Source organism: Nipponia nippon, unplaced genomic scaffold, assembly GCF_047370975.1.
Source record: "Nipponia nippon isolate SJK-2023a ecotype South Korea unplaced genomic scaffold, ASM4737097v1 scaffold_10, whole genome shotgun sequence".
In the NCBI taxonomy this organism is placed as follows: Eukaryota; Metazoa; Chordata; class Aves; order Pelecaniformes; family Threskiornithidae; genus Nipponia; species Nipponia nippon.
In genome coordinates this window covers 18,050,720-18,113,290 of record NW_028262291.1, presented here as the reverse complement: position 1 = coordinate 18,113,290, position 62,571 = coordinate 18,050,720, and the positions used below count along the sequence as shown (strand labels likewise).

Sequence of the window (62,571 nt, the reverse complement as noted above, 5' to 3'; positions counted from 1 at the left end):
ACGGCGAGCCCCAAGCCCTGGGGGCGAGGGGGGGCAGCGGGAGGTTGCCGTGCCCGCCCCGCTGTCGGGGCTCGCTGGAGGTGCGCCCAGGGCACAGGTGTCGGCGCCGCCCGCCTCGCCCCGCGCCGGCCCCCAGACTGCTGGGAAGGGCTCCCGGCGAAGGCGCGGGCACCCAGGGGTGCCGGCCGCACGGCCCCCCGGGCGGGCAGCCTGCCCCGCAGCCCTGCCCCGTGCTACGCGCCCCAGTGCGGGCAGGCGAGCGCCCGCCGCAGCAGAAGCGAGCCCCCGCATCCACCCCTGCACATCCGTGTGGACAACATGGACGCTCCCCCTCCGCAGGGCAGCGGCACTCGGGTTTCGCACCCCGCAGAGCACCTTCCCGGAGCCGTTCCTGCTCGTTAGGTCGCCTCTGCTTCCCGCGGGCTTCTGCAAGCGAGCACAGTTGCCTTTAAGCCAAAGGGACTTTTCCCAGGCTTCGCCGTGCTGTACAGCAGCGCGCCGGCTGAACGCGCTCCCGCTGCTCCGCCGGTACTGCATGGCAGTCGCGTTGTGCTGCATCAAGCAAAACTCGCCTTCTCCCAAAGACCTGCCCTCCAAGTCTGCCCCGCCGGGGAAGCGGCTGCCCCAGGAGAAGGGACCCGGCTTGCTTTCCGCCAGCGGCCAAGGCAGCCCCGGCCAGCCCCCAGGTGCCCGCACCCTGACCACTGCCCAGGTCGGTGCCCCCTTCCAGGGGCGCGTAGTCCAGCGTGCGCCACGGGCACACACCCTCCTCGCCATAGGTAGTGGTGTGAAAGAGTAAGGATGCAGCAGCCCTCACCCCAACATGCAATAAAGAAAACTTTTTTCTCTCTTTTTTTCAAGTTTGCACTTTTTTCTTTCACGGACAGGGGGCTTGGTGCAGCTCTGAACAGTCGGGATTGCCCTCAACATGCCCAAGACAAGGTCAGCAGGACTGGTCCTTTCTCACTAGGCTTCGGACATCCTTCTCCTCCCCAGCATCCTTCTGTTCTCTGGGTTGTCCTCTGGGCTGCGCTTCTCTGGGCTGTGTCGCTGCGTATCCCACCCAGTGGACATGGTGACAGGGGCTGTGGGCTTCATCGAAACATCAGCACACCTGGGAGAGAGAGATGATGCTGAGAAAGCAGTTCTGTGCACACCAGGTTCAAAGACAGGCATCAAGTCTCAGCGCCTGCATCAATATTTAAGCATGTAAAGAAGTGGCCTGGCCGTCAAAGAGACTGAGCATCTGCTGGTATGTGTCAGGGCTCCAGACTTCTCCCCAAAAGAGGCATCTCCATCGATGCTTACCTTTGGCTTTAGGAGTTTCTTCTAGATGCCCAGGACTTAGTAAGTCCAAATCGTGGGTCCTTGCAAACCACTCAGCAGAACTGGTCTCCTTAACAAAGAGCAACCACCTTTCCTCGCTGCAAAAGAAAACCCCATCAAAGGAAAGGACCCAACCTTGGCAGGGGGGTAAGCAGGGCTGTAAGCTACTGTTAATAGCTGAAGGAGCCCAACTCCCTTCCCTTCCCCCAGCTCACCACAAGGACCTCCTGAGAGTAGACAAAAGAAAGCTTGGAGGGTTAATCTCCCTGAGAAAAACAAGTGATTTTCCAGTAAACAACTGCAATAGCAAACAATGGGGGTGAAAAATAGCGATCATAAAAAAGTCTGCTCGGAGGAAGAGGCGACCCAGTAAGAGAGGTGTCTCTCCGGCTGGGGGAAAAGCAAGGCAGCAGTTTGGTGCAGCTTCAGCAGCAGCAGCAGCAGCAAAATAAACCCCACAAGTTGCCACTAGATCTACTTGTGTTTGTGCCTTTTGATCTTTTAATTGCTTCTTAGTTATCCTTCAGTGCAAATAAATAGTGCATTGTGTCAAGAAAGAGGAGGGGGGCGGGGAAGGGAAGAAAGAGACACAAAAGAAAGAGCTGTCGCCCAGAAGAGAAAAGGAACAGGTTCTTTCCCCCCACCTTTAAAGGAGTGAATATATCTGTGTTTGGGGGGTGGAGAAGGGGGAGAAGGGGATAGGATTAAAAATCAAAGCGAAATTGGAGAGAAACATATTAAGCCTCGGGCATCCTTACAGTAGGAAGAAAAGAGGGAGGTGGTAAAACCCTCTGGGAGTTTATTCGGTGAGTTATGAGAGGATCCACGAGTGTAATATTGTTAAAGGTCAGCCTAAACCTAATTTAAACTAGGGATGTGTGACCTCCGCCCTTCATTTAATACAGTCGTAAGGAACATTTCACTGCAGATAGCTGGAACAATAGCTGCCTCCACCCCAAACTCCAGCCCCTGGCATTGCCTGCAAGGAGGGCCTGCAAAAGGAGAGCAGGAGGAGGACCAGTAAAGCCAAGGATGTGGCTAACCTGAGGATAGGGAGGCAGAAAGAGAGGAAGAGGAGGGCCTCTGGACCACAGCACTGACCACCAAGGGGCTGGCAAAAACCACAGCATCCCAGGAAGCATTTTGGTTTGAAAGTGGATGGGGCTGCAGCAAAGCATCATCTGAAACCATCGGAAATGCAATAAAAATGGCTCACAGCTTCTTGCATTTGTCTGACCTCCGTGGTCGTCAGCACGGTTCGGGAGAGAAATCATGGTCATGGGTCCCCGTTAAATTCACGGGGAGCAAGGACAGTGTTTGCAAAGCAAAGGCAGCCAAAGCGAGCTGAAACTAAATGCATCTCAAGCAGGAGCTGGAATAAAAGCAACATCTGAAAGGTGCCCTGAAATGGCCAGGGAATGCCCGGGACTCAGAGAGAAAACCTCTGCTGCTGCAGCAGCTGTGGAAGCGTCTGGGCAGGCTGCAAAGCCTCCTGACAGCGCTGCCCATCTGAGCTGATCAAAGCTGCTCGTGGGTGGCCACCAACATGTGGCAATGGGCCGGTAAGCTTTCCAGGGAAAGGGGGAAGAACAGGAAAGCTTGGGCCAGCCTGGACCTCGCAGGCAGGGATGTGAGCTTCAGCAAAGGCAGAGGAATGTAAATAGCTGCAGAAATGCAGTGGTCATGGGCCAGAGTGGATGTTAGTGATGCTGCCGGTGAGCTAAGCCAAGCAGACACCTTCAAGGAAGGGGACATTTACATGACTTTTCCTGTCCTTTCCACCTATAATCCAAAGAGGGGAGACGTCACCTAATCCCAGCCCAACGAAGACACCCTGTGATTTTCTTTTGGCTTATTTCACAATTATATCAAAAATGACAAGGTGAGCAGAATGGGGAGTTGAGGTGCATGGTTCAGGTGCTGTGCCTACAGCATTACAGAGGTACCCCAGTTTGTAAAGCACCTTATATTCTCATACGTCAAGAGCGAGGACAACCAGGAGAAATCAGACTGCTTTACTGACATGCTCAACAGATTTGGGCACCACAGGTTGAGATGTGCAAGACAAGACACAAGGAGGGTGAGCGTGGGCCATGGGTTTGGGTCTCCTGTCATTGAAGACTAGGAGAAAAAGTCATCCCTAGTGAGAATGCAGAGTGATTAGCCAGAGTCCTGTACACAGCTGTTTAATGGCAGAGGAATAATTGTACTTGGCCCAGAGCATTTTTCAGTGGCTTTAAGGAAGTGATACCTTTTGTTTTGTACAATCCAGGAACCTGGCAATAACACCGTGTCCTTGCATGCTGCTAAAATATATTGATCCTGGGGCACACTAAACTGTTGGAACAGGAGAGATTCATTGGTGAAAGGGGATGTGATATATGGGAAGGTCCCTGCATGAAACTGAAGTCAAAGAACTAAGAGTGGGAGAAATAATTCACCTGGGGACCCTGGTCAACAAGGAGCAAACAAAAGCAGAGCCTGGGCAGGTCTGCTCAGGGCTCCTGGCACCCCTGGGTGGGGGGAGCATTTTGGGGCCATGCTCTCAGCCCAGAGGGTTTCTGCTGCAGGATTGTTATATGGGCAGGGGAAAAGCGGGGTGCCCTTAGGCATCAGCAGAGGACATTTTTTTGGCGTGTTCTGAGTGAAAGAGGGACCCTTGTAGCAGCTGCTGCCCAGGTCTACTGATGCCTTGGAGCACTCGTTGGACTTAGGTGTTCAGGAGGGGTGTTGGCAGATGCATCCTGAGGACCTGGAGGGTGCTGAGCATAGCAAAAATGAAGTTATTCCATTCCAAGGGAAGTTATTGCACTGTGCCAAAGGAATTTGTGACAGCAGTAAAAGGCACAAGTGTTTTCACCGTGTTTATATGGAGGACAAACTATGCATTCTTTGTGGGCTGGACAGACTCAGTATTCCTGTAGCGTCTTTTAAAATTCAAGGGGTAGGGAGGTGTCACGGTGGCCAAGTGTGAGGTAAGAATTGAAAAAGCACAAGCAATGTTCAGCAAGTGAAACTCAGTGGGTCTGCTTGTTGGGATGCCGTCTGCAGTGTGGCCTGAAAGAAGGAGGCCAAAGGGTCCCAGGGTCAGATGATCCCAGAAAGGGAGAGAAGTGTCTCCTCTCTCCTCATCATCTATGGAACAGCAAACATCTCTTGGTCATCCGTGGTTGCCAAAGTAGACTCCGTCTCAGCTAACAGCTTCCCAAAAGGGATTTCCAAGAAGGGTGGAATAGGGTAGATAAGGAGAAATGCCTGCCCCCTCCCCAGCTTCTTTTCATTGCAGAGGGAGCCTGGAAGGCTCCAAGTTTTGTCTGATTATTTGTGTCAAAAATGTGCAACAAATACAGTAGCAGAGAAGGAAGATGGGTCTGTGCCTATATTAACAGCTAAGCACATCACCATTTCCTGTTTTCCTTGTTTATTTTTCCTTATTTATTTTTTTTAAAGCATTTCCATGAAAATACTCACTGGAATGTCACGAGGAAGAAGAAGTCCAAGCTCGTTTAAGGACCAATAAAAGCTCCAGCAGGTACTATTAGTTCTGCCAAGCACCAGGGGATGAAGTTGGCTCTTTATAGCGTTGTGCAAATATGGGTCTGTCTACGGAGCAAGCCCTGAGTCAAAACAGCTTGCGAATGAAACACATTGCGGAAGGCGGTGGGAAACCCTTTGGACTAGAAGCTCTTTGGGGCGAAGAGTGCACCCCATAGCTGTGTCACTGCAAGGATGGCCTGACGAGGATGCTCTGGAAAGGCAGCGCTAGTAGTGGGCATCCTCATGTCTCCCAGGGAGGAGCTGAGCAGCAAGAAGGTGGGCTGCAGGAATGCCACCCACCTCCGAGCAGGAGCACGCCGTGCCCCCTAAGGGTGTCATGTGTCTCACCCCCCAGCACGGCACCCTCAGACACACCACTTCACTCTGCCCTCACTTGGAAAACTCAGGGTTCACCCTTAAAAATGTTTTATCATGCCCCCAGGAGCATCAGTATGAACTGGTCAGTCCGGCTGCGTGTTGCTGGATTCATGAGCAAAAGTAGGTGAGCTCTTAATAAATTCTTTTTCCTCAAAAACAAGACAAAGCAGTTGTTTCTGAGGTCCTCTCCAGCAGCTTCAACAGAGCAGCCATCGCTGAGTGGCTGGTGGCAATGCCTGCGATGGGCCGTGCCGGATGCAGTCCTTGCACTGATTTTTCCTTGGTGCAGCTTCTTAGAGAGCTTCCCCTTGACCTTGTCAAGCAGTCAGCTCACTCAGCAAAGCTGCCCAGGTGAGCGGGGCGGTATTTCCAACCCTCTGCCATGTCCTCTGGCATTTGCTACTGATGCAGCTCACGTATTTCAGATGCGCCCTTTGGAAGCACATGCTTTCAGCGCCTGTTCAATACTCCGCAGAAAATCAGACACAGGAGCCAGCTGGATATATCACCCTGCTATGGGTTATTTTTCCAAGTACCTGAGAGAGGCAATGGCACCAAGCACAGAGGGTGATGCATTTTAGGGAATATACGCAGGGCCCTTATTTGCCGCAGAGAGGTGGAGTGGTGCAGATACGTCTCTGTTGTGTAATTAATGGCTTTGAAAAAAAAACCCTGAGCCTGTTGGCTAAGCCCGAATACCTCTGAGGGGTTCAGGAATCCCAGCTATGTATCTTTCAGGCGTTTCTTCCTCTGGTGTTTTTTTTTTTTTTCTTTTTGCATTGCTGCTGTGCTTCAGTGTGGGTCTTTGTTTGCAGCTCTCATTGTCTTTGGACAGAGGGTTGGGTGGCAGCATCTCCCCCAGGCCAGGGTTTCACCCCTTATCAGGGACCCCCATTTCCACCTCCAATTGCCAGCCCCGATGGGGGCCACCCCATCACTCCTTCAGGCCGGGGGCTTTTTGAGCAGTAGAAATGGGCTGCCGGGCCCAGCTGCTGGTGCCCTCGGGCCTGAGCTGAGCAGTGAAGATCCCAAAGGAGGACTTGGGGCAGGTGGCTATGGACATGGGGAGAAGGGGCAGCACAGGGCTCCCACACCCTGAGTGCAGCCTTCCTCTGCCACTGCATCTGCACATCACCTTGGGCAAGTCACTTAGTTTCCCTCTGGTTTGCATCACCATCCATCAGCTTGGGTCAGGAATAAATCTATCCCCCGTTGCCTCATTCCCTTAGGGGCTGGCACTTTTGATACCTACAGCTGGCAGCGGGTGTACAGGAGTTTGCAATAAGGTCCTCACTGCTTGCACCCTCCCCTCATTCCCATTCCTGAAGCAGGTGACACAGGGACACCCTGTGCCCACCTGTGCTACCAGCATCCCCTCCAGACCACGCTGCCCTTGCTGCAGGTGATGGACGCCCACAGGGAGGTAGGAGGTGCAGGCAATTTGTTTTCTCACTTAAACAAAGCACTCTCTCATAATCATAACGAAGTAGGGGAGGCAACAGTACTTGGCAAAGCAACTTACACTAAGTGCACTTCACTAGAAATGTTTATACTTCGCCACTGAAAAATCCACTGAGCGAGGCGATAGCGTGGCGCGGCGCTGCCAGAGCAGAGGCAGCCGAGGTGGGGATTGTGCCCCGAGCCAGGTCCCAGCCAGGGTGGGCTTGGGGATGTCACCAGCTTGTCCTGGCAGGAGGCTCCTAGGGTCTCTCACATGGGGACAGCGGGTGGAGGGATGGGGAAAAGTGCACGGAGACAGCTTTGGGCTTCCTGCGCATGGCTCCACCAGGGACCACGCACCCTCGAAAGCCTCATCTCTACTGTCTCCTGTTGGCTATCGGGGCTATTTAACTTTCAGGGACAGGTGTATAGATGGGGTTGGCATCTCCAAGTAGCATTGCAGGGCAAACAGGTATAATGCAATCCTGTGTGATGGGGGGGAAGCATTTTTGTTGTGCTCCAGAAAGGCTCTGGTGGGAAAAGTAAGGGGTTTGTAGAGATCCCAGTGCTCCTGGAGCAGGAGACCTCACAGGGTAGGACCCTTGGGACTGCTAAGCTAATTACTAATTACTAGGAAGGTAACCCCCGCCAAAAAATATACATGTAGCTTTTCAAAATAGCAGGTGGTATTCTTGCATAGCACGTGCAGGCGTGCGTGTGTGTGCACACATGTATTTTTGTGCTGAGGGGGAAGTGAGCGCTTGGCTAAGTAGGTAGAGCCAAATGGCAGGTGATTCAGATGCTACCCCCTATTTCTGGCACCACTTTGGCAGTGCCACTTGAGTTCCCATCTCTTCATCAGACAAAGATAACAGCCTCCAAAAAGGCCCTCCATGAAGCCCCAGTGCAAGCCCCGAAGTCAACAGGCAAAGGGTTAACCGAATTCCCAAGGCAGGTGGGAGCGCGAGTCAGACGGGGTGATATCGCAGACATGTTATTTGAAAAGCTAAGAAATTGTGGAATTCCTCACCTAATCCAACTTCCCCACAGTTTAAAGAAAACTGCAACGCAAGATATGGCTATGGCCAAGGGAGACCCCCCACGAACCTTTCCCTGCATAATCCATACGTGGATATACGCACCGTCAGCCACCTCCCATGGTGCTGGGCTTCTAACCCTGGGTGAGTTTGCTCCCAGGGAAGGTTGTGGGATGCAGCCCCTACGATCAGCCCCCTAATGCCTTGACCCATAGGAGCTGAAGGTGGCTCCTCCATCCCTGTGACATTGCTTGTGTGCAATGCATGGCCCTCCCTCACCCTGCAGTGGTCCCTCCACCTTTACCTGAGCTAAGGGCCAGGACATGCTGCTCACGCCACAGTAGCCAGTGAGTAGTTAAAACACCTGCATGAACAAATGTTCGATGAGACAACACAAAAATTAGTGGAAATAATGCTCTTGACTTCAGCAGTCCTCAGTTTAGGGCATCCCTAGTTATGAGAGGTGGCTGCAGTGAGCCTCTGTAGCTATGCAAATACCTGGACATGATTAATGATTAGCAAGCGTAATTACAGCAATGGAAATTGCATCCCTGGTTCAAATCTGCTTGCCGCTCCTCCCTTTATTTTTCCAGGTGGGTTTCTTGCTGAGCCATCTCAGTCCACCAAGTACCTCTTCATGCAGAAGAAGATTTTTTTTTTTGTCTGGAAGTAAATTGCATAGATTTTTGTTTAGATTTTTTTGCATTAAAGGCAACCATTTCAAATATGTACAGATCACAAGGATGTTTTTTAGTCAAAACAAGCACAGTAACCACAAGAGGTGCCAGACTGGAACAACCTCTTCTCCACTAACCTAACCTAATGGGGAAAAAAAGAAAAAGATGTTTTCCAGAGATAGAATGAATTCCTTTGTCTCTCCATGTGATATAAGGAGAGAGAAAAATCTAGCAATGGATAGGAGGCATCCCCTAAAAGGGACTTTTAGAGGAAAGTTGCTTTCTCTCCAAGAAACCTTAGTGCCAGAACTGGGGAACTATTTCAGACGAGACCTGCTGGGTCCCACTCCAGGGCTCCTGTCATCGGAGGCAATGAGTGCCTGCAACTGCTGTTTCTTACAGGCTGTTTTGGTATCCCTTTCTGGGTGAACCTCACTGTTTCCAGTGAGTCAGCTCAGGGGCTTCAGGCTCATTTGGGCAGGCTGAGTACTGCCCTCGGTCCCTAATTAACTTACATGAGCACCATCTCATATTTGCCCGAGTCACTGGGGTGTTTCAAGAGCTCCCATCCCAATCCCTTGTCAAGACCCCAATCATAGAGGGCTGCAGGTCCTGCCCCAAGACAGAACTGTCTTGGTGAGGGCAATATTTCTGGGGTTGCCTCACTGGTCCCCCCCCATGCAGCAATGCAGTCGGGGCACAAAACCCCTCTGATGGCTGATGCCTGTTTCACAGCCGCTTTCTCCCACCCACCACCACCCTCACCGTTCCCGGAGACCCACATGAAAGCAGTCATAGCACTGTCGGGGTATACAACACAAAAGATGACTCACTGCGAAGCCTTTGCTCCCACCTTCGGGAGGCAAACAGATAGGGAGCAATCTCCTGGGGAAGGGGGGTGGAATTTAAGTCAGACTGATTTTTTTTCTGAAAACCTTTCATTTAGTCTAAACAACTGGCTTGGGATGTTGGCACTTGGCTTTTAATTTAAGTATGCTTTTCTGGGCACAATTCTGCCAGGATAGCAGCAGCCAGAGCCAGGTTCTGGTCTTGGGAGTGAAAACAGCCCCAGGTCCATGCAATAAAATGGGAAACGAGCCCTTGAGCTTCAGTAATTGCTTTGGAGGGTCTGCTCTGGCTGATGGGTAATTCGCGGGGAGGCAAGAGCCAGGGAATGGAGCTAGTTTGCAAGCAGGCTGCATGATTTGCACGAGGCCACCACAGAAGGCTGGGGCAAAGGAAGTAGTTTCCACCGTGCTTGGAGGTTTCAGCGCTGGTTCCCACCTTCTGGGCTGCTCTTCTCCCTGCCACCAGCACGTGGCCTCCGATTACCAAATGTGCCAGCCCCTGCGACCTGCCTGTCTCTGCCCACTGGTTTCCAGCACCAGGACTGATCCTGTGATGCTTTTAAGAGACCATCTGCTAGGGGTGAGAGCACTGCGAGCTCTTAAGCACAGAGAGAGGATGGAGCTCCCTTGCAGGCAGCAGCATCCTTGCATCCCAAACCTGGCTGCCCCGGGCACAGGGACTCCCACAGCTGTGGGGTGGGAGGTGGAGGATACCCACGCAAGGCTGCAAGAGACACTCAGACTAGACACAATGGGCCGTGGGGTGTGAGCACTTCACTCGGTTTAACCTGGCCGCACTCCAACTGGCTTCAGCATTCGGCGCCTGGCTGGGAAGGCATCACTGCCACACGTTTACCCAAACAGCAGCTACTTCCTCACCTGCCTCTCCTCTGTCTTTGCCATGGCGCAGGCTGTGGGGAGCCAGCCTCCCAACCACAGCCTTTTTATTATCATACAAGCTGCTCTGGGATTCTCCAACAGAGAACTGCTTTCCCCTGGGGCTTCCTCCCAGGGGCTATTCTCGGGCTCTGCAGCCACCCTGCTGCAGTTTGCAACTTTGTCAGGGAGGGAAAGCAAAGCATGCAAGCTGCAAACCCAGACAGAGCAGGGAAGGACCTGCAGCCCTGGCGCTGCTGCTGCTGCGAGAGGTTTCCTGCAGGACCTTCGCTGGTGCGTTGAACCTGGCTGTGCCCTGGCGAGTGCCCAAACAGGGCGCATGTGCTGGTGCCCAAATCTCTGCTGGGCTGCCTGGAGGATACGTGGTTGGTGATCAGAAATAGTCAGATAAAATGGTTTCCAGCACGGGTTTTGTAACAGAGGCACGGTATGGTAGCCAAGGGAAAAGGCATTGCCCCAGAGCTCTCACCACCCTGAGGGGTAAGTCTTCTCTTGCTTCTGCACCGGGCATCGGGTGTTGTCAAAAAGGGAATTTGTATTAGCATGTGTGGAGAATATTATAGACTAAGACTGACGGAAATTGTAGAGGGCTGCTCATATCTAAAATGGATTTGCTGATAGCTTGGTTGTGCTTGCTGATTTGAAGCTAACCACAACAAAAGACCAAGGAAATCACTGCTTGAGCCATTTTGCACTGATTTTTTTTCCCTATTCCTTTACTGAACCCATCGCAGTTTTTGCCACCCCACCTTTCTGAAGGCCTGCCAGTCCGGGTTTGCTGTGAGCGAGACAGGCTCAGGATTTGAAGGAGTCACCCACATCACAAGCACGTGCTGGCTCTCCTCTTAGATTTTATTTTGAGTAGCTATAAACTGGAAATACCAGGCTGTCTTGAGTCAAGGCATTGCCACCTAAAAGCTAACAGCACACAACATAGTGAGAGAGAGAGTGTCTTCTGCTGCAGAGCTGCATGAGATTTCTCCTGACCCTGGAGGAAGATTAGTTGCAGAGCAAGTGCAGGGAGGAGGGAGCAAGGACCTGTCTTTTCCTTGTCAGGGATTTATTCTCCTTGTTTGATCCTGGCTTTGGGAAGGGAACAGTAACATCAGCAAGCTGCCTGGGCTGGTGGCAGGGTTCACTGACACCTCTTGGCCGTGAGGGGGTATGGGCTGCAAAGTGGGGTTGTTTTCCAGCAGAGATCTTCACTGCCCATGGCTCCACCCTCATCCATGTATTGCTTTGCCCTGCAGATGAGCCCCTTGCAGCAATAGTATCGCTCCCCGGTGGCTCCCACACCCCCTCTTTGTAGGGTGTACTCACTGACACCCCCACCTTCTTCTCAGGGGACGAAGCAGAATGAGGGGCAGTGGGTCTGAGGCAGCAGTGAGATCATCAGGCATATGGGAGGCCTCAGCCACAGGTTTTGAGTGGAGAAAGGGGTATTTTCTGCCTGCCATGGCCAGAGAGTTGTACCCAGCTGCTCCCAGAGCAAACACCTGAAGTTGGGGTGAGCAACCAGGTCCCATTGAACAAGTTTCATTTTCCATTGATTCAAGCGATGTAAATCTTTTGTGTCGACAGCTGAACTGTCCCACTGAGTGTTTGCCACTTGCCCACCAAACGCCACTCCAGTCCAGACGGGCTTAACTTCACCTTCCAGACATTAAATCTTGTAAGGCATTTGGCTGCTGTTCACCATGAGGACTCTTCTCACATCCACCGTCTCAGATGCAACCAAGTCTCTCTCAACCTTTTTCCAGATAAGTACAGTGAGCTTCCTTGCTTTCTGGTAGAAAGGCAGGTTTCAGGCAGGTCGGGTTGTTCCTGCTGCTCTTTTCTGCTTCTTCCCCCAGCTCTCTTTCATCCTTGATGTATTTAGCGGTGAAAATGTGGCCCATTGTCTTTTATCAGACTCGCAAGGGGTGTTAATCAGCCTGTGGTTGTGCTTACCATACGCAACATCTTCTTAACACTCAGCTCTCTGCTTTCCCTACATAACCTCACTCTGCAAGTGATTTAATGACATATTTATCTCATCCACATCAGGATCCCCTTGCGGGCTTGTCCTAACTCAATCCCAGAGACACCTGACTTAGTTACATTACTCTCTCTGGTTAGCGATCTGCATAGACACAAGTTGCAAAATTGCCCATTGGTGCTTGAAGAGCCTTCTTTTAAAAACCTGGGGGATCTGCACAGTTAGGAGGGGGCCGAGCATGAGTCTTTGATGATGTGCATTTGGGCAACTAATTATATTTCTCTTATTTTAGAGAGGTGATGGGAGAGCTCCCTCCACCACTGAGGCATTTCATGGAGAATAATTTAGACCCTTTTCCTAAGATGAGAGTCTGTTATAGATACTGCCAGATGTTAAGTCTTTAATTCACTAAAGTAATACAAATTAGCTGTGTGTTGCTCTGTTTGGCCTAAATTCAAATGAAGCTCTGCCTAAAATGCCTGAGCTTCCCGCAGCTCGCAGCCCACCTACTCTTTCCCAGCTCCAGCACCGACATGAGGCACAAGGACTGAGCCGGTGCTGGGATGGAGGCACGAATTGCTTTGGAAATAAGATGCTATAGGAACGATTCCTTAATAATTGAGTTGCAGCAATGACTTGAGTTGGAAAGCAATTGTAAGAGCCCAAACCTAGAACTGAATTAATGGGGGAATTTCACTTGACGGCTTGGAGCAGGTGCTGCAAAATGACCCAAGTCTAAGAGGCTTGAGCGTGTCCCTCCCTGGGGATCCTCATCTCTGGCTCAGCCGGTACCCGAGGTCTCCAGAGGAGTTCGTGGCAGATCCATTCCCCCATCCTCTCACAGCTCAGCATCAGCAGGCTGGTGGCTGAGCCAGGGCAAACCTTTGTTTCAGCGCCCTATCGCTCGGGCCAGGGTTTAATACATTTTCCTGGCGCTGCCCGAGCCGTCCCGGTGCGCGGCTGAAGCTCTGAGCGCTCCCTCTGCTGGCTACAGCATCATTTCATAACCCCTCGCCGGGGCCTCATCCCCGCCGGGAGGAGATGCTGGCGGGGGTAGTGGCTATCCCCAACAGCAGGACTGCTGATCAAAGCTGTGTCACGGCCGAGGAGGAGGACCACGATGCCATGAAATGCCTTGTGATCAGGCGGGAGTGAGGATTTGAGCACCAGCCCAGTGGTAATGCTGGGTGGGGAGACGTCCCAGCTTTGTTTGAAATATTAATATTTATACTCAGGATATATATCTATGCTCTGGCAGTCCTTCAGTGCCAGGGCCAGCCAGAAGAGCCCAGGGTTTTGTTACACAGCACAGGCTCTTTGAGGCAGGAGGTTATTGCAGACCTAAACCTAGGTCTGCTCAAAAGAGGATTTCTGGCTCAAAAACACATGCCCATCTGACTCAAACCACTCCATAGGTATGTATGTGCTGCATCTGAGGAAATACTGGGCAGGGAAAGTTTCCCCAGAGCATACAGAGAGAGGTGTGCTGCAGGGTGGCAAGTGAACTGGTGGTGAGGATGCTCCAGGGTGTGAGAGCCGGGCTGGCAGTCCCGGCTTCAAGAGCCTGGAAGTTCAGAAACACAACCAAAATCCTCCTTGGAGAAATGCCACCTTTAAACGAAGACCAGAGCAAGAGCAGTAGCAACACAACTTGTTGTCACTCCGGGTCGCTGGCCGTGCCGGTGAGGGCTGGCATCGCCATCAGGAGCAGCCTGTGGGTCGACTGGCAGGTTGCTCGCAGTGCTCCAGCCATCTCCTCGCTGCCCCAGCTCGGTGGTCCCATGGCCTTGGTGCAAAGTCTTACTCCAGCATCACATCTCCAGCGAGTTTTCCTCCAACACCTTGCATGGTCTGTAGTTGTTAATCTTTCTGCCCTGTTTTGGGGGGTCCCTGGTGCCCGTGCCACCTTGCCCTGCCCTAAACGGTGCTGCCAGGCAGTGGCAGACAGGGCTGCCCTATCCAGCTGTGGGCTGCCTTATCCAGCTGTGGGCTGCCCTGCGCTCCATCCCCTGGCAGCAGCTGGGACTGCAGGAGAAGGGAAAACCGTCGCAGGAATCTGGCTTTAACAGATTCCCGGCATTTTTGTGGTGCCCTATTTCGGTGACAGAGCCACGGATAATTGCTTTGCTCTGAACAGATATGTGAAACCTCAGGATCTTTTCCAGGTTGTGAGGACTGTGAAGCCCAAGAGGAGAGGATGAATTCTTCAGGAAAGGTTCCAGAAACTAAAGCTGCACATAGGCTAAAGGAAGAAATCAGGATGTAAAAAGCCTTTTTGGAGATGAAGGCGGCACAGTGATGTAAGGTTAGCAAGGGCCAAGGCAAATGGCTTGAAAGTTGCTCCCAGTCCTATGTTCTTAAATGTGATGCACAGCAAAATGGGGCAGTCAAAGCAACGGCTCTGCAGGGTGAAGATTAAGGGAAAGTATCTCAAGGATGACATTGGGGCTCTGTAGTCAAAACCATAAAGGAAAAGCGGGCATGACGTCAGTGCTCGGTGCCACTCGGTGTCCCTGGGGTGAAGTCAGCGATCTTGCAGGAGCAAAGAAGCTGCTGGAGGAGCACTTTCTGAGAGGGGCTTCAGCCTTTGGTGGTCCTCCTGCCTCCTTGGCACAAGCCAGGCTGAGCCAGATGCCCCCTCCCCACCCCGGCTGCATGAGCCGGAGGGTGACCTTGTCCCCTCCCCATCACCGCTTCCTCACCGCCAAGAAGCACCCGCACTTCGGTCTGCCAAAATGCACATGGGTGCACAGGGAGGCACTTTGGACATCTGCCTTGTAACACCTGCACTGGGACTAGGTCTGAAAAATAACCTGCCTACATTTTATCAGAATTTTGTGGGGCCAGTTTTTTCCCTTGTTTGGGGTTGGAATTCATTATTTCAGGACAACGTGTCAGCATTTGGAAAATGTGGCCAGGTTTACCTTGCAGACATTTGAAAAGTGACTGAAAAAGCAATTTCAGAGGTAGGAGAGGAGCATGCTGCCGTTTGCACCCTGGATGTGCTTTTACTAGGTGTGGGTCAGGTCTTGAGCTGTTTCACTGTGATTTCTCTCTCTCCACTGAAATCAGCAGAAGCCCAGGGGGCAAGACAGCATGTATTAGGGATAAGTTTTAAAAATCACCCCAAACATTCCCATACCAGGTAGGAAAAGCTGGAAACTTCAGTGTGCAACATCTGCCCACAGGCACATCTGCAGAGCCAGGACCCTGCTGGGTTCCAGCCTCCAAGGTGGAGGAGGTTTCTGATAAGTGGAAAGAAGGGTAGAAATTTTTTCCATTGAAACTTCCACAGAATGGTTTATCGTCAATGTAGGGTGAGTGGTGTCATTTATATTTGATTTTCCATTTTCTGATTAGAAAAGAGGAAGCGGCATTATTTTCCAACGAAAAGTTACATTTCAGAAGTTGGCAGTTCTGTAAAACACCCCCCCACCCCCAAAATCCAGCATTACAAAGCCCAAACAACAACAGCCTGGAAATCAAAAGCCAAATTTATTTCCATTATCCATTTTCTTCCAAAATCTGAAAACATTTTGTGGGAATTTTCACTGTGAGCAACGACGCGCATCCTGGAAATCCTGGCATTTACCAGGCAGAAAAAAAAAAGCCATATTTTGGCCAGCTCTTTCAGTAACAGAAAGGAGCTTGGAGGCGCCCAAATGTTTCGTTCACCTCCCACCGCCAGTCCTGAAGCCGGCTGGGGATGGAGGGAAAGGATTAAGGCTCGAATCATTTCCTTGTGCGCTCCTACGGGCTTGCTTCGCTTCTCGTTTTTGTCCCGGATCTGCTCCCGCCTGCTCTGCCCAACAGGACCGGGGGGATGCGAAAGCCAGCCTGGCATTGGGCTTGGAAAAAAACAGCCTCCTTCCTCCCCACTGCACACAGGAATAATTCACCCAGAAACAATGCGCTGGCAATGACTTTCCAGATCAATTTATAGCCTGACCTAAAGCTTTCTTCCTGCCCAGGGTGAAAGGAGAAGGAAGAAGGGCTATTTTTTGTTCAGAATAGGTGTGTTTGAGGTCGGTTTAAATCAGAGGGAATTCGGGGTGTTGACACTGAATCTGCTCAGTGCATGCTTTCTAACTCAACTCATCACTGCAAGTCAGTTATTAAGGAATAACGCTGCAGATAAGGAGAGAGGCTATAAGCAGGTTTAAAATTTCCTAAAAAGCTGATAAGATGGTTAAAAAAAAATAAATCCCAGGGTATAGTCTGGCTAGTTCTTATATAAAGTGAATCTGTGAGTTCCCAGGGTAATAGACAGCATTCTTCTATCTGTGGCTTCCCGGAAAAGGAAATAATACAGTCGGATTAGCTTCAGGAAAGTGGCAGCTTTCCCTTCCTCTCCAGATAAGCCGGAGCAGCGCAGCCCATCCAGCAACCCAGAGGACACAGGCTGTCACCCGGCCACCAGGGACCCCACCGGTCAGTGCCCCGCAGCGGCTCCCCTCCATTCCCGTTTCTATGCACATCGCTCCCCTTTCCTCAAAACTGGAGTGGAGCCCTTTTGGGTAAGGTTTTACGCACGCCGGAAACAGGGGCAACTTTGGTCCTTTCTTTTCTAGGCAGTGTTAACAACTCTGCAGCCCAAAGAATTTGTCTTGCAATCCCCTCTGCGGCTCAGCTTTCAATTCTCTATTCAAGCAGCATGAATGAACCGAAGCTTTTATTTGCATTCTCTTCAAATTGCCCTCCACCACTAGCATGAGACCTTTGGAAGTTTGTTGCAAGAGTAGCAGAGCCAAGATATTTTAGCTGGGCATGATGCCCCACCGCTACCGCAAAAATCACTTCAAAGCAACTGCTGAGTCAGAATAAAGGGGGCTGGATGCATTTGCTTCCCAAGGATCACAATGCAAAGCCGGGCAGAAGGAGGAGCAAGAAGGGAGGTCAATGGATGCATCATTCCCTGTCCCTGAGTCACTTCTCCTGCAGGAATTCATAAGATCTGGCATCTCCCAAGCACATATGAGAGCAGGGAATGGCCTGGGCCAGGGCACAGAGGTTTGAGAGGGGCTTCATAAAGAAATCCCATCCTGGACCACAGTTAAGGACACTGTTGCCCATCCGCAGGTTTGGGTGGGGTAGGGGGCTAAAGGTGCCCACCCTGCCACAGCGCAGGGTCAGCTAGTCAGCAGCACCACGTCTGCAAGCTGAGGAGCTGTGTGCTCCCATGTGGAAAGTGCACAGGGCTGCCTTCAGGCTTCTTTCCCTGGAGTCCCAGAAAAAAAGGGAAAAAGTACCTTTGTTCTCCTTTGGCCTTCACCTTGCTGCAGCTTTTAAAAAGTGAAGATCTGTCCCTTTATGTTATTTTCAGTTCTGGAAAGCAAAGTGTATTCATAAGGACTTTTTTTTTTAGGTTTTCTACAGCTTTTAAATTGATGCAGTATTTTCTCCTGCACCTCCCGGAGAGCAGCGTAGCTCACCGTATGCCGTACGCCTCCAGGACAGCTCTTGCTTTGGGGAGGAAGGTAGCAACAGCAGCTGCATGTGCTCTGCAGAGAGCTCAGACTGCCCGGGTCCCCAAAGTGAACGTGGGGCCATCCCTCCCTCCCAGACCCTAGGTGGTCACCTCTCCCTCCTCTTCCCTTCTCTATCAAGGGACCTGCTGACTCCTTTGTCCAGGAGGCACAAAGGCAGGGGAATGGTGGGGACTGTCCATCATGGCCCCTTTCTGCTCCTCATCCTTCTGTCCTCTGCTCCAGCCCCAAGTAATCACCAGCTGGGCCCCCAGTGTGTCCAGACCCCCATCTCATCTAACAACCAAACCTGCCGAGAAAATATTGGACTGCATCTTGAGCTGAGTAGGAGAGGATGGTCCTGCCCCATCTTAGGATTTCAAAATAATTCCCACTCTGCGTTTGCTGAAACCTCCTGGAATTTTTCAGCAGAAGGAGACGGGCCCACCCTGGGGTAGCCCAGAGCCTGGCGGTTAGCATGTGGTCTTGGGCAATCAGATGCAGAGGATGAAATCCCTGCTCTGATGCCTGCAGAGCGGTCACCTGAACCTCCCTCGTCCCTTCATCCCTTCGAATCCTGCCTTGCTAAAACCAGTCCGGTCCTGCGGGAAGTGCTGATTTTGATGAATCAACATTTTCCAGCAAAAAATGTGACATTTGCAATTTCCCAACCAGTCCTAATTGAGAGCATTCAGAAAAAGCAAACAAACAAACAAGCAAACAAAACAATGGCAGAGGGCAGGAAACGAGCTGGGCATCTCCGAAGAGCTGTCCTCGCCCGAGCATCGCTGCCAGGGCAGGAGTGCCAGCAGATAAACAGCTCCAGGGTGGATGCAGGAACCACCATGCTCCACTGCGGCAGCTTGACCTTGTTGCAAGTGACTGCTGGTCCCTTTGGTGCTGAACACTTATAGGCTATCTCTGTAATGCAAGATGCAGCTCTGATGATAGTATGAGTGAGGGCTCTAGACCGCTCTGGTCTGTGCCTGTCCTCGGCATGACCCATGTGCCCCATTCCTAGAGAAGCCAGAGGTATCTCCATAGACTTCATTATATCCCTCTTCTCCCAGCTGTTTCCATCACCACTGTGCAGCACTTGGAGAAGTGCTGGTACTAGTCTGGCAGTCAGGCACTCAAGGCTCCTCCTACACCATCTCTTTCTCTTCCAGTATTCATACTTCCAACCTTTCCTGTCAGCAGACCTGTACAATTTTGTCAGGTAGGTACAGATGGAAATCTCAGATTCTCACTAGAAAGTCTCAGTCTTGTCTCAGAAGAGCCTCTCTACTCACTTGCTTTCCATGGACCCCTGACACTGAATGCAGGATCTCGGTCCTAGGTGATGCAGGACAAGTCCAGGTGACTCCAGCAAGTCTTGGGTTTTCAGATGTGGAAGGGAGCACTTCTCTTGGATGTGCTTTCCCTCCAGACCATGCCTTTGGAACGATCTGCCTTTGGAAACAGCGTGGCATCTCCTTGGAGCGGATGAATGTATGGGATTGCTGGAACTCTGTTGCATGCCTGAATATGATGGTGGCCTTACCATGAGCTCTGGTAGTAGCTCTGCTACCTTTACTGCAATAGTACTAGTCCTGATCTCTTGGGGCACCAGGACAGGTAGGAGAATTGTTTCTAGGGAGTCCCCTTTAGAAACCACTGGAGATACGTGCTGTGAGGTTTGGTGGAAGCCAAGTAGCTCTGAAACAGCAAATGTCTTGCCATGCTTTCATAACCACAAGATTTTGGCCCAAGGCTGCCTGTCACAGCTGCAAGCTCTGCTGCTGGGAATACTCAGCAGGGCCCAGAGGAAGGGTCGATGGATGGAAGGGTGGTCGGGGGGAGCATCAGCATCAGAGCAGCACTGGTGTGGCGGCTGCAGGAGGGAGACCCTGTCATGGGCTCTTGGATGCATCAAGGGAGCCCATATGGAGGCTCACTGTGGGGAATCACTGATGCTTTCAGATTTCCTATTTTATGGCTGTGTCTTCTTCTCAGCAGCTCCTCTGGCTGCTCTTCCAGCCCTTCAGTTTGCAGTGGTTTTGCCAGTTCTGTGCTCATGACAGGAGCAGGAGCAATGCATCCTGGCAGGGATGAGATGGCAGTTTCCATCTGCACGGCTCCGACGGAGGCAGTCAGATCTGGTTTGGGAAAAGAGGCTGTTAAAACCACAGCCTCCTCTCAGACCAGCTTTCAAAATCTGCCACCAGCAAAATGCAGCCCTGGCCACTGCTACCACCTCTGCCAGGCTGCGCCCATCCCATGGGGACCTCCTGCATGGTTTCCACTACGCTGGCACAGGAGTTCCTCAGCAGAGGGGACATGACCCTTCCCCACACTCCCTGCCGCCTCGGCCAGCTGGCATTGCCATGGCAGCTTTTCCTCCCAGAAAGCGGCAATTTTGGGGCCAGATACTTGAAAGAGGTTTGCAGCGACCCTGAAATGCCCAGCTCTTGGCCAATACACTCAAAACTCCTTTTTGGATGAAATCTGCTTTCTGCACATGACTTGTCAAATACTTGTGAACGACAAGCGTGTTCCACAGCAGGGACTCTGCCTGGGCCTCCCACAAGCAGAAGGAGGAACTGGACACACTTTCTAAATTGGTCGTGGCGGTCATCCACGATTTTTCTGGGTACAATTAATAGGTGACTTAATTCTTTGCTTAATCTGAACTCTCCATTACGCAGCTGAGGAAGTTCGGTGTTCCAGCTGCCTCGCTATATTTGGGCTGTGAACTGCAGGAAGTTGATCAGCATGACATTGCCACAGATCTTGCCCTGTAACTTTTCCCTAGAAAGAGAAATCTCATTCAAACCTCTCTGCCCTGTCCTCCTTGCCCCCTGGGCACTGGGGATACCGGGTGCTCTGCCTACTGGCTCCAGTGCTGTGTAATCCTCCTCCCTCCCTCCCAGGGAGTTCATTTGGACAGTAGAAGGAGAGTACGATGTGATGGGTGGCTCCAGGACCCTGCCTTACTAGAGGACAATGACACCCTAAAGTAAACATCAGCGCCCCCTCCCTAAGATGTGGACACATGAACCAGCACAGTCCTTCAAATAGATCCACAACATTTATTCAATTGCTTTGAAGGTGCAGTAGCATAAGTGCGTGTTTCTGCCTGTGGCCTGCAGGCTCCCCGCCGCTGGCCTTGCCACTAGTTGCAGTAGTTTTCCAGTTGGTAGAGGGAGCACGTGTTGTGGCAGCATTGCTCAACGATCCCTCGCTTCACTTTCTCAAACTCCTCCTGCTGGAAGGGCAGCTCTCCTACCTCGCCATGCAAGGGACCGCTCACTGCCAGGGAAGAAAAAAATAAGCCATGGGATGTCACACAGCATCAGCCCTGGCTGTTGAGTGCCGCAGAGACCCCCTCTTTGCAGACACCAGATTTTTAAGCCAGAGTTGGCTGGAAAATGGTGAGGAAGTTGCAAGGGTTTCCCCGGTTTGATGCTGCTTGTAGCACCTTCAGGCTCTGTGTTTCCTCTCCAAAAATAATCCTATGGTGCTCAGAAGGAGCCAAGCTGAGTGGGTATCAGCAGTGTGAGGGACAAGGAAATACAGGGGCTTTATTGAGGTAGGCATGTGGAGGAGAAACCCTGCACTCTCCCTGGGGTGAGCAGCTAGTAAATAAGATGATAAAATAGGCTGGTCTGCTCCAGAGAGATGAGTTGTTTGGGACAGTTTGGCAGTTACCCACTCTTCTGTGAGCCTGGGCAAACAACTGGGATGTCCGAGGGATTGCAAGGACAGTCCAGTCCTGGGGCTGGATGCATTTCCCAGCTGGTCCTGAACAGCCTGCTCCTGTTGGCTGCCTGGATGTAGCCTCGAACCGATGGCAAAAGTGTTCATGTGTGTCCATGTTCACAGCTGGGGATGAGTTTTTAGAAGGAATGATAAATTGGCGTATTTGGATACAGACAAAACTCAACAGAACATCTCACTTGCTGGTGGGAACTGGAAAAATTGTGGACAGAACTGTTCAGGCTTTAGTTGCCCAATGAAAATACAGAAATTGGCAAATAAATCAGTGAATTTTTCCTGTAGGAAGAAAAGAGGCCCTAACAACAAAAAGAAAATGCCTGGAAAGCGACAATGAGATGAGGTTTCTAGGGTAATATGAAAGTACAGCACAAAATGCAAAATCCCCAAGCCCCCAAAGCATGATGCAATGAACAAGGCACAAGAGTAACAAGAAATCATTATGCTAGTGTGCTAGGAGGAAAATTTAGGAAAGGTTTAGTCTGACATTAAGTAGAAGAGGAAATAGCTAGTCAATGTTTTGTGATTTACTTGTCTTCATCCTTCAAGCCAGCTGTGAGCAGACTGTAAAACACAACCAGCTTATGTGACGAAGAGGTGGTGGCTCAGGCAAAAATCCTGGAACAAGAGGTAGCAAATCCTCAGATACTTTCAAACTGGTTGGCCCTGATGAAATTCTCAATACAGTATTTAGGGGATTGGCTAATGAAACTTCCAACCCACTCATGGTGGTCTTCCGAAACAAATCATCAGAGAAGAGAGCAACTAACAGCCCAGCTGGCCATTCAAAACAAATCATGGCAAACCCTCTGCTATGACATTACCTTGCATCACCTTCCAAAGACCTCTAAGACTATTTCACAGGATGGCTGCATACGCAGGAGAAGGAATCAGATAGAAATGAAACCAGTGTGTGATGGGAAGAGAACTGGTGGGAGAGGCCTATCATAGTCAGAGGAGGTTAAGTAATGGTCCATCTTGAAACGAGAGGGTTGAAATGACTGGGATTTGGCAGGGGTCTCTTCTGCATCTATCTATTCAAAGTCTCTGTTAGTAGCTTGGAAAACAGAAGGGAGAGTGTATTTGCTGGATTCATAGAGGAGCTAAAGCTGAGAGGAACTGCAAGTACCCATCTCCAGGAGAGACATCATCCTTGCATTACAATTGGAGCATTACAGATCCTGGCCCCGTCTAGATACAAACACCATGTTGAAGAGCAGCTCTCTGGACTGCCTCATCCCACATACACCGCCATGCAGACACAAAGTGCTGGACCAGGGGCGAGGGTGTGCCGGCAGGGCTGTCAGCTCCTCCTGCCTCCTGGCCCTCTCACTCATCAGTAGTCCAGGAGTCCTAAGGAGGGGAACAAAAGCAGCACCACCAGCATTTCACCACCATGAAATAAGAGACAATATAAAGCTGCGGGGGCTGCAAGCCTCTTGAAGGGCAAGATTAGTACTAAAAATTGCCTTTGAAACTATAGAAATTCTGAAAAGATGGGATGCTGTTCAGTAAGAAATGGGAAAGATGCTGAAGGTAGGCAGGAAGACTGAGTCGCGCATCCAGGACAAGGATTTGACTGTGGTAGCGGTCCTTCAAGGACTGCTGATCCACCTGAGGGAGGGCCAAGGCATCCAAGGGAGATAGTGATCACTATCAATCAACAGCGCAGCACTGTTTTGAAAAAGACAAACCACCTGCGTAGGCAGGAACATGGTGTGAAAAACATGCAATATCATTCTTCCAGTTTGCTCATTCTACTTGGCACTGGCAAGGCCTCAGCTGGGGTCCTGTGTGCAATTTGCATGGACAGAGATCTAGAAAATATGACCTAAGAGGGTAGTGGGGGGGGTGTAGAGGGGATTTAACTGAGGTTAGGTTAAAACTAGACATGGGAACAGTCTTCAAATATTTTGAAAAGCAGCTATAAAGAAGAAAGGAGTAGTCTCTTCCCCACCTCCACTATGAAGAAGACAAGAAATAATTTACAGCAAGGGACATTCAGGTTACGTACTGGGAAAAAACACTCAAGAAGAATGTCAGTTAAGCATGGGAATGGGCAGTTTCAGAAGGCAGAATAAGCTTCCTCACTGGAGGTTTTTATGAACATATTAGACAAGTGTGGGTCAGGAATAGGGTGGGGAAAATTGATCCTGCCTTGGGGCAGAAGGAGGCTTCCTGGGTTCCTTCCACCTTTATTTTCTGTGAACACTCCCAGGCCAGTGTAATGGCCACACAAAGAAATAGACAAGTTTGAGCTTTCAGCCACAATTCCTTTTGCCTTATAAATCCTCTTTCCCTGCTTGCCCTCCCATCTGCCTTTTTAACCTGCAGAGCTTTTCATTGGCAGTGTGATGCTGTTGGTATGTTAAAGATATTCCTGGCATTCCCCATCAAGGACATTCCTAGTGTCACCATCAAAGATAGGCAGTTGTTGCCTTTTGCATCGCATAGCATACAACTGCGTTCAAGGCAAGCCTGACTTACCTAGAGGCTGCTCAATGTCCCGTCGGGCTTTAGGGGAGTAGAAGAAACCCCGCTCTCCACACACCAGGTAGAGAGCCTCCACCAAGTGGGAGCCACAGAGGTGCTGGGTGGCAGCCGCATGGCTGGTCCCAGGGCCGGAAAGAGCAAGAAGGGCCAGGAGAGGCAGCGATCGGATCCAGAGAGCCATGGTGAGCAGGATGAGGCCTAGGGTTAAGAGGCAGAGGAGACACAGGGAGGTCTAGGAGGGAGAAATAGGTTGCCATCAAGCATCTTATGTCCTTCAGCTCCTTTGGCATGAAAATGAGACCAAAGTAGCAGATGGACCTTCTAAAGATTGCTTGAAAGGGAAGGAGAGCTTTCTGCATCAGGCTTTACAAGTCACAGTAAATGACTAATGATTATAACCAGAAGTCCATCTCCATCCACCTGCTCACATCAGTCCCGGCCTCCCTGCTGTCTTCCCCCAAAAGGCCAAACTAGACTGGAAGAGCCATCCCACTGAGCCCTGTAGCATACGTACCCAGAAAAGCCAAGATCAACAGACACCTTCAGAGGAAGAACCCTCTCTTCCAAGTCAGAAGGGGCTGTTCTTTATGATGATGGCCCAGAAACAACACAATGTGCTCAAAGACCTGAGGACACTTCATTTTCTTGGACTAGTGAGCCAGCACTTTTCACCACCAGCTACATCAACTTAAGAAAATAGTTCTGCAAAACAGGTAGAATCTAAAAGGGGAGCAATCACACTTACCCAAAGAAGTGGCAGCAAGAGATGGAAAGAAGTTTGCTCTGAGAGATGAAGACTGTTTGCTTGGTAGTAATATCCCCATTCTCTCTTTCCCGTATTTATATGCTTTACATTAGCCCAAGTGACACAAGAGCTAGCACAAGCCCCACCTCCTTGATGACACTCTAGCCAAAATTTTTGCTGCTTGTGCACATTAATTTCCCTCTACGTAGCATCAACAGGTCTTTATGCAAGTTAAGATAGAAGCAACAGTTTGCAGTTTCCATCTCATTTCATCCAACCTGTTTTTGCTTCCCTGTAGCTCTGTCCTGAGCCATCAGTGACCCTTTTAGCAGGAGATAATGGTGCTATTACAGCTGCAATGATCGCTAATGACACTAATGCTGGCAATAGGCACTGCTGGCATTGAGGTGGCTCAACAGCTGTTTCTAAAATGTAAAATTAAAGGCAAACATGTTAATCTGTTTGATTAATATCACCTTGGAAAGTATGCAGTGATGGGGCCAAGTTGTCGGTTAGACCATGCTACTGTCAGGTGTTAGAGGAAGGAAAACATATCATTGCGCTGAGGCTATCTGCGTCTCCAATTGCTGGCCACGCGGCGCACAGCAAGAGACACGTGTCCATGGCTTGGGCTGGGGGAGGAATAACATCTGCATTTTACAGGAGACCTTGGGCAGTTGTTTTAGCAGAGTGCGGGGCCAGAGTTAGAGCGTTTGAAATTTTATATGTGAAAAAATAAGACTTGCCCCCTTCGCCCACTGAAAGGCAGGTCCCCTCCTTCATCTGCCAGGTGCCCCTTCAAATTCCTGTTTGGGATTAAGCAGAGCAAAGACTCAGTCTCTGCTGTTTGCAGGTGAGAGCCCCTCAGCTCTTCTCTCTGGGTCTCTGACCAAAATTGTGTCTTCGACACCAACAAACATTTCTGGTAAATCCCAGTGAAAACCAGGAGATAGCTGATTATCTCCATTCTGGCTGGTAAGTTCACTTTTAATAGGAGATGATGGGCCAGGGATGGTCCACTGGCTTTCATGGGTCTGATTTTGGCAACAGATCTAGCGCACTCTCTTTTTCATCACATTACCCCATTTTTTTGATACCTCTGTGGTCAGCTTTTCTGCCACAAATAGCATGCTTGTACCTTTTTCTGCTTAAAGTATACTTTTTTTTTTCTGCCTGAAAAGGCCCATTTTAAATGCTGGGAATGAGATGATCTTCAAACTTCCCATTGCTCTAAATTTTGAGACTACAAGTGCTCAGCACCACTGAAAAGGAAACATTTTCATCTGTTTGAACTCTGCTGCTTTGTTTAACTTAGAATAAGCCTGATTCTCCATACATAATATAAATCAGAAGGAAGTTCACCAAAATCAGCAGAATGCCTTGAGACTCAAACCAGACCCTTGATTTCTTGAGTAGGCAAAGCAATTCCATCCATCAGCATCTAGGAGGTAGGAAGTCCCATATGCCCCTATCATGGCTTTAAGTGTGAAGTATCATGTGTTTGCTAAATGACTGCGATTGCAAAAAGGCTCGTCAGAAGTGCTAAATCTCTGATGAGCGTACAGGGAGAGGACTCATTTGCTCAAACGGATGCGAGACAAGGTTATCAGTTACATCCCCTACCATGTAGGTCTTTTGGCCTCCTGCTAATAAATCCAAGTTGTGATGCTCAACTACAGTTAAGAGCATCTGTGCACGATGCGTAACACTATCTCGGTCTCCCTTCCCCTCAAAAAAGATATTGGATGTACTTGAATGACCTAGTGGTATACCCATGAAGAGGGTCTCAGGTTTCAGCAAGATATGAGTATGGGAAATTCACTTACTCAGACCTTCTTTCTAGCAGGAGAAGATGGGGAATTAGCAGCTACACAGGATGAAACCTGGCATTTTACCCCATTTGAAGTAGGTTGTCAAATCCAGGAGCAGAAGCCCTGTGACACTCATGCTTCCTCCAGAGCAGGGAGCCCCCACCTGGCATCTCACATGAAGGGGACCACTTCCAGAATTACCCTACAGATCCCCTTAGCAGTCATTTTCCTGCAGTCACCACACTGTGTCAGGTCTGATGAACTTCAGTCCAGTGGTCACGTTGGAAAGGCTCCAGAGCAGGGTGTTCCCCAGGTTAATCACATGCTGAGATTTGCTGTTTAGGGTTTTCCTCCTTGCACTTTTGAACATTACCTGAGCTCACCTGAACTCATGTTTTATTGACAGTGGGACTTTGTAAGGAGGCTCCTCTATCCACTATCTTCTCCCTTCTGTGCTGGGCTTCCCCCTTCCCCGGGGCCTACCCCAGTGATGCAGCAAAAAAGCTATTTTATTTTGTGTTGGAAGTGCCATGTTGTTAGTCTGTTGCTTCTCTTACTCTTCGCTAACCAAATCCTGGAGGTAGCTTCGAAAAGTTCATGGCATTTCTGTAGCATGTCCCAGCAGGGGAAGGGCTGACTATACCCGAGCATTCAGGAATCCCTCTTGGCTCACTGTAGTTTGGGTGCAGAAATAAGCCAGAAGATTTATTGGAAGGAAAAAAGATATCATGCTGGCTCAAAGTTCAGCACGTGCCAATATTTTTGCAAAAGTTTCCTACTATGATTTTTTTTCCCTCTTCCAAAATATGATCACTTTGATTATTTATTGGAAACCATATTTTTTTACCATAAATGGTCCTTTGGAATATGAAAAATGCTAGCAGTGATATAAAAGGAGACAAAATGGATATAAACTGCGGAAAGTTTTGTCTTAGAGGGAAAACTCCCATGTCAGCAGTGAACTCAGAGAGGGGGCCAACAGGGGAGCCCATTTCTTGACAGAAAATCTTTTTCTACAGAAAAATCGCAGCTCACTCCTTCCAGGTTGGGCTTCCCCATGATTTTCATGTGATTAGGCAGTGACAGGCCAAACACTCATCCATCGTTCCAGCTACGCGTGCCTCCCGTGACCCCCCCCTAGATCCTCGGCTCCACATTGGGCTCACTTGACCGAAGGGTGGGAGCAGCTGGGTGGGAGTGGGCTGCTCCTGGCTCCTGCCCTTCGTGCTAAACCACCTCTGGACGTGACTTGAAGCCACCTCCCTCACTCACATCCTCCCGACCCTGAGCAGTTGCATCAGTGGGAACGAGGTTTAGGCAATCGCCAGTGTCATGTAGTCAAGTTTTACAGTCCTTTGCCAGCACAATAAAACCTTTACTACTGTAGATGTCTAGCATTTTCGAACCCTGTCCTGAAAAAATAACAAGCCTGCTATGGGGGAACTAGTTAACAATTACAAGTTTGAGCAAGTTTTACTGACAGCAAAGGTCAGGTCTGGAGGTGAGCGAGTTCTCGGAGAGCACCCGGGGACCCTGAAACACCATCTGCATCCCTGCCACTGCTTTCACACTCAGCAGCCACCGCTGGGGTTGCTCTGCCCATCCCTGGGTGTGTGTTACCCCAAAAGCAGCGCACAGAACAACGCAATGATGACTGTGTGCCTCCTTTTCCCTGGAGGGCAAGTTTGGTGGCTTGTGAAACAAAGCCCTGGAGGAGATGCTGCCTGCCAATGTACCTCTGTGCTGTGCCAGCAGCCTGCTGAAACATGGCCCCGAGGCACCCGGAGGGGTCTTCACCCCCAAGAGCAGCTTTTGGGGGTGGCCAGACCCTGGGAGGTGTCCCAGTATGGCCACTTGTAGCTGGGGATGTGTAGTTGGGGCAATGCATTCAAGCACATGGGCTGTTTGAGGTACAGAGGTGTAGCTTTTCACTCAGCACAGGGAAATGGGGACCCCCCTGGGGCCCAGCAGTTGCCCCCTCCAGGCTTTGCTCTGCTCCCTGTGCAGGGTGCAGCAGCAACCGGTGGCATGGCGCTGAGTGGGGAATCCAGCATCCTCAGTGCTCCTTGTCTCCGTGTGGTTTCCAGCAGCTGTGCTCCCATTGGTGTCTCCAAGCACGCGTGGAGCGGCAGTGTGCGACCGCCCCACCAGTGGCAGTGGCACGAGAGAAAGGGCGGGGAGGTGAACCTGGCACAAGGAGAGTGCTTAATCATGGGAATGCTTGCAACCAAATCCTGCGATGCCTGCAGAGATACGTGGCAGGTGGGGCAGCTGCCAAGGGCTCCGGGGGAGAGGGGGCTGCTACAGCAAAGGGTGAGGCTCTGTGGCTTATCTGGAGCCACACAATGAGAGATGCCCTTGCTTCAAAAGGGGCATTGTGCAAGCAGAGGAGGGGGCCACTCACTGGGATACAAGTAATCTCAGCTGCTTCTATAAACTAATCCAGGCAGCCGCCTGGGTGCAGGGCATGTGAGCCGTCCCCATCACCCGCCAGCCACTGGGCCCAAGGGAGACACTCCTGTCAGACTGAGGATTTCACAATTTTCCAGGCTTTTCCAGGCCAGGGACATTATCTTGCCACTTAGAGCACAAAGGGTTGTTTCATAAAGCAGAGGGTGTAACCCAAAGCCCAGTGTAACCAACTGGGTCTACCCATCAGTTTCCATCAGCTTTGGGTTAGCTGCTAACAGTGAAGAGAGTCGTGAGTACATCCACACCCCTGGAGATGTAGCTCACTGGTAGAAGGTGCTCCAGGGAGCAACTCCGAAGAGCCTGTAGCTTTCATTAGAGGATGAGGGAGTTTCCCCAGTGTACTGTGGCTCTGAGAATGGGCTCCTGCAACCCAAACCCTCCGGCCACCCCTCCTGAGCACACCGCGCTTCTCGGCAGGGAAATGCTGACTGTCGGCCAGCCCAGCTCACCTGGGACCATGGCACCTGAAAATTGGTTTGGCTGCACCTCGCTCAAGCCCTCTGGCCTCTGCAGTAGGTACAGCTACCCAAGCAAAATAGACCAAATTTAATGATCTCTAGAGTAAAGCTCCCAAAATCTTTCCCATCCACCTTGGGAAGAGCATATGCAAGATTATAAATATAGATGGAAAAAACAGGTATGCTCCTTTTAAGCCCATTAAAATATTACTGGCCACATTTTTTTTTTGAGAAGGTAGAGGAGAAAATAGCACCTGAGAGCTGCTAATAGTTCCTAGACACAGCTATTAGCAGATGCAGCAGAACAAATTAGTTTGTTTATCAATGAGGAGAAGATGAAATCTGTGGCTATTAATGGCCCAAAAGTAATCCTTGGCGTAGATAGAGAAACATTAGAAGAGATGATGACACCCTGCTAAAGGACAAGTAATGAACAGCAAAAGTAACAAATAACTTCCATAGAGTGGAGAAGCGCCGGAAAAGTAGCCTGATCAGCACCAATCCAAAAATACATATTTTCAGCACTGATACCACATCTGTCCTTCTTCATGTCATGCAAGTCCATGAGAACAACCAAAGAGGACCTTGACCTGGTCCTCAGGAAACAACCATGAGAGGGGCCATTGAGTCCATCAGGGAGTTTTCTCCAGTATCCACAACTGTAGGCAGTAAAGTCTCATGGTGCCACCACCATGGCTTTAATTGCAGCTGGCATCACAGGCACCTCTTGAAAAGCAAAGGCATGGATGACTTGGAGAAGCCTTGTAATATGAAGAAGAAAATCTGGTCCTTGGCCATTTTGCTGGAAAGCATGGGCAGGCCACCAGAGAGCAGCAGACGTAGCAGAAAGTGACGGGTGCTATAACCAGCCAAGGCAGCAAGGGGATAAGGACAGAAATGCAAAAAAATGAAGGAATGGTTTCTGCTGGCTCAGACTGGATTTGTCCCTTGCTGTAAAGTGGTCTCATGATTGAAAATAAATGATCATGTCACATACTTCTGTATTTTGTGCCACTGCTCATCTTTGCAGCGCAGCCACGGGTATGCCGTGGACATCTGCCATGGTTTCCCTGATGATAAAATTGGGGGCTGCAAGTGATACTGTAAGAGGACATTGAGGAGCAACACACTCATTCTCGCATGACACACTTTGCTGAGTTTAAATATGAAGATTTGAGACTCCATTTTCTAGAATAAACTTTACTTCAAAAGCCCTTGTTTTGCTATTAAGGTGCTCTTGGAGATTTTGTCTGACGCTATCCTGATGCCACTGCCCTGAGGCCCCGCTTTTCCCCACGAGATGTGGCTTGCCCTCTGGAGGTGCCACTCGCTTTTTTTGCCTTCACAGGGTGCTCCAAGCTTTAGCACTTCAGATGCCTCCAGATGGGTTGGGAGCTGAGACAGGGGCTGTGATTTCTTCCTCCTTCCCCCTCACTCCCACAGCGTCACCCCCATGGGAACTGGTGTTTTGCCGACTGGCACAGCTCTGCGCCAAAGGACCTTTCCTAACACAGCACCTGGCAGCCAATAAAACCCAACCCATTATTGTTCTTCCAAGCAGTGGATGCTTCCAGGCATCTGTCTTCCTGGTGTTATCGCCAACTACACTGGTTATTCCTCACTCCCTGGGATGCTCTGCCAGGGTTGGGAGGTGCCAAGGACTTGCAGAAGGGCTGACCCCCTCCCCGCTCGCAGTCGGCCGGGCCCCACTGTAGAGTGCTCTGATCTCCCCTGCCAGGACACGGGGACACCCAGGTCTGATATCATTAATTATCGCTGGATAAGTGGATCATTTTGAGCACTTAAAGCTACTTTAAGGATTTGGATGCACACCAGTAACCGGTCCATAGGCTTGCCTATGGGTTCCTAGACAAGGAGGTGTAAATCCTACTGATAAGGCTTGTTAGTGTTAGGGGACAGGGGAGGGGGAGGCGGGGGGTGTTTGGAGCCAGGCACAGGGATCTCCGGGGGCCAGGAGGGGTGAGCCTGCTGTTGCAGCCCCCTCCTTCTGCCAGGGAGCCCCGGGCTGGGGGGAGGCACTGGGGTGCCGCAGGCAGTTGGGGTCAGGCTGATTTACAGCAGTGGAGGAACCGGGGCTGTTAATTCAAAGTTGCCGCTTATCGGTGTTTAGAAAGCAAGCTCCGATCTGTTGGTTAGCGATTTGGCCTTTGCTGTAAATAGAGAGGCCCCATGCTTTGCTCTGACATTTTTGTCCTTATTATCTTGTCTCGGCCTCCAAGGGAGGTGGGAGAGTTATTTGAGGCTGACCTTAGTGGAAGGAAAATGAACAACTCCCTTACCCCACCCTGTTTTTCTCTCTGCCGTCCTGGGTAACAACTGTTGCATTGAACTGTCTGTGCGAGATACTTAATCCTCTACCATCCCTGAAAATATTTTGTAGATCAATTCACCCTGCTGTGTCCAGAGAAAATAATTGCAAAGAGACTAAGTGGAACTAATGTCAGGAGTAAAAAAAATGGATTTGGCATCACTACGCCTCCAGGAAAATCAATGAGGATGGGCCATGACCCCATCAGGCACTGGAGCTCACCGCCGAGCCCGTCCCGTCTTGCATCGCTGTGGTTCAAGTCTAATTCAAACCTGTGTTTCAGATGAGTTTCATAACCAGTTGCTCCATCCCAGACTAAACCTCTGAACATCGCATACAGAAACACATGACAGTGGCTGGTTAGAGCTGGAGGGAGTATTTTGGAGTTGGGGTCTGTATATTGGGAATTTAGATCAGGACCCAAACCCCCCACAGTTCTGGGGCAGAGGATTTGGGGGATGCACGAGGAGTCTGGGTGGGTCCCATCCCTGCTGGGATGTATGTGGTTTTGGGAGGCTTGCAGTAGGGAAGTCAACATGTGCACATGCTCCAGCTGCTCCTCAGTGATACGCCCCGTGTACAAGATGGTTGAAGTGAATTCGTTAACACAGTCATGAAGAAACCCTCGTTCGTTTGAAGCATAGCACTAGCAAGTCTAGAAAATGTCTAATCTCCAAACGCTGATTTTATTGACCTGCCACCGCCAACCATACCAGCTGCACAACGAGAGTGGTGGAAAGCTGTATTAGCACCTCTGAGGTGCAGTCACATGGGGTGTTAAATCCCTTACCTAATCTTTGCAAACCTCTCTATTCAGTTAAAAAAAATAACTAAAAAATAATCTCCTGATCAGTTTTCAAGACATTTCAGATACTTTCTGCTTTCAGACGTGCCAGAAAAATGTCAAAAGATTGTCTTTCCCCTAGAAAAACTAGCATTTTCCCCAAAATTATAATGAACAAGTGCAAGGAAACTGAAAACAAATTCTTCACAGTGGAAAGTGCAGTACCTTTTCTGGTCCCTGGGGAAAGAAACAAGTTTGATTTGAGCTGGATTAGCAGTACGAATGACAGCTCAGGTCAGCCGCAGCCTTGTCCGAATCAATTCCCATCTCCAGGGGGGCGGTGCATGTGTGCACGCATACCTGCGGCTGTAGGGTTTGTAAATAATTGAGTTCTTCTGATCTGTACCATCACAGCACAAGAAGAAAGATTTGGTCCTGAGGGGGCTGACAGAGGTTCAAGCCCCAGATCTGCCACTTAGACACTTCTTCCCAAAGCTGTTTAGGCATGTAATTACTTTTCAGGCTCTGCGCCTGGTCTGAGTCTCTCTGATTCTCTGCCTCCTTTTATCTGTCAGCTTTTACAGGGACAAGAGTACTCCTCTACCTCCCAAGCGTGTAATGAAGATGAATTCATTACAGCTGTAACACTTTAACGAGCACTATGAAGATACAGGGTATCCTTACAAGTCCTAAATTAGGAAACTCCCTCTCAGACAGTGCTGGGGTGCCTGGATGCATGGTCCAGACCTGTGCCGGCAATACATTAATCCACCTCTGTCTCTGATTCTGGAAGGGATTTAACCAGAGAAAGAGTCTGGCTTTCACGTAAAAGCCAAGCGTGCAGTAGTGACTGGAACAGGTTTCCTTAAACGTAAGGATAACTCTAGAGTAGGAAACACTTATGTGGCCTTGGGCATCTCTTCTGGTCTTTGGGGGTGCATTCCAATTCCTGGGCATCCTGAATCCCACATGGACACAGCAGATGCCTCAGGTCATCTAAAATAGTCCCTATGCTTAAGCAAGCAGGATCCACCCCTAATTACTCTTAGAAGGGTGTTCAACACACTTAGGACTGGGGTTGCATAGCCTGGTTACCGGCAAACCAGACTACGTTACTAGGCACAGTGCATATGCCAGCGTTCCTACATGGCCAGCGTTACTGGAACTGAACAGAAATAGTGACAAATGCTGGGAGAGAAAGCACGTAGGAAGGCAAGCCCCCTGCTGTGTTACTATTTAAAAGAGACCTCCCAACTACTGTCCCATGCATAATTGTGCAATTGGTAATAACCTGGCAAAGAAAGGCTTAGATCAGCTCATCTGCAAACAAGGGACCATTTTCCACCTCTGAACTAACATTTCACATGTGTGCCAGTTGCAGATCTCTTGCTGTAATGGGTCCCAGGTTGGATTTTGCGTACTACCTGCAGGGAAGACGGCCAACTTGAATCTGGACAGCAGAAGGATGAAAGAGCCAAACTCAAGATGCTAGACCAGAAATATATTTTTTTTTATTCTTAATATCATGTCAGCAGCAGCACGATTCCAAAATGAAAAATAATTCTGTTTCGTATTTCTTTACACAGAGAGACAGACAGACAGATCCACCCACAGCAGCAGCAGCAACAACAGCAAGAGACTGCTCAGCGAGGCACTGAGGCACTGGGACATGCAGATACCAGAGGGTACGGTTGGGTCTGGCTCAGAGAAAGGCTTTTCTCCTTTCTTCCTCCCTCGCCAGCCCATGCTCCATCTACAGGAGGGTTTAACCTGGGCTGACCCATCACCTTGGCTTTCTCCAGATCACTTTTTATAGAGCTTGCAGCCACGTTTGGTGAGGATTGGGGAAATGGCAGGAAGGTTCCCATGACCCACCCAAAGGACATGAGTCGTGTTTAGCTCTAAGCAGCTACATAATCCTACAAATCAGCTCCACTGTCAGGAAAAGGGAATTTATAGCATCTTTTGGTGGAGAGTGTGACTGGGTAGATCCTCAAAGTCGTCTCCTCTGAGCAATCTCATTCAAGGCATCTTACAAATCTGACCAGCCTTGTGCGCAATACTTAAAGGATACCTTAAGAAAATTGAAAGCATGGGAAAAATCTAAAGAGACTCAGGAAAAAGCCTAAAACCAGGAATACTGGAGGACTACAGGAAATCCCAACAATATCAGAGATTACGGCAGGGGCTGTGGGCACCTCTCCAGCCCACAGGAAGCCGATGGGTGATAGAGACCAAATGTTCCCCAATACGGGAGAGCAGATGAAGGGAGGCTCGAGGATATGCCACCTCTGTTAGCGGGACTGGTATGGGAAGCAGCAATAATCTGTGCCAACTGAGCCAAGGCAACACCAGAATATCAGCTGCTTCAATGGGAAAATTGTGTTTTAAAAGAGTCTATCAAGTGACTTGAAATAAGTTTGTCTTTAGAAAAGGAATACCATCTAGTGGCCCAAAAAGGCAATAAGGAGGTGCGATGGCAATTAGAGAATCAGATGAATTTAGAAAAAAGAGTAGGAAAAGCTGCAGAAGTAAGGAGAGGGATTAACATATATAGTGCAGTGATTCACCCTAGAGCAAGGGAGAGCTCAAAAGGGACCTGATCATAGTAAATGTGAAGCTAAAATTAGACACTTGCAAAAGCAGATTGGGATGCAAAAATTAAAAATAACTGCTGTAGCTGCAGGAAGTGGTGGAGAGCACTGGATCGGGAGCCATCAGAGGAAGATTTCAAGGATGATATGGGCAAGTGGGAAAAGAAAGAGAAGTTGAGAATAGCAGCATATCCCACAAAGACTTCAAGTGCCATCCTGGGGCAAACAGGTACGGCAGATCAAACTGCTGTAGCTGTTACAATGAAAAAAGTGACCCCAAGGCAGGTAGCTGCAGATATGAAGCCGCTGAAAGAAAGCACAACGGTAGAGTGGAGTGTAGGACTTAGAGAAACTGCTTCGAATTTTGAATTAAATGCGAATTCAGTGGTAAGTTGATTAGAGCGTGTGCTCCACCAGCTTTTATTCATTGCACATTGGGCACCTCCTTGATGAGCATTTAATGATGCCATCATGGGCATTTAATCAAATTGCCCAGCAGAATGGTAAGACAAGGATGCAATTGGCAGCATTAACATCAGTCCATAAGCTTGAGGAAGATGGAAAGTCTTTAATGAACTGATGGAGAGCTGCTCAAATGTCAGCAGGACATGATACCAACCACCCGCTCCCAACGGAGCACAGGTATCTCCACTGCCCCTGGCAGCCCCGAAGCTGAGTCAGGCTCCTTGGACAGCGGATGAATTAGGAGAGCAAGCGGCACAAACACACCCCCACGATTCACAGCAAACTCCCATATGGCAAAACGCAGGGGAAGAAGCAATTTACAGAGCTGCTTTCACATTAAGAGACAAACAATATACTTTTACTTGCATCCCACAGGGCCAAGCACCTGTCCCGATGCACACGCTTGCGTTAGGAAAGTGTTTGAATGATGGTATCCAGGGGACAAAGAAAAGAAATCGTCTTATGTGGATGATATTCAGGGTACCGCAGCTACAGAAGAAGAGGTACAAGAGAGAAGTAGCTGAGTTTTAAAATTAATAGACCAAATGGGATTTAAAGTCAATTTGAATACGGCACAATTAATGCAACCCCAGGTTAACTGCTTGGGAATTGGAACTGGTGAAACAAGAAGATGGACAGATGCTAGAAAGGTTAAACTTTCTGTGAAATAAAGACTCCCACTAATCAGTCCCAACTCTGAAGTGTGCTGGGAGGATTTAATTTCTATGGCAGCATATCTGTAACTGCACTAGTATCTTATGGCAGCATATACATCTTTGCTAGTACCAGCAGACCATTATGAAAACGACAAAAAAAGAATCAATCAGGAAGGGAGCTGGAGCAAAGAGCAAAACAAAGAGCAAAACATGCTTTATCTAACGTGAAAGAAGCTGCTTGAGAAGCTCCTGCACTAAAATTCACAGTCAAAGGAAAGTTATTCATAATAAGAATTTCAACATCAGCTGATTCTGTGGGAGCAGTACTGTTACAGAAAAATAGTGAAGGAAAATAGATACTAGTACCATATGAATCCTCCCCTCCCCAGGGGCTCGACCAAAATTTCCCTGGCTATGAGAAAGCCTGGTTAGAGGCAGTCTGGGCTATGATGGTTTTTGAGGCTTTCACCCTCAATAGTCCAGTCGTACCCCAGTCTACTCATGCTCTGCTCTTAAGCACAAAGAGAAGAAATGGATATTAATGTGGATATCCTTTTAAAGGAAACCGGTAATAAACCAAAGGTATTGTGCACCCATGGGAGTGCTAAATTTGAACAAGGAGGAAAAATAATCCAGGATACTGCGATTAGTGGAATGAGGGAACACATAGTGGGGAAACTAGAGAAAGGATCATGCCAAGGAGCTTACAGGCTGTCAGTAAAAGACATAAACCCCTCTGGCACAATATCTCTCTACAGATAGCCACTATGCTGATAATAGAATAAAATACTGGATGCATGATAGGGAGAAAGGCGATGGGAAACACATAATGGGACACCCACAAAGAAAACAAGAGGTTTATTTTACAAGCTTAGAAGGAGAGTAGGAATAAAATATATATAAAAGATGTTAAAGTACATGGGAAGACTGAAAGCAATACTAAGAAACAATTTAGTGAGCAAGGAGATAAATTGACTCAGAGTTTGTTTACTGCAGCCCCAACCAGGAATCAGCTAAAAGAGAAGATGGGATGGATACTGTGGTCAGCTGAATGAGAGCAAGCCGTCTTAGACTGTCATAGTAAGTTACATAAAGGAGTACAAGGTACTCTAAAAAGAGTGCAAAGAATTTATATTTGGCCCCAAATGAAGCAAGATATAGAGAACATAAATAAGAACTGCATAAGGTGTGCAATGATGCAAAATTGAACTAGTACAAGAAAGCTGCCAACTCTACTGTACTGGCTAAACCAAGGGCCTTGGCAAATACTGCAAAGGGATCATCCAGATAAACTGTTACACACTAAAGAAGGGTATCGGTATGTCTTTGTCACCGTGAATATCTTTCCAGGATGGGTTGAGGCTCTTCCATCTAAAAGGAATACAACCACTGCAACTGTAAAAATGCTGTTAAAGGAAATTATCCATAGATATGGAACATCAGCTGAGGTAGGATGAGATGGAGGAGGGGGCTTTGTAAGTGAAGTAACTTGAGCCTTAATGAGTAACTTGGGGATGAAGCAAGGACTGCATATACCCTACCACTTCCAATCCTCCAGACTCATCGAAAGAAATGAGTCAGACTATTAAAAATAGAGTAAAGAAAATTGTAGGACAATATTCAAAATGATGGGCTGAAAAGTTAACCTCGATATTAGTAGCTTTAAGAAGCAGTGACAGATTAGGGACTGGTTTACAACCCTACTAGATTTTGTTTGTATAGCCTGTTCCTTGGTGGTCCCATGTCCGAGACCCGAAAATATTATGTCAGGATAAAGAAGAAAACAAGGCTCGCGTAGAAGCAGCAACATGAGAAAAATAGGTAAAATGAGAAAGGAAGAATCCAATTCATACACAGCTTATGAAATAAGGGGCCAAGTAATGTATTTGATATCAGATTAAAAGGAACAAGCCTTAGAGACAAAATGGAAGGGAACCTATTATGTTACTAATAGGATAAGTCCTCTAAGATATTAAATAGACAAGGGCAATGGTAAATACAAATGGGTTCATGTTTCTCAGATGTCCCCCTAAGGGGCCAAATAATTCTGGAATCTGTCATTAATTTGTCAAGAACACAGCCACAGAAAATGCCCCAAAGAGGAACCTCGGGCACCTGTTCAGCCTAAGCTCCCGCACTCACAGCACAACCTCATCTCTCAGAAGCAAGGGGGTGCAGCCTGCGTGGTGTTTACCTCGCACATGGCTGCGGTAGATCTGTTTATATGCTTGCATACTAACGGGGCTGGTTTATGCTTTGAGTTTCCTTATTTTCTATTTTTGTAGGGCAACAGATTTTACTACAGCTCCTTGAACAAGCAACAGCTGACAGAGTCACGGAGCAGCAACGCAAACTCCAAGGCAAGGCAGAGGAGTTGACGGCTCCTGCAGTTGCAAGGATTTTTAACTTCGCTTTTCACTCCATATTAGTATCTTTGGTCTTTTTATAAATTGCATTAATTTTAGAGATTTAACAATGCAGATAGTGACCTTGAAGTCCTTTGGAGAACTAGAGGCGACCACCTTCAGACCTTTATGGGTTTCGAGGCCAGACCAGAAAGCAAATGCCTCCACAGAGACTCCCTGCTTGCTCCTGATCAGGACCCTGGCATCGCTGCAGGGTTTGCAGCATCCTTGCTGCACTCGCAGGCAGTAGCCCAGGAGCTGGAGACTACTAAAGGAGAGAAGGGACAGCAACCTGCAGGCCAGTAACATGGCATTGCTATTGCTAACAAGGCCATAAGCTGTGCATTAACTATACAGGTTTGATTGTTACATCTTGCCTGTTTGGAGCTTTATTTTATTTATTTTAGTCTGTTTTACTGGAGTAACCAATAAGATTTTCATGGCTAGATAGCCAAACTATGACCTAACCTGCCTTAGTCTTGCATAGCTTGCTCCAGCTACTTAATCTAATACTAATAACTTAAGACCCCAAATTAAAAATTGTTACAGCTCTTAAGGGAGCCTTGAGAGTTACAGCTCAAGATCTGGATCTGCCCAGATTGGGAAATCATAGCTGAACCTTTGGAAAAAGTGCTCTAAAATTACAATAACTGAATGAACTCAGCAGTTTTATTCATTTACAGGAAAATCCTCTGAGGAGGAATAACTTGAGGAGAAGCAGCTAGCCCTAGTATTGAACTGCTGATTTCAGTAATGGCCTTTTAAGCAATTTGGGAGGAATTTGGGGGGGGGGGGTGTCAAATAAGAAAAGAAATAGAAAGGAAGGATTGAAGCAGGTGGGAGACTAAGTGCTGTCAGTAGCTAAGTAGTTAAAATTTGAGAGAACTGGGGGTTAAGCATATGTATGTGAAGGTCTGAAATGGGATAAAGTGTAATGGATTGTAAACTATTATGACTGAGCCACAGTAAAAGTAACACTGGAGAGCGATCGTATACATAAGTATTGGAGGATACTTACATCTAATAGCCAAAACTGGACTGCTAAGCCTTGCATTACTTTAAAGAGGAAATTATAAAAATCATATATAGTGGATAAGGATGGTAAAAGCCTATACAAAAATGTTATAACTGACCATGCAAACAACTATGTGTAATTCTCCCCTTCGCTGTCCCCCACAGCTGTTTAGCTGTCTCCACACATCCCAAGCCCAGCTCTGATACTGCACAGCTGCATAACCTTGGGCCAAACTTCTGAGCAAACCGCTAAGTTATGAGACAGCCTGCAAGAAGATAAGGGCAAAAGCAGTGGGAGGAAAACTGAGAGCTTTGGGTCAGATCAAGCCATTAATATCTACAGTGAAAGCTGGACGAAACTAGGTTTGAGCATCCTAACCATATGTTACCTTCCTCAGAAATGGCCAGCAATAGCATTAGTCACACACCTGAGTTACATCAGGTGACACTGATATTGGGATATCTAAGAACAAGATGATGCTGTACCTGTATAATAGACTGGAAAAGTGAAAGCGTGTGAAATCCTCCCAAGGACTGGCAAACTCAAGACACCAGTGGCCCCACTCAGTCTGCAATAACCAATAAACTCAGGACACCAAGAGGCTGCTGAGGCTGCCCAGAGCCACCAGCACACAGGAACATCAATAGCCATGACTGCTGTCTGCTGTGAAGGATGGCAGCGGGGCTCTTGAGCTCCCTGCTGTGGGAGCTTTTAAAAGAGGGCTTGAAGGGGGTGCCCATGCTCTGGTCTGGGGTGGCCAGGGCTTGCTCTGTGGTGCTTGTGCTGGGGAAGATGCAGGTAGATCAGGGCTGCTCTATGCCAGACAGGCAAGTCCTGGCTTAGGTCAGTTTAGCGGTTCAGGGGAGCTACGATGCTTATTGCAGCCTGGTGTGGTGGTGCAGCTCAGGGGTTTGTGCCTAGGCATCGCCCTGTGTGAGACCCTGAGGGGAGGCTGGGAGCTGAAATTTCAAATCTCCTAGGGTTGGTTCAGGCAGAAAAGCTTCTAGAGCAGCTCTGCATTTCCAAAATATATGAGGCTGTAAGAGGCAGGAGATGGTGGGGCCTGAGGGTCCCTCATGAAGTTGCTATAGGAGTTGTTTTGGGGCTAAAAAAGCAGATTAATTTATTCTCTCAAACTGCAAAAAATAGGTTCTCTCTCTCTCTTTTTTTTTTTTTAATACAGAAGCTTTTCTCCTCTTCCTTGCACCCAGCAGCCTAGCACACAGCTCTTGACTTCGACTTTGTAGCCTGACCATGCTTTTGGTCTGTGCTAAGCCTCTTCCAGCAGTCAATAGAAAAGCTACCCAGAACGTCAGCAGACCTTGGGTCTGTCCCTCTGCCCTCCTCCGAGCTGGCCCTACATACAAAAGTGGAAAGCTGTTGGGGGTGCGTGGTGACAGGCAGCAGTGCAAATGTTTGGAGAAGACAGGTAGGAGTTATCAGCTAGGCGAGGGCAGAGCGGGCGGCTTTGGGGCTGCACGGGAAGAGGGGAAGGAAAGAGCCCAGTTCTCGTATTAACTGATAACATTGAGCGCGTTAATCAGTGAATGAAGCTCATCCCTTACACTCTCCAGGGAGTGACTGATTGTCTGAGGGCTGTCCAGGAGCTCGATGCTGTGGGTGTAGGGCTCATATTTCACCGAGAAGGGCCGCTTGATGTGTGCCGCGTAGCTCCTGCAAGGGAAGGGTGCAGAGGGCTTGGTACAAGATATGCATCCTGAGTCTGCCTCCTACCCATCACCATTCACCCAGATCACAATAGGTTAATCTCCTTTAGGCAGAGTTTCTAGGCTAGCACAAGAGCTCTGGTTTCCCACCTTTCCAGCTCCACAGGGCTATAGCAGTAGTTGAGATCCCTCCTGTTCAGCAAGGAAGACCATGAGTTTGACCACAGGTTTCCATGGGCTGACATCAAATGGGAGGGTGCACTGAACTGGGCATCTCCGTGGCTATCACCAGGCATCCTCTACTTCAATTTCTTTTTTTCTTTTTCAAAAATGCCAAGGAGATTTAGAAGCTAATTGCAGGGAAAGCCTGTGGTATTATAGTGTTATATTCCTAAATCCTTTCTGACATTCATTTATTGACTAATCTCTGCTTGGGGAGGGGGGAACTAACTGCAAGCCATATTAAGGATAAATTTGATAGGCAGTGGCTCAGGCCTGGGCAAGGGGAGGGTGCTATCATCACCAGAGCCATGTGGCTGAGCAACATTGCACTATTGTACCCAAAGTCAACTGGAGTCTAGATCTCAGTGACGAGCCTGACTTTGCCTGATACCTCTCAAGAGCAAGACCTTATTGATGCCTTTCTAATGGAGAAGTAAAACAATGATAAGGTTTCCCCAAAGTTGCTCATGTTCACCTCCAACGCTAAGGTTTGTACACTTGACAAGGTAGGGTTTGTTTTTTTTTTTTAGTGGCTGTGTAAATATGGAGCTGGGAATCTATATTTAGGTTACTCATGGCTACAATCTCATGCTGGAAAGGCCTGGGAAGATGAGGGGACAAACAGCACTAGCAACAGGTATGCTCCTCACCTCTACTGAAGGGTCACCCTTTCGCTCCTGAATTGCTTAGCTTAGGGTACCCTCTTGTGGCTACCATGGGTCTGCTCTGGCGCAGGGCTCGGGGGAAGCGCATCCCTTTCTCAAATGCTCCTCCAGCTGGTACTGCATGCCGTGGGGAAGCCTGGCCCTGAATTGCCGGGGTTTGGGGAAAACACCACCAGCTCCAGATAGGGCCAAGTAGCAACAAGGCCAAAGCCGCAAGCTGGAGCTTGCAGGGAGCTGTCACGCTTGCAGGGAAACTAAACCAAGTGCAAACAGAGGGGGTTTCTGCATACTCACACTGTCCACCTCCTAAAAGACACAGTTTATCTCAGTTTCCCCAGGCAAGGGCTAGCTCACCTCGCTTATTAGTGCTATCAGCCACAGTGGTGACTGTGCTGATGGTGTTCTAACCATTAGCACAGCTGCTAATGGTTAGAAATTTGCCCTCCAACACGGGTGTGTTCACTTGACACCTTTTTGAAGCATACAAGCATGACCTGGGTGCCTGAAAGGGCACTGGGGGTGTGTGTCCAACCTAGAAAACTGGTGGAAAGTTTTCTTTCTGGGAAAAGAGGCTTTTCGTGAGAGACAACACTGATAATCAGGTCCATGGTGGCAACTGCCAGTAATGCAAAAAAAATAGATGTTTTAATATTTTCACCTCATAGAGTAACATCTGTGTGGTCTTCGTGGTCTTTAAAGAGGATAATTTATAGTGCTTGTCACTGTCAAAACCCTCTAGCCTGATCTTGGCTATGTATGTGGTGTATTTTTCCTTTTTAAATGCAAGGAAATGACTCATTAGGCAACAGCTGGGTTTTTTTTAAAGCAGCCTAGTGCATGTGAGAGGATGGGCTCCCCAGATGCTTGCTTTTGAGCAGCTAGACTCAGGGTTGTATGAACAGTGCAAGTGAGGATAATAAAAGCAGAAGTTGAAATATAGCAGTCCTCGCCACCTTATTTATATGAAATACCACACTTGCAGGAACTGCAAAGTCATGTACGTTGTGTAATACTTTGTCTCATCCTACCCTTTTCCTAAGCTAAGATAAAATGGTGTAGGCAAAGTTTTCCTCTGTCAGTCAAATGTTAAAGGACTGAGCTTTCTTCCTGTGGGCAATTCTGGTTATGGCCAAGAAATGCTCTTCTGAACAGATGTCCATGGGTAGAGCTGCCCCCTTCCATCCTGTTTGCAGTCCCATGGGATGGGGAAACCCAATTACACTGGTGGGATGCTGTCTGGGGTCTACTGATGCATGTTAACCAGCCTAAGAAGCAAAAGTTCCTTTCTTTCCATGGATAAATCTATCCCCATCAAGCAAATCTTTTTGGTTTGTGTACGAGCTACGCAATGCCTGGGATTTTTTTGCTGGTTGAATCGTAAATGGGTAAGTTGCCCAGGAGTTGCTCAGAAAGACAAACATCTTTCTGCATCCTAAATTCAGAGAATGCCACCATTTTGAGCAGCTCTTCACCCCTCTCCTAAAACTTTCACCCACAGAGCAAACTTCTACATGACGCAGAAGCCCATGTTTCAGAAGGACACAGGCTGGTGAGATGCTCCTGTGAGGGACAGCCAGTACCTGACCTGTAGCACTTGGCCCTTCTGCAGCAAGGAAGCAGAGGGAGTCCTCATGGGTGGTTTGGGTCTCCGATTTCTGGACCACCAGCCCTCTCTTTTGTTGCTTGGCCTCCCCTGGGAACTGGAGATAATCTGTAACTCCTTCCTATGAGAACTGGGCAGATGAGCTAGATTTGTCCCTTCTCTCACTCCCTCAGTCTTGTCTTCAAGAGTGCCTCCCACTCCATCCCACTCCTCCACACCCATGCCTTTGAGTCCAGTATATTTTTGGGGGGCTCTTGGGCGAATCTAAGGGACTGAAGTTGGACCCTGTAGGAACTGGAGAATCACTTTACTTTGAAAGACCTGACAACAGTTTTCAGAGTACTTCTGAGACCTTGAACAGAAAGCAGCCATGGTGTCAAGTCCTGTTTCAATATATTTGTTTCCTTCTGTTTGGGTCTCCCTCACTGCCCAGTCCTACCTCAGTTTACTTTTGGCATCGCTGAAGCTCTCAGACACAAAATATACAGGCTGGTAGTTCTGGTCCTGGTAGGGCTGAACAGCAGCGGCATCGGGGTCGAAGTCCCGCACCTCTGGTTCATCTGACAAGGAGTGCTATGGACACAGCAGAAAAATGCCAGCATGAAATTAAGGGGATCGGAGATGACATATGTGATAGACAGAGGTGGAGAACAGATTGGGTAAAGTCATTGGAGCTGTGCAGAGGAAGAAGGTTTTTTGCTGTATAGGGTCTAGAGCAGAGAGGCAAGTTATGCTGGGACTTACTATGAGCTCCCCGTAGGAAGACAGGAGCCCAGCTCCATAGGCTTTGACTATTCCGTTCTGTCTGCAGAGCCCAAACTCCACCGTAAACCAGTAAAGCTGTGAAAGGAGAAAGAAAAATGCATAGGGGACACAGCTCCTCATCTTCATCTCTCTGTCACTTCTGAGCCCTTGCATCGCAGCCGCAGTCTGGGGTTGTTTAAATGAAAGGGCGCCTGGCACTTTGTCCCCTCTCCTTACCCCACACCCATCGCTGCCAGAGCAAAGTGCTAAACTAAGCTGCTGCCGCACTGGGACAGATGGAAACTGTGTCCCTGGGCTGGTCCCCTGTGCGCCCGGCTGCTGCGCGGTGCTGTGGTTTGGTGCCCTTGGAGCAGGACGGGTCACCTTGCCAAGGGAGAGCCAAAGGAAGCAGATGTCATTTAATCCCATCCCAAAGAGTCCCAGCAGTGCTGTCATGAGAAATACGATGCTTGATGATACTCTGGTGCCCGAGAAACTTGGGTTAATTTGCAAGTGAGCTCTGCTGTTTAACCAATCTCTCCTCTGGACAGTCATCGTGAAAGAGTAGGGCTGAGGCAGCTCGGGTAGGGGCTCTGAGCCTGCAAATCTGGGGAGACCAGGCTGGACCAGTCCCCCCGATACCACAGAAGTGCTGCTGGAGGGGTGGGGGCCCCCATCCAGCAAAGAGGAAAACTTACCGTTGCAAGTTTCTCAATTTCTTCATCAGTTGCTCCCAGAGATGCCAGCCCAATGTCCTGGGAAGAGAAGGGAAGGGGTGAACATCAAGACAGATTTGGTCTGAGGGCCTTACGTGTGGATTGTTCTGTTTTATTGCCTTGAGACAACAAATATTTTTGCCCTGCACTGCCATGCATCTGCTGGGGCTTCATCATGCTCTGACTAAAAACACTTTGCTGCAGAATCTGCTATTTTTACTCTGTATTAGGGTTCTCAGTCCATTACTAGGGCTGCTGAACATCGTGATTAATATAAATAAATCCTAGAACAAGAAGGGTTTAGGTGGTGAGGCTGGGGTTGGTTTGGGTTCCCACCTCATGCCCTGCCCTCTCGGGGGCGAGGAAGCAGACGACCACCTTACCTGAGAGAATTGGGCAAACGTCTTGTCGGCAAGCATCGGGACATGGCCCAGCAGCTCATGACAGCAATCCCTGCCAATGCCCAGGGGGAAAGGAGGAAAACGTGGTCAGCAGCGGACAGAGATTGTCCGTTAGGGAGAAAGGTTAATTGCTGGCCAGATGGGATGTCCAGGCAGGGGAGGCCATCGGGGTCGGGCAATACTCACGGCTCAGGGGAGTGCATGGGCGAGGATGCGTGGCGGATGTACTGTGTGCACTGGAAGACGCGGAAGGCCAGGCTGGCGAGGAAGTCCCGTGCCGACAGCAAGCCGGCCACCGGCCGGAGCTGGAAGCCAGTCCTCTCTGAAACAGTGCATACCATCTCTGTGGGGGTGCAAGGCCCACGGGCTGTGCTGGTGTCCCATGTTCCCAGCATGGACAGCAAAAGCATCAGTGCTGAAAACTAAAGGTTTTCTGCTGTGCCAAGCCTAATCTTTTTGCTCCTACTAGGGAGCAACATCTGCTCTTTAGGCGCTCAGTGGGATCATTTGACTACAGATTTGACCTTCAGTTGCAGCCCACTGTGTTTAGCTGCAGTCCACACCATCTGGGGTCTACCCCTGTCCTCTGTGGGCAATGCACAAGCCTCCACTCGCCCTCCTCCCAAATCTCAGGTCACACACCCCTCCTTCAGGTTTGGGTTTCCCAGCTGTAGCTGCCACCACCGTGCTGGAGCCCTGGCAGACCCTGGGCCTGGGTCCCCCAGGCTCATACCCACCTTTCAGGAAGCGGGAGACCTCCTCCAGCTGAGGGATGTTGTTCTCATTGTAGCCGCAGAATTTCTCAAGTAGATTGAAAGCTTCAAGGTACTCCTTGCAGGCGTGGGTGGGGTACAGGCTCTTCAGGGTGCTGTATACCTCCTTCCTTCAGGATTAGAGGTGGCAGACGTTCAGTGGCTTGATGTGTCTAGTCCTCTCCCACCCTCTGGTTATGCACTATCAAGGACTCACACCTCTAGGTTTCTTGTCCTTTTGCCTCTCTCTACCACTAAGTCTATGTCTGCGCGCGTTGATAGGGGTACATAAACATACAGACACACATTCAAATGAGCCTGCAAAGTCAGCAGTTGTACCTGCACAGACCTATTTCTGACCTTGAAGGTCAGAAGATTGTATAAAAGGTATTAACTTGAATTAAAATATTCCCTGTAGGTTAGCTCCTGAAGTTGCACTATGAAGACAGTCAATATAACCAGGAGATGACCTTGTTTAGGAGCCTGTGTACTCAGTTCATATGAGCTGGTCTTGTTTCCTTTGAACTTGATTATTTTCCAGTCACTCCTGCATCAGCACTCCTGGAAAACAATCATGTTCAAAGGAAACATTTTCTGAAGTAAGACCAGCAAGGTACCATGCAGATACTCACCACGGGCCTCATACTTATTTCTGCAGCTGTGATAACTGCCCTTTGTTTGGAGGCTGCTACTAAGTCAGGTCTCCTTAGAGAAGTGGGACTCCAAATTATCTACTTCGCTCTCTGGGGAGGCTCCTTTGGAGGAAACTCCTGGGGGCTGCAGCGTGAAAGTGCTGTCGGTGCAGCCCCAAGAGAGGAGGAGACAGAGCATCACCGTCTTGGAGGTAGCTTGCTCTCCTGAATGCAGTCCTTACCATAAAGCGCCACGCAATGAGTTACTGTTTTTTATAACAAGCCATTAAGTAGGATGCTTGCATTTCTGATACATTTTTTGAGAGGTCACGCCCTAACCATTTAGGTTTTGATTCCCAGCTTCTAGTGGTGAAGCCAATAAAGGTCACAGATTAAATCAGCGCTCACCAGGTAGCGATCTCCTCCGCTGTGTACTCCACATGAGGGATCGGGTCCCCACTGCAAGGCAAACACACCGTTACTGACAGCAGCAGAGCACAAGCCAGGCTCCTCTTCCCTTTGAGAAAGAGCCACTTTGGAGAAGCTCTGCATGATGTTGATCAACCTTCTTTAAACCAAACAAAGAGGTGACAGGAAAGACAAAGCCTTAGTACTGGGTCATTTGTACAGGTGCAACAAATACATAGACACAAAGAAAAGCATTAGTCTAGCCAGAGGTTTTAAATGGATAAAGGATGAGCAAAAGCTTAGCAGGCATAACATTTTCCAGAAAAAAAATGGTTTTCACTGGAAAAAATTGAAACTTTTTGTGAAAATAAATTAATTTCATGTGCCTGAACTTCAGGGGGCTGATGGCTCCCTGGGAAATAAAAGCAGGTAATAAGGAAAACTAAATGCATTTGAACTGCAGAAAAATATACTGTCAGTAAGATGAAGGATGGCAAGAAAAGAAAATCTTAACATTGTTATAAGCGTGAGCTAAAGAAGACTGACACTTTTTCCTTTTCTGCATCATAATTAGCAATTGTATTTCCTACATCCTTCTGTTCTGTATTTGAACAAATGACATATTCACATATTACAGTGATAAAGCATAGTTCCTTTTCCATTAATAGCCTGAAGGGATGCTACACAGCAGCTCATAAATGCTAACCTGCAGATGAGACGCGAGAGAAGACATCTTAGATGGGTGCATCATCTTAGAACAGTATTTCTTCCTGTGTCTGTCAGGACTCTCCTGCCGGCACAGTGAATTTCTGTGCATTTAGTATTAGTACAGGATAAAAACATCAATGTCTATATTCTGGGCTTCAAATCTGCAAAGAACATGAAACCTTACAGAGCAGAAAGCCATGCTGGGATCACACCAGTTACAGGGGTAACTCAAGAAAGTGACCCATATAATTTCCATAGCCTGCTTTCGGCACAACTTGCTACAGAAATCTACATTTAAAGTCCTGCTCAGAGACGGAGACGCTACGGTGGAAGGCAGTGTTACTGAATAGGATCTAGGGAATATTTTACAAACCCAGCTGAATATTAGAGCTCTGTTTGAAGTTGTAGTGAAGAGGCTGAGTGCTATCACTGCGTATATCAGAACAGGAGTATTAAGTAGGAGTACAAGAGATAGTCTTACATCTATATAAGACAATGATGAGACCATTACTGGAATCTATTTAATTTATCAGAGAGAGTTAGGAGGTGAACCATTTAGTCTATAAATACCCTCATAGCAAAATAATCTGATAGCAGAATTCAATCTAGCAGATGAAAGGCATGTATGATCCACTGGGTGAAAGCTAAAGCTACCGAAGTTCAGTTTAGAAATAAAATCCAAATTTTTTCACAGCCAGGATAATGAACCATTGGAATAAGTTTTCTCGGCACATGGTAGCTTTTTCAGTACTTGAAGCACTGAAGTCAAAACTAGATGTCATTCTAAAAGAGATGCTACATTTCAAAATGAAGTTTGATGTCTGGTGGAATTATATGTGGCTTTTGTTGTGCAGGAGGTTTATTCTGGCTTTATCAATGCATGCATTAATGACCAAAGACATCTTGTAATTAAGAGGAGACTGGAATACATAGAGACAAGAGGGACACAGAAAGAGCTGGCAAGGCTGAATGGGGAGACAAAACAGAAAAGAAGAGAAGTCTCATGCAGGTAGCACAACGACTTCCCAACAAGTTGCATTGACATGGCATTATCCCTGCATGCATGTTAGGAAAGAGACTTACTGCTTATAGTGAAAAGCAATTTCTGCTATCGATTTCCTTCTCTGGCGATATACTTGGTCAGAGTAGCCCTGTGACGACAAATAGGAATAGAGACAGGATTTTTAATCAGTTACTAAAATTTCATACCTAAAGTTCATCACTGGCTGGAGTTTCCTGATCAGCTGCACTAATAGGTGTTCTCCAGCTCCCTGCTTCTGAGGGAAGGCTCAGGACTCCAATGTGAGGATGTGCCCCCACAGACTAACTCACCGGGTGATCCAGATCCAAGTCAGGGTCAAACTTGGTGACCAAATGGTGGCACTTGTCCAATTCACAGATTTTTCTGGGAAACCAGTGAACTGTGGGGAGAGAGAAAGAGAAAAACTGGCTGTGGAAGTGAAGATGGATCATCCCCTGCTGAGAAGGGGTTGTGAAGTTGAGTAAGATATGTCTGACCCGGTGTACCAAATGCACACGCACAACAAATAGCATGTGACACAGCTGTGCCTTCCAGGCAGTAGTCCCACACTCTCAATGCTCTTGTCCTAGAGCTGAAACCAGGACACAGGTCTAATGCCATGATCTGCATCTCGTGACTTCCCTGCCCATCTCTCAGCAGAGTATTTTGTGACAAAAGTAAACAAGCAGGTGAAAACTGGATTTTACTTAAAGATTCTAGACTTCACATTAAAAACAAATCTGGAGGTCCAACTGGTTGTAGAACTATCACTGCAGATCTCTAGCGATATTTTACAATAAGAATCACCCTGTCTTCAGAACAGGATGGCATGGGGAGTGTCTTGTAGTTTAGTGCTGGATCCGTACAGAGTTCCTGACACAGAGGTAGGAAACTACTTTACATTTATAATATAAAACACCGGAGTAGGGACGGAGAACTCTGTAGGATAGGTGTGAACAAAGCATGAAATTTCATCTCCTATTTCTACTTTTTCAATCTGGCACCAGAAGAATGGGCTATGGACTCTGGAGTCTGTTGAGAAATGGACAAGAAGGGAAGTGGCTTTCAGGATTCAGGTGTCCCAGAGGCAGTCTTTTCTGTTTTGCTCAAATTCAGCATACAGTAGCCCTTCCCCTTTTTTGGGAATAACAAAGTCTCCACTCTGTTTCTACAGCTCAGCCTCTCCGCAAAAATGAAACAGTTTGTAAATTCCTTACATTTGTCTTCCTTAGTGGTCCTCACATCTTCTGCTACCCTCTTGATGGAGCTAATGAAAGTATTGAGGTCAGAGCTGTGGACTTCACAGCGCACAAAGTACTCCAGTTCAGCGGTCCCTTCACGGGGCTTTCGGCTAAGTCTGGTCTCCAGGTGGTGAATTTTAGCTTCAAATGTCTTTTGGGACATGGAAAAGAAGAACAAAAATGTTAAGCAACACTTGAAACACCTGCTGGTACTTCTCAAAGATGTCCATACGGATACATCTGGGAAGGACTCCCCCTTATCTTTTTCTTCTTCTTTCCCCGCCCCCACTGGGATAAACATGCTTATCCATTAATTCCACAGGTTTTCTTTCTGGACAGACAACCAGTGGGGCTGGTCAATAACTATCAACAGGAGACTTCCACAGTGGCAAAGAAGATCGTATCAAGAGGGGAAATTGATGTGGCAAAATGCCACCTTCTATTACCCCCTTTCCTTTAATCTCCCACTTCAGGGAAAGGTGCTTTTTTGCTGGTTTGGGAGGAAGGCGTTGGCGATGACGTAGCGGGGGCGGTGGCGCGGTGCTGGCCATGGTGCTGAACGGCGGGGCTGAGCCCTACCCAGGCTGCAGTAGCGTTCATTTGGGGCTCACTATCGGAACTGATATCATTTGGGCTCATTATTAGAACTGGTCTCCCCCAAAAATAAGGAGACAAAATGGAGTCTATAGTCTTCCAAAGGGCCCTGGTAGATTTGTGGATATTTTCTTTAGCTCAGTGAAAACTGACACTACAAGCCCAAGTCCCTGGGCAATGACCCAACCTTTCCAAAGTCTCTGCAAGGTCTTTGGTAGAGGAAGGGACATGATTTCTTTTGTTAATCAGAGGCAGAAAGATGAGAAGGAACAGATGCAATGCCACAGGTAAATTAAATTTAGGACTGTGTTTTTTAATGTACCTACCAACTTCACTATTACATTGTCCCCTCAACAATCAATACCTTTGCATTAATCTGACAGCTGTGATTGCATTACCTATGCTTTGGCTGCATGTAACACATACAGAAGAGTGAAACCAGCTTCCCTGCAGCCTGGTTCATGATGAGGCAAATGTCATTATACCCGTCTGCTTTCATATCTTGTACCTGCATTGCCAGAGGGATCTGGGAAATGAGTCTTCCTCTGTTGTGGCTTGACATGCTTGTCTTTTTATTATATTTAAAGCTCTCTCTGTGACAAGCTCAAAGAGCTAGGAGAGCTCTTGATGCAGCAAGTAAATTGCTCCAGGAAGAAACAAATAATATTTGAACATAAGCTGCCCCTGCTTCTTGCTTGATGTTTTAAAAATTGTTTAAATTATAGACTTTAAATGCAGTGTGACATAAAATCTACCAAGTACAAGAGCCTTTACTTCTGTGTTTCATACCCGCTAAGCAGTCTGTCGCATTTGAAATGTTACACTGATGGATTTTTCATGCCTTATCTGGCAGCGGTGCACTTCTAGGAAGGAGACCCCAATCATGGCAACACCAAGGCTTTTGTCTGACAACCTTGTCTTAGAGATTCTTTCAGTCTTGAGACAAGAACCATATGTTGCCCTGAAAACAGCTTTTCTTGCAACAGTCCTCTTAGAGGAGATGAAAGATGTTTGTAATTGCTGAAGATCTTAAACAATTTTTGTAAGATTATCAGAAATAGAACTGCACGGGCAATGAATAGCTAGAATGCCCTACAATTTCAGGGAAATACTTATCCCCCAAACACACTTTTTGTATGTTTACAGCTGTTACGTAGTGGTTTTGCTGTATAGTGTTGCTGATGATCTGTTTTTATCCCAGAAGTGGTTGCATTTCATGGAGAATAAGGTGTTATATAATTATCATGTGTATTAATATATGAGCTAGCAGCATGCCCTTGTGACGAGAAACGCCAACCACATACTGAATTGTAGTAGCAAGACTGTAGACAACAGGTCAAAGGAAGTAATTCCTCCTCTCTATCTGGGATGAGGGAGACCACATCTGGAGTACCACGTCTCATAGAAGAAAGACATTGATGTGTTGTAGCAGGTATAGTGGAGGGCTGCCAAGATGCTCAGGGGGCTGGAGCACAATGTTATATGAAGAAAGACTGAGGGAACTGGATTTGTTCAGCCTTAAGAAGTGAAGGGGCAGGGGAGACTGGTTCACTGTCTAGTAGTACCTGGTGGGAGGGTGTAAAGAAGACAGAGCCAGACTAATCTGAAAAGTACACAGTGGGAGGACAAGAAGCAATGGGCACAAGCTGGAAGCAAGGACATTAAAAGAAAAACAAAAGAGAAAAACCTTTTTACCATGAAGGCAGTCAAACACTGCTCAAGGGATCCAAGGAGACTGTGGGATCTCTACCTTGGTGATATTCAAAATGCCATAAGCACAGCCCCAAGGAACCTGCTGTGACTGGACCTGCTCTGAGTAGGAGGTTGGACTAGAGACCTCCAGAGGCCCTTTACAATCCACATGACTGATTAATAGGAACGAATTGTCCTGTCCTCTCACTGCTGAAGTCAATGAAATTAAACTACTGTAGATAAAACGTATCTCAGAACATCAATTTGCAAAACACTTTTGAATCCTTCTGGATGAAAATGTACTACATAAATGCAAGTTGTTGTGTTTTGATTACTGTTTAAACAGGCAGCACTTATCTCAGTCTCTCCATTCATGGTACTGAGATCCTAGATAATGCAACATTATATTCCTGGCTAGGGGGAAAAAGCTCAATTAGTTATCAGTTTTCCCTGGTATTAAAGACATATACAGGGAGCATTTCTGGGGGGAACCAACAGAACCCTTAACATGTGAATCAAATTAATCCCTGAAGTAGGGAGGTAATTTTGAAATCAATATACCAGTTTTATACCCAGGGTGACGTTGTTCCTGTAACTCTTTGACCAAGGACCAATGTGGCAATGCCATTCAGAGACTGCCAAAGCCTTGACCACAAGTAAGGCAGGTTTGGCCTGTAGCCATGCAGGGCACACGGCTTGCTTTCAATGTGGGATCAGAGCCTTGTGCATGAAGTTGAAGTGCTGAGCAGTGGAGAGGGCTGTCAGAGTATGCTACAAGTCACAAGGGTGTGGACTGTAGGTGTGAAACTGTGTGGCTGGATCCAGTAATTAAGCAAAGTTAAGCCCAGAGCTTAACAGCACTACCAGACAGAGGTATGGCTCATTCTTAGTGACAGAAAGTGAGGGCACACAGGGGCATGAGCAAAGCATGACTGTGGGGACATCAGAAAATTAACTGATAATTTGCAGTAGGCAGACCTAGTCTGAGTCTTCTTTAGTAGACTCAAGTGATACTTTTCACAGAACAGCCATGAAACCTGTAGTGTGTTCCTTGAGTCCCATGCAACAGGTCAAGTACTCACCTCAAATACCTTAAGTGCACGGGACAGCGGTGAAGCCTTGGCTCCTTTGAGCATGAAGAAGAGGTTCAGCATGGCTCTCCCATCCTTCTCCTCGAAGACAATGGTCTCTGTAAACTCTGCAGCATCAGTGGCTGCAGCTGCAGCCTCTCTTTCCTTCCTGGCATCTTCAATGAGGCTTTGACGTCTACCAATGAACCGTGGAGACTGAAGGCAGAACAGAAATAAATAACACTTCTGATAGAGCTGTAAGGGAGATCAGAGGCATCCCTGGTAGCTGGATGAGGTGTGACTGATGTGTCTCAGCAAAGGAAAAAGGGGAAGATTGGACTGACTTGCCTGGCTTTATAGAGGAAGGTCTGGTTATGAGGACTGAGGCTTTAGAATTGAACTTTTGGAAATGTGGAGCTTTAGGAAAAATCTGTGTAAAATATCCTTGTAGCACGACTAGAGAGTGGGCTTCTCCCCTCACCTTCCCTAGCAACAGATTTCAATATCCTTCAAAAAATAAAAATCAGGAAAAATCTTACACAGTTTTCAGGTGTCTGATAAACTCAAGTGGAGAGGCGTTAGATAAAGGTGAAGTCATCTGAGAAAAGATACGCTATGAGGGACAGCTGAAGCCCACAGCTGTGGCCTGGCCAGGAAACATGAACTGTTTGCAGGTGTATTAGCAGACAGCTTAGCTAAACTGCTCCCAGGATCCAACGCAACATTTTCTTCTGACATTAAGTGGATGCTTGCCCATTGAAGTGTAATTGGAACCGCATCCATATACCACAGAAAATAAATTCCTCCCACTGATCTATAGATTTGTTTTTTCCCAACAAACTCCTGCAGATTTCTGTTACTTGAAATTGCACCTAAAGTGCTGCAACTATGTGCCTGGGGTCATGTTAGGTCACTCATTTATATTTACAGTGAGCTACAAACTATTTCCATCTCTGCTGTTTCTTGTGTTATACAAATAACTCATATACTAACTTATTTGTTCTTGGTCTTTTTACAACCAGTTTTCCATTTTGAGGCAGCTCAGCTGGTTCCAATTTTCTGTGTTCAATATCCAAACCAGATGACAAACCCTCAGAACTTGCTAAAAGAAACCTGAGGCAGCACTGAAGAAGGAGCAGCACATAAAGCCATCTGGCACCTGCATATAGAGCAGGACTGGCTGCAGTTTTCCCTCTGGTTACACTGAAAATATCTGGAAAAGAGATAGATGCTAACCAAGCAGTGCCTTCCCTACCTTGTGCAAATTTGGAGAATGTTTTCCTTTTAAAAAGACAGCCTGCTCAACTACTAAGCCCATTTTCTCTCTGATTTTCAAAGCTCACCATCAGTAACTGTTTCCTGTGAAAATCCTCTTGGCTGGTTTAGTGGTGTAAAGCTGACATTTTAAATGCAGCCTGAAAAATGTGGCACATCTAGGCACCAGCCCACACACTTCTATCCAGTCCTTTTTTAATAAAGATACCCCTCTGAAATGATATTTGCTGATCCTCAACCCCTTTATTCCTTGTGGCACAGAAAAACACTTTCTAACAAATAAGCACTTATTGCTGCTTGTCTGAATCAATGGTATTCATGCCCAAAGAGAGAAGACATCTAATAAGTATCCCAAGGCATAACTTTTAAAAGCTTGTGAGCATGTACTCAGCTTTAAGTGTGTGTTTTATATTGCTACTGTGTTGAAAGCTAAGCCGGTGTTTACTTTAAAGTGTCTGCAATAAGCAGGGCAAACAGCCTTGTGCTAGCCACAGTAACTAGGCTCTGCAGTAGTCCCAAGCCAGGCAGTGCTTTAGCTAAGGTTGTTTTATCACGCTGTGCCCCAAGGTGCAGAGGTGCAGCAGGATTTTAATTCTGAGCTGGAGTGGGGGAGAGGCGGGAAATTAGACCCCCATGTGTAGACTGTAAATCAAGTTAAAATCTGACCGGAAGGAGTTTAAATAGTGAGAAGACCTGTGTGACTGGAAAGCTACACCAGGAGAGGCAGCCACAACCAGTCAGACCCATGTGCTGGGACTCAGTGGCCCTGGCAGGCAGGAGCTGGGGGGGGGTGTGGTTCAGTCCCTGTCAAGAGGTCCTGGAAGCTACTTGGCTCCATGCTGGCACGTTTTGGGTGGGTAAATTTAAAAAAAAAAAAAAAAAAAAAAAAAGAAAAAGGCTGAATTTTGCTTGGGAGAAGAGCGCTGGGAGGGGTCTGCCTGCCTGCTGCCTCTTCTGCTGGGTAGAGGCTGCCTGGCTGCACGCTCCCCATCTCATCATCCTCTCCTCTGCCCCTCACATTTACACTCAGTGGGGTATTACCTCCTTTTGCTGGAAATCAGGTATCTGTCATATAAATTAACGAAACTGATCTCTCATGATAAATGCCTTCCTTTCTTCGGAAGGCACTGTTACATGGTATTTCCGAATTGCCTTGGAGACTAGCTCCCTGAGGGCATATGTGAGAAGTTTAATTTGATTTTGCAAAGCATTTATTTGCCCGACTGGGGCCTGAGTCTGATAAGGTCATTCACCTCTTATGAAGGGTTAGTTTGTTTTTCCTTCTTTGAATTTGCTGCAGCTCAGAGTACCCTTCCTAAGCAGTGTCATTAAAAATACTACGCTCTGAGTAAAGTACTTGGGCTTTTTTTTCCTGGCTCATTATTTGCAGCAAGCAGGAAGGATTGTAAAGACTTGTTTCCCTCCCTGCAGTGTGGGGACAGTAATGTCCCACCCCTGCTTCCCTGGGCGCTCCTTCCTGCTGGTTTGCCTCCCATGGCTGTCCGCTGCCAGGCTCTGTTCGTGTGCTCTGTAACCAAACCCTGCTCCAGCTACAGTCCCAGGGTGTCTTGTAAAAACTATTAGAAGCAGAAAAACTAAATACGTAACAAAAGTTTTTTCCACAGTGTGAGTTTGATGTTTGGCTGGCCCAGCTGCCACGTAAAATACCTGCCCATGTAGATGAGTTCTGGGATTGCAAACGTCTTTTTTTCTCCGCAGTTTGCACAGTTTCCCCTGCAGTGGGGTGCTGGTCCCTGGAGGTTAAAGGCAAAGGAACACCTCAGACCTGCCAGAGCTGGTGCAGTGGTGGGCAGGGGCTGGGTGGCCAATCGCCCATGGTCACGCCGACACCACAAGGGCCGGGGACACACGATGTCACATACAAATGCAGAGTCACGCCTCTTGCCTGGTACAAGCCAGAAAAATAAGTGACAGGATTGTGGAGAGCTCCTACACTAGGGGAGAGCAAAGGGCAAAGCCTTTCATGCAGCCTGCTCTCAGAGTGATTCTAACAGGGCTAAGGTTTTTTTTATTTTATTTTTCTAAGAATTTCCATCCAAAGATGGGCTGAGGTTTTATGTCCGCCCCAGGCCAGACGAGCCACTCAACCCAAGCAGGCTGCCACGCCAAATTCCTCTGGCCCCTTTGTTCAGTGGCCCGTTTCCCATCAAACACGAAGCAGCACCCCAGAGTGGGTAATAACCAAACACTCGCCCCTTCTCCAGACAGCAACGAGCGTCTCAAGTAGTGATTTGATGAGCAGCCTGGAAAATACCATGTTTTCAAGAACCACTTAAATGTTCATTATTTTGCCAGAATGAAAACAGTTGTGTGAGAAGGAAGACTTCCCTGATTTCCATTTATTAGAGAAAGCAAGCTTATCTCCTTGTTTCCTAAATGTTTCCCTTCCTTTCCAGCACACTCCACTCTCCAAAACACCTTTTGCTGCCTATGTAGTGGCTGATTTTACCGAGTCAGAGCATCACACAGGGTTAAGAGAGGAGTGGGTGAAAAAGGCAGCAGGCGTAGGGGAGGAAAATGGGGAGCTCTATAACTGACCTGCTGGAGTCACCCTGCAGGCATCTGCCAAGCACATCTGCTCCCTAACCTGGCTCCATTCCTGGGTTTCCTCCTGCTGAGGGTCCCGAGGGGGTCTCCTCCCAGTGCACCGGCTGCTCTGGTTCCTCCAGGGTCGCCCACAGTCTGGCCACACCTCTGACCCACAGGACTGTCCTGTGCCAGGAGTCTCCAGGCTTCTCCTGCCTGCCCTGGCATTTGGGTTAGGAGGTGAAATGTCCCTGTCCCTACAGCCAGTCCAATGGGTTGGCCAGTCTTGGCTTTCTAAAGGCGCTTGACACCTCAGCAGGAAGTTTTCCTCTCCTTTCCCTGACACATACAGATCTGGTGTGTGCAGAAGCATTCCCCAGGCTAAACCCAGGGCTGAGACGACACCAAGGGAGTGCTGGGAACAGAAACGGGGGAAGGATGTGCTGGGAGAAAGTAAAACTGCGAACGCAGCAGCAGTGAACAAACTGATTAAATTGCCTGTGCCTTGTATATTGTCTGAAATAACAGCCACACTTTTTCATTATGCTGGAACAGGTGAAATCTCTGCATCTTATTGCCTTGAAATCAGGAGAGCATTAAGATTTTTGAATTGCCTTTCATGCTGGGGATTCCTCGTTATTCCTGCCTTAGGTCTATAGGTTATTTACCTTGCTTTTGGTTGCAGGGGCTGTTGCATTAGTTCAAACTTTCATCCCCCTAAATGTTTGCATTTCACATGTACCAGTATGTATAGAGAACTATTCGGGTAATTTCCCTTTACCAGCCTGGAGCCCGGAGGTGCCCATGGTGGGGAACTCCCACAAAGGCAGTGTTGGCCCTGCACGTCTCTGCCTATAGCTATGGGAGAGGCTGCGGTTTCTGGAGGGGGAGGGAAAGAAGTGGGGTAGAGTTGTCTTACCATGATGGCCTCAGCTTGCTTGGAGTCCAGCTCCGACACCGCCCTGCGGAAGCCTTTGGCTGCAGAGGTGGAGATGTTCGGGGTTGGCATCTTTGCTCTTCCACGAGCTCTGATCTCTGCTTTCCAGCTCCTTGCCAGCTTTTTATAGGGCAGGGCTGACGTCAAAGTCTCTTTCAAATCTTCTCTCCCCCCGCCACCTCCCCATCCCCACCTCCCTCCTTTCTCCCCCTCGGGCTGAGAGGAGGAGGGGACGTGAAGGAGAGAAACGTTTCTGTCCCATTAAATCTAATCGCTACAAGGATTGCAGACACCCTGCCTTCGCAGACCAGACGCTCCCCCCACCTGTTTGCCTGCACCTAAAAGATTTCTACTCTGTTTTTCCCCCCACTTCTTGATGGAGTTCACTCTCGCGCCGTGTTTCAGTCCGACACATTTGCTTACCCAGCTTGGGAGCTGCACGAAAGGATTTTGATCCGTGAAAGCACAAAATCAAAGGAAGGAAGAGATTCAGCCCTCTCTAGCTCTTTTTTCCCCACGTTTGCCTTGTCATTGAGGCAGTAAATGAATAGGAAAATAACACTGATTCCCCCAAGGCAGCTGCGGGACTGGATGCTGTTCTCACATACACACCTCCCAACGCCTGGCCCCTGCAAACACTGTGCGTTTTGCTGCTCTCCCACCACCTCATGTCTTGGTTTGGCCATGTAATGCTGACAGCAGGACTACAGAATTGAGCCCCTTGAGTCCTCAGAGATGAAAAAGGCATTAAAGAAAACAACCTGGAAAAGAACCCTCTCAATCCTGCCTTCCCAAGGGCTTTGCTCCTCTTGCAGTAATTCCTAAGAGACCAATTGCCTGAGGACTTCTGGGGCTGTGACAGCGGGTGGCAGCTCAGGACCCATCCCAGGACTCTGCTTTCCTGCGAGCAAAGTAGCCTTTTCCTCCCAGGGGATTTGCAGCAGCTCTCCCATGCCAAAAAAGCGCTGTGGGAATGCACAGTCCTGCTTCGTGTGAGCCACTGCCGCGCTGGGGATAGGCCACTGGCTGGCACAGATCCCTGCAGTGGGGAAGCTGGTGGCATTTCACTGGCTGACAGCCGGAGAGCTCACCCACAACCTTGCCGACTGCGGCGTTGCTTTGGAAGACATCTGCTGAAGACACCTGGTTAGCGTTGGTGGCTTGTCCTTCCCGTGGCGGGACAGTTGAGTTCGTGTCAGCATGCTGATGATTTTTGCAGTGCCAAAAGCCCTGGGGGATCAACATCTCATTGACCTCCTCAAGGCTGCAAAGCTCTTGATGTTTGCTCTCTCCTGCAAACACCGGGGAACAGACAGCATGATCAACACTGCCAGCCCCACCAACGCAGCTTGGGAAGCCCCAACTGGCTAGAGGTTGGTAGAAGTTGAAGCTGAAGTGAGCAGTCGGCAGCAGCTAAAGATCTGGTCCAGTAGTGAGCAAATAATAATTGGACACCCTGGTGTTCAGTACAGTGGAAACCAGAGGAAGGAGTTAAGCAGCCATTGGGGCTCCTCTCCCCCCAGCCTCTGTGCCCTCCCGTGGGGTACCACCCTGCACACTGAAAGCAGCCCTTGCTTTTGCTTTAATTTCATCCCCAATCCCCTCTGATGGGCAAACCTTCTGTTTGCCCTCTGCTAAACCCTGGATGCTCAAAACACAAGATAAAAACCCAACAAACTGATGGAGGGGAATGCTGCCTCATGTTGCAGGATCGTCTCAGAAAACATTTTAGGGGCAGGTCCCAAGTCATCCCTGCTGCCCAGCAGCTGGGCAAGGAGCAGCATTGCAGGCTCAGTCACCTTGTGGCTGCTGGTGTGGCCTTGGGGTCCCCCTTACCGGGGGATATGAACTAGCACAACCCTATGGTTGACTTTTTTTGTGCCACTGGCTGAGGTGGACCGTGGTAGCCGGACAAGCTGAGGTGCGGGGAACACCGCTCCAAGATACCGGCGCTGACTACCACACTGCCACCTTAGCCAGGCATCTCAGCTGCGCTCACTGCAGGCTGCACCTTTTCACAACCCTTTTGAGCCCATTTTTTCCAGCAGGTGCACAGAACAGAAGATCATCGGCATTACTTTGTGCTGCCACCGAGAGACCGCTGTCACCTAAGCAGTGACAGCTGTCTTTGACAGCCAGGCTCACCAACCTGCTCAGGAATTGATTGCCTCCTGGCTAAGCGAACAAAGGGTTTGGGGGATGACTGTGGGACAGCATTCATTTAAAACACAGCCCAGTTCCTGCTGAAGTTAATCTTTCCATGAAACTTAAGAAGATTAGGATCTCATGTAGATTGCCACCCATGCTGTCTCATGTTTCCACTTTTTGTCCTGACATTTTGAAGCAAGGCTTTTCTCAGGGATCTCCTAGACAGGACTTTCAAGCAGTATAATGCTCATTCCTCTACTGGAACATTTCTGTCTTATCCCAATCACAGCCACAGAGTGCGAACAGGGAAGTCCACTCCAGACAATCCCGCAGAAGTCAATCACAGCAATTCATCCTGATTTTTACTCCACAAGAAGTTTGGTCCTCTCCGGAGACTAGGGGGGAAAATTCTTGGATGTTTGTGGGTTTTCAAGTTTATCTTCAGTACCCTTTCTGATATAGGTGGGATTAAAGACAAGCAGTAAGTCAGTAGACTGTCAGAAACAGCTTCTTCAAACGAGCAGATGTCTGTCCTAGGTTGCACCAGTGTCTTGCCTTAGGAAGACTGAATCCACTCTGCTGTTCGTGCTTCCTAGCATGTAGAAAGTAGATTTCATATGGAAATACATGAGTTAAAAGCAAACTAAGACCATATTGGTCATCTGAAGACAATCTATGAAAACTGGCAGGAAGAAGAACCAACTCCAAAAGAGGCCCCAAAAATAAAACTTACGTTTCTTTCATGTTATACATCAGTGAAAAGCCCTCACTGGGGATTCTGTAACTCCATTAATGCCAGTAAACTAAACATATAAAGAAAATAAAGAAGATGCCTCTTGCAGCCATTGCATGTTTGCTTTGCTAAAGAAGTTGTCCTATGCAGTTTTACAGCCACACGAGGCCATTTCATGCAATGTTAGATAGTCTAGGATGAAGCTGCGAAGGTGTTAAGGGCAGAAAGCCATAGTTAGGCTAAGTACACAAGAAATTTTTAATGAAAACGATTCAGAGACTTTGCTAGTGTGATACACTGTTACAATATGAGCGTTGTCAATGAAAGGCCTTGCCAAGATTGGGCCAGCTTTACCGGGATTTCATTTGGGAAGGAAAAATGGACTTGCGTAGGAGGAGAGTTACAAGAATTGCATTTGAATATTTTTATCAAATAAACTTTTAATTCTGGATGAACTCTTCCGGATTGCACTACCTTTAAAACAGCATGTACAATATGGAATTTCAGCATTTTTTGTTTGAGGTTTTCAGTTCAATTTTAGGACAAAGACACATTTCAAATTATTTCATTAATTTAATCTCTTTTCCTTCATACTGTTTTCTTACCTTAAAATCAGAAAGAGAAACCATTTTGCTAGACCTTTTATTTTTGGTAACTGACTTAGTTTAAAGGTCTCTTTAGAACAGCATTTGCCAGGGATGATAAACCTAAAATCAGCCATCAAAGCAAGTTCCAGTTACACAAATTTGCAATCAATTTGCTGAAAGGATAGCCTTAAAATGTCAGTTCATGTAAAGAACTGAGAAAACTGGTAAAGTACTTTAATAAATATGGGAACAGAACAAGTCACTCAGCCTTCCTGCAGGCTGTAACATTGGTGAATGATCACATATGAAGGCTCTTCTGACAAACAGTGGCTTTAAAAAGCGCTGATAACATCAGAAAAGTTTTCAAGACTATTGTATGAATAGATGGAATTTCTTTGAATATATTTTCTGTTTTCCCTTTGTCTCATTACATAGTGATTCTCTCCTTGTGAAATCCAGCACTTTATTTAAGCTCATCAGTTCTTCTACTTAGTTATCTCATCCCAAAGCCCTTGATTTTTAATCCCTCTTCTTCATATGGATGACAAATTAGGCGTACAACTCTTTTCTTCTTTAAGCCCTGCTAATCTGTCACCCCCCATCCCTGTCTGGTGATGAGTTCTGCGTTGTACAGAAACGCTC

General features: G+C 48.2%; 1 protein-coding gene across 2 annotated transcripts; it reads right to left on the bottom strand.

Moving 5' to 3' along the window:
* Positions 1-20,776: 20,776 nt before the first annotated feature.
* Positions 20,777-58,533, bottom strand: TH (tyrosine hydroxylase). Of its 2 annotated transcripts, XM_087746751.1 has the most exons (14): positions 58,444-58,533; positions 53,715-53,918; positions 50,323-50,497; positions 49,417-49,505; positions 49,168-49,235; positions 47,377-47,427; positions 46,322-46,467; positions 45,771-45,906; positions 45,567-45,636; positions 45,166-45,222; positions 44,468-44,563; positions 44,163-44,296; positions 41,132-41,240; positions 20,777-20,874 (listed from the first exon to the last, which is right to left on the bottom strand). In XM_087746751.1, exons 1-14 carry the CDS (start codon positions 58,531-58,533, stop codon positions 20,872-20,874), a joined length of 1,428 nt encoding a protein of 475 aa, XP_087602877.1. In that variant the 3' UTR covers positions 20,777-20,871. The 2 variants fall into 2 exon arrangements, with proteins under 2 accessions (XP_087602877.1, XP_009460816.1); XM_009462541.2 differs by lacking the exon at positions 20,777-20,874 and having other exon boundaries at positions 39,397-41,240.
* Positions 58,534-62,571: the final 4,038 nt, after the last annotated feature.

Excerpts from the sequence above, each read along its gene's own strand:
- TH (XM_009462541.2), bottom strand. The coding sequence starts at position 58,533 with ATGCCAACCCCGAACATCTCCACCTCTGCAGCCAAAGGCTTCCGCAGG. Across the intron at positions 49,236-49,416 it reads ACTTGGATCTGGATCACCCG|GGCTACTCTGACCAAGTATA; the intron begins GTGAGTTAGTCT and ends TTGTCGTCACAG. Across the intron at positions 45,223-45,566 it reads CGTTTGCCCAATTCTCTCAG|GACATTGGGCTGGCATCTCT; the intron begins GTAAGGTGGTCG and ends TTCTCTTCCCAG.